Here is a 60,948-nt window from a genome sequence, read left to right on the forward strand (position 1 = left end):
GAAGTTCAATCATGATCACAGATCTTGGACAAGCAGTGGAGGAACCCCATGTGTGCAGTTTGTTGGCTCCCTTTTTCCTGTAAATCTCATGGACTCAAGTCTCTTCAAATAGATATGCTTGCTTACTCTGCACATACCTCTGGAATTCTTCCGAGGCAACTTCCAATCATTATATTAGAGAGGGAGACAGGTCCCTGGAGAGAGGAATAGCCACAGGAGACATGTGCTTCCTGTTGCTGCTAGAAGACAATCAATTGCAAACACTGCTTCTAAACACTCATGTGCAAAATTGTCAGTGTTATTTAGATATTATCTTAAAAGATTTATATTTGAAATTAGTTTATTAAAATTTGTATTAGTTAAACTCAGTTTTGAACATAGTATGGAGACATGCATATATCTGGAAATACATGCTTGAAGTTTACACACAATTAATGAAGATCCAAGAATAGATCTATAGACTTCTGGGTAATAGGAAATGCTGGGGAAGAAGTGGAGTCTAGCATAAAAGGGGAGAGGCTATTGCAAATTCACGAACTTTTCTATGAAGTGGCTAAAAATAAAGTTTTCATATCAGGAAAGATTCATTGTTACACATATAACATTGTTACTACTTCTTGAAGAACTGGCATTTTTTTATAGTTGCTTTTAAAACACATGATGTATATTCTTCTTTGTGTGAAATGATCCCTTGGGTGCAGTATTTTTACAATGGATATAAGTATATGTATAGAATAATACTTGCATGTATTATACATGCATAATTATAATACAATTTGATAATAAAGTTCATATGGTGAAGTTGTCTATCCAAAAATTCAACCTAGTAAATTTGAAGATCTAATTATTTTTATTGAAAGAGTCATGAGTTGGGCAGCATTCCAATACCAGCTATACAAAACAGGAGGAATTTCTAGGCAGAAGGGGAAAGAGTGGAATGTTTCAGGCTTAGGTCACCTGCATGTGAGGGATGGTCTGGGTCTACGTGTCAGATTACCTCACTGGTGCTGACTAGAAAATTGCAGCCTGATTAAGACTACATTCCTCGGAGAGGTTGTATTTAAATTAGGGAGTTGGTCTTGTTTTGCTGCAGTGGTCTGAGAACAGCTGCCTCTATTTGGGGTCTTTTGTTTCTTTTTTGACACCGAGTAAGAGTCTCAGTTCAGTTCAGTCGCTCAGTCGTGTCCGACTCTGTGACCCCATGAACCGCAGCATACCAGGCCTCCCTGTCCCATCTCCAGTTCCCGGAGTCCACCCAAACTCAAGTCCATTGAGTCGGTAATGCCATCCAACCATCTCATCCTCTGTCGTCCCCTTCTCCTCCAGCCTTCAATCTTTCCCAACATCAGGGTCTTCTCAAGTAAGTCAGCTCTTTGCATTAAGTGGCAAAAATATTGGGGTTTCAGCTTCAACATCAGTCCTTCTAATGAACGCCCAGGACTGATTTCCTTTAGGATGGACTGGTTCATAGCACCAAATATGATTCTCCATATTCTTACTCTTATCTTTCACAATATTCATCTTATGTTCAATCAGTACGTACCCAGCTGTTTCCAAATATTTTTTCCTTTCATTAAATTCATGGAAATTACATTGCATCTACTTTTCAAAGTCCAACTTAAATCTCATCTTTCACAAATGTGTCTTTCATGTGTTAATTAATAAAAATATGAGAAAAGGGGATCTTTTAGGAAATTCAGGTACTCTATTATAAGGGAGTATGTTAGGAAATGACAAGAAATACACTTGGAAGATTTAAAAAAGGACCATATCACAAAGGGACTGATGTATATTATGCTAAGGAGGTGGGGCTTCCTACGATCCCAAGGAGAGTATTTCATATTCGATAAGGTCATGGGACTCCAGATTCTGACTAACTTAAGTTCTAATTCCCAGGGCAAGCTATTGAACTTCTAGCAGGTAAAGATTTCTAAACTATAGTGAGTGAAAGAACAGTTTCAAGTTCCTAGGGTGGAAGGCGATAAGCGAGGTACCACACGTGACGTACTTGAGTACCTGGCACCTAGCAAAACTCAGTGCATGTTTACCCACTGATATATTAATGGTGAGGTTACTCATGGGATGTGGTTAAAACACAACAGTATTTTTATTCCTTTATTCATCTTGCTTGTACCATGTGGCATTCTTTCCTTGGTCCTGGTTTATAGCTTCAGAGTGTGCTATAATTTTTTTGGTCATTTACAAATGGTAAAAGTGTCCACTTATAGTAATAAAGTATTTTCACATTAGTAATTAAAATGTCCGCTGTCAAGTGACAGTTAATCTACACATAAAGATTCTGTGTTTCCTGAGCTTCAGCCTGCTCCCGTCTGAGACCTTGCAGTGGGGTACGGGTGAGCTGAGTTCCTGCCTTCCATCTTGTGCATCTTCCCCTGTGCCTCTAGCTTGATAAGCGCAATTTCAGAACTTGCCAGGACAAACCTGTGCAGAGGGAAAAGGGGAGGTTAGGCAGGACAGTTTAGTTGACTAAATAGATGAAACAAAATTGGCATGATATTGATAATTTTAAAGTGCTTGTTAACATACATGGGTTTATTTTAAATTATTCTATACCATTTTCCATTATTTGAAAGTTTTACAAATTAAGAGCACTAATACTTTGTTCACCGTGTTTCTGATTTCTGGCCTCATTTTATTTTTTTTTTAGCCAAAATGCTCTTATGCTTTTAAACTTCTGAAATGTATTCATTTATAATTCAATATATGGTCAATGTTTTATAAATGTCCTGTGTGTGCCTGAAAATTTTTTGTATGTCTTTACACCTTCAGTGGTTTCACTATATTTATTTTGTAATTTTTGCTGTGCTGTTTAAATTTTCTATATCCTTATTCATTTATGTTTGTATATCTTCTACCAATTTTCCATCTAATTCTGGCTATGAATTTGCCAATTTCCTTTCTTACTTGTTAGGTTTTGCTTCATATTTTGAAGTTATTTGATAGAAAGCATATTAATTTAAGATTATTATAGTTTTCAAGTTAACTAAACAGTTTACATTATGCAGTGTCTCTCCTTGTTCCTAATAATAGTTCTTCCCTTAAAGGCTACCCTTTCTGATACTAGTAAGATCATGCCAGCCTTCTTTTTCAGCTAGTATTCACATGGTATATCTTTTTTGTATTCTTTACATTGCATCTTCTTATAGACTTATCTTATTTTTTAAATTACTCTACTATATACAAAAAGAATATATGGAAAGTATTAATGTTCTATCCTAATATGGACATAAGGATATCATTTTCAATAGATTTAAAAAATGTATTGTATACTTAAAATTATAAGATTTTAAATGATTTGGGTAATCTTATTGCTTAGTAAGCATTTACCTGTCCTAATCAATCAGTGAAGTAATTTGATTTGAATATAACCAGTTTTAATTATTAATGTCAATAAAATTTTATCTATGAACAGAGATATAGAAAGTTTACTTAGACACCACTTGTTAACCTTATCAATGCCTCTGACTAAATCATATACTTTCTTCTCCAATATAGTTGCTTTTCTTTACTAATTTATTCTACTTCTTAATAGCCAGAAAGAATTTATCTTTGTTAAAATGATCTAGGAATTAATCTCTATTAAAAGAATTAATTTTTTTGACAGTAGCACACAGCACCGGGGAAATTAGCTCCCCAACCAGGGATCAAACCATGCGTCCTGCTTTGGAAGCAGGCAGTCTTAACCACTGGACCACCAGGGAAGTCTCTATTTAAGAAAAAAACAGACTATAAAGCCATAGCATGTTGCAAGTGTATCTAAGCAGGTTCTAGAATTAAAGCCAATAAACTATTGATAATATTTTATAAACAAGTAACTATGTGGAAATGGGTAAAATAAGGTCAATATTTTTATACTGAACATATTACCAAAATTTTAAAGTACCTTATTGCTGCTGCTGCTGCTAAGTCGCTTTAGTCCTGTCCGACTCTGTGCGACCCCATAGACGGCAGCCCACCAGGCTCCCACGTCCCTGGGATTCTCCAGACAAGAACACTGGAGTGGGTTGCCATTTCCTTCTCCAGTGCATGAAAGTGAAAAGTGAAAGTGAAGTCGCTCAGTAGTGTCTGACTCCTAGCGACCCCATGGAATGCAGCCTACCAGGCTCCTTCATACATGGGATTTTCCAGGCAAGAGTATTGGAGAGGGGTGCCATTGCCTGTTCTGAAACTATGTTATTAGAATAGAAAAACTTTATATTCAATATGAAGAGAATTATTTTCCAAAGTTATGATATCCATAAAAGTGAATAACACATAGGAGGCCAAACATATGTCTTGGTAAAGAAATCTATATATTGCGAAAAATATACATATTTGAATTAAATGACAATACTTAAAATTCTAATGCATATTTGCTGAGATTCCAGATAGAGAATTAAAGAATTGATCAAAAGAGATTGAGAGCCATTATGTGAGGACAAGAGATATATAAATGAGAAATACTCGGTCTCATGGCTCATATCTCTTGGAAGCTTTCTCTGTGGGTGGGAGAGATCAGAAAAATCCCTGGATGTACTTAGTCCCAGATGCCTCTAGTAAATGAACAAGAATCAGTAAACCCCCAAAAGAAAAACTGTTAGGTAATTGTTGATTTTCCAGTGGACTTTTATGTTGTATGTAAACAACAGACAGAACAGTTACAGCCTGTGGAAATACTGAATGAGAGATCTGGAGAACAATAGAAAGTTCTCAAGAAAGTTCTGTTTCTAAGAGGCAGGTGATTTCTTCTGCGATGAGAAAATAGATCTGTCATGAACATATCCACCCTGCCATTAATTAATCTCTAGAGCAATAACTCCAGGATTTGGAAAATTATAATACATATACATATGCACCACTATAAATGTTTATTTATTTCTTCATAGCATATTTAGAAAACAGCCAAAAGAAAAAAGAGATATAATATTTCTGGAAAAGAATCTGAGAAGGATTTACAGTAGGCAGCTTCAGGATGAAAGAAAATTTCATACCATTTTATTCTGGAGATTTAGCTGTGATCTTTACAAACAAAAGGAAAAACCAAAATTAGATGATGCTAAAAGTCCTTAATATCTGAGGGATTGTATGAGGATATTTCACATTTCTCCCTAACTTGGGTTTCTTCCCAGCAACCTTCTTAGCGCCCACTTAGCTTCTTTGTTTCTCAAGGTGTAGATCAAAGGATTAAGTGAGGGTGTCACTAGTGTAGAAGAGGGTAAGGAATTTACTGTACTTCTGTGTGTATTTGCTCTTGGGTTGAATGTAAATGGAAGCTAGAGTCCCAAAAAACAAAACCACAACAATTAGGTGGGACCCACAAGTCCCAAATGCTTTCCTCCTGCCTTCAGTGGATTTTATCCTCAGCACACTCCGAACAATGCAGCCATAGGAGGCCAGAATAAGCCCCAGAGGTATCACCACATAGAGGACAGAAGCTATGGAGAGCTCATTTTCCAGGAAGGTTGTGTCCACACAGGCAGTCTTAATCAGGGCAGGCTCTTCACACATGAAGTCATCCACCATGTGATGGCTGCAGAGAGGCAACTGGAAAACAAGGATGGTCTGAACCATGGACCCCACAAAGCCACTGATCCAGGCCAGAGCTGCTAGTTGCTGGAGAAGCTTTGGGTACATGATCACTCCATAGTGGAGGGGTCGACAGATAGCATTGAAGCGGTCATAGGCCATAACAGTCAGCAGGACACACTCCGTGGAGCCCAGCCCCAGAGCAACATACAGCTGGATCACACAGCCAGTGTAGCTAATGGTCTTGTCAGGCCCCTTGAGATTCCAAAGCATCTGTGGGACAATACCGGTGGTGAAACAGAGGTCCAGGAAGGAGAGATTGGAGAGGAAGAAATACATGGGTGTGTGGAGTTTGGGGTTAAAGTATGAGAGCAGTATGATCGCTGTGTTCCCCATCAGTGTCAGAATGGATATGATAGAGACGACAAGAAGGAGAAGCATCTCCAGGTGGGGCTGGTCAGAAAAGCCCAGTAGGATGAAACCTGCCAGAGTGCTAGCATTTGCTCCTTTCATTGCTTAATTGTGAGTCACCGCTCTTGGTCATTCCTATTTTCTTCCAGTGGGAAAGAAAGTCAGATCATAATCATAAAAATACAACAAACTAGGTAAAATGAGCACTTTGACACTGATTTTTTTAATATAGAGAAATAGTAAAATTACACAAAATAAATTGTGTAACAAGTTTTCTTTCTGTGTAAAGAACACACAGAGTCTGAAAATACCACATTCATTGCAAGGATATATATAAACATGGAATTGAGATAGATATACAAGCTGGATTTAGAAAAGTCAGAGAAACCAGAGATCAAATTGCTAATATCTGCTGGATCACTCAAAAAGCAAGAAAACATCTACTTTTGCTTTATTGACTATGCCAAAACGTTTGGCTGTGTGGATCACTACAGTGTGGAAAATTCTTTTTTTTTTTTTTTAAGCCTTTTATTTTATTTTATTTATTTTTTTTAAATTTTTTTTATTTTTTAAATTTTAAAATCTTTAATTCTTACATGCTGTTCCCAAACATGAACCCCCCTCCCACCTCCCTCCCCACAACATCTCTCTGGGTCATCCCCATGCACCAGCCCCAAGCATGCTGCACCCTACGTCAGACATGGACTGGCGATTCAATTCTTACATGACAGTATACATGTTAGAATTCCCATTCTCCCAAATCATCCCACCCTCTCCCTCTCCCTCTGAGTCCAAAAGTCCGTTATACACATCTGTGTCTTTTTTCCTGTCTTGCATACAGGGGTCGTCATTGCCATCTTCCTAAATTCCATATATATGTGTTAGTATACTGTATTGGTGTTTTTCTTTCTGGCTTACTTCACTCTGTATAATCGGCTCCAGTTTCATCCATCTCATCAGAACTGAGTTCAAATGAATTCTTTTTAACGGCTGAGTAATACTCCATTGTGTATATGTACCACAGCTTTGCTTATCCATTCATCTGCTGATGGACATCTAGGTTGTTTCCATGTCCTGGCTACTATAAACAGTGCTGCGATGAACATTGGGGTACATGTGTCTCTTTCAATTCTGGTTTCCTCAGTGTGTATGCCCAGCAATGGGATTGCTGGGTCATAAGGTAGTTCTATTTGCAATTTTTTAAGGAATCTCCACACTGTTCTCCATAGTGGCTGTACTAGTTTGCATTCCCACCAACAGTGTAGGAGGGTTCCCTTTTCTCCACACCCTCTCCAGCATTTATTGCTTGCAGATTTTTGGATTGCAGCCATTCTGACTGGTGTGAAGTGGTACCTCATTGTGGTTTTGATTTGCATTTCTCTAATAATGAGTGATGTTGAGCATCTTTTCATGTGTTTGTTAGCCATCCGTATGTCTTCTTTGGAGAAATGTCTATTTAGTTCTTTGGCCCATTTTTTGATTGGGTCGTTTATTTTTCTGGAATTGAGCTGCATAAGTTGCTTGTATATTTTTGAGATTAGTTGTTTGTCAGTTGCTTCATTTGCTATTATTTTCTCCCATTCAGAAGGCTGTCTTTTCACCTTGCTTATATTTTCCTTTGTTGTGCAGAAGCTTTTAATTTTAATTAGATCCCATTTGTTTATTTTTGCTTTTATTTCCAGTATTCTGGGAGGTGGATCATAGAGGATCCTGCTGTGATTTATGTCTGAGAGTGTTTTGCCTATGTTCTCCTCTAGGAGTTTTATAGTTTCTGATCTTACATTTAGATCTTTAATCCATTTTGAGTTTATTTTTGTGTACGGTGTTAGAAAGTGATCTAGTTTCATTCTTTTACAAGTGGTTGACCAGTTTTCCCAGCACCACTTGTTAAAGAGATTGTTTTTACTCCATTGTATATTCTTGCCTCCTTTGTCAAAGATAAGGTGTCCATATGTGTGTGGATTTATCTCTGGGCTTTCTATTTTGTTCCATTGATCTATATGTCTGTCTTTGTGCCAGTACCATACTGTCTTGATGACTGTGGCTTTGTAGTAGAGCCTGAAGTCAGGCAAGTTGATTCCTCCAGTTCCATTCTTCTTTCTCAAGATTGCTTTGGCTATTTGAGGTGTTTTGTATTTCCATACAAATCTTGAAGTTATTTGTTCTAGTTCTGTGAAAAATGTGGCTGGTAGCTTGATAGGGATTGCATTGAATTTGTAAATTGCTTTGGGTAGTATACTCATTTTCACTATATTGATTCTTCCGATCCATGAACATGGTATATTTCTCCATCTATTAGTGTCCTCTTTGATTTCTTTCATCAGTGTTTTATAGTTTTCTATATATAGGTCTTTAGTTTCTTTAGGTAGATATATTCCTAAGTATTTTATTCTTTTCGTTGCAATGGTGAATGGAATTGGGAATACCAACACACATGACCTGCCTCTTGAGAAATCTGTATTCAGGTCAAGGAGCAAGTTAGAGGGGGACATGGAACAACAGACTGGTTCCAAATCGGGAAAGGAGTGCATCAAGGCTGTATATTGTCATCCTGCTTATTTAACTTATATGAAGAGTACATCATGTGGAATGCTGGGCTGGATGAGGCACAAGCTGGAATCAAGATTGCTGGCAGAAATATCAATAACCTCAGATATGCAGATGACACCACCCTTATGGGAGAAAGTGAAGAAGAACTAAAGAGCCCCTTGATTAAGGTGAAAGAGGAAAATGAAAAAGTTGGCTGAATTTAATATTCATAAAAATAAGACCATGGCATCTGGTCCCATCACTTCATGGCAAATAGATGTGGAAACAATGGAAATAGTGAGAGACTATTTTTCTGGGCTTCAAAATCGCTGCAGATGGTGACTGCATCCCTGAAATTAAAAGACACTTGCTCCTTGAAAGAAAAGCTATGACAAAACTAGACAGCTTACTAAAAAGCAGAGACATTACTTTATCAACAAAGGCCCGTTTAGTCAAAGCTATGGTTTTTCCAGTAGTCATGTATGGGTGTGAGAGTTGGACTATAAAGACAGCTGAGCACCAAAGAATTAATGCTTTTGAACTGTGTTGTTGGAGAAGACTTTTAGAGTTCCTTGGACTGCAAGGAGATCAAACCAGTCAATCCTAAAGGAAATCAGTCCTGAATATTCATTGGAAGGACTGATGCTGAAGCTGAAACTCCAATACTTTGGCCACTTGATCTGAAGAACTGACTCACTGGAAAAGACCCTGATGCTGGGAAAGACTGAAGGCATAAGGAAAGAGGATGACAGAGAATGAGATGGTTGGATGGCATTACTGACTTGATGGACATGAGTTTGAGCAAGCTCTGGGTGTTGGTGATGGACAGGGAAGCCTGGCGTGCTGCAGTCCATGGTGTCACAAAAAATCTGACATGACTGATTGACTGAACTGAATTGAAATGAGAATAGACATTAGAGCATAATCCAGAACAGATGTGAGAAGTATCTCAAATTCTCTGAAAACAAAATACATGGGCTGTCAACGTGCATAGTATGAAAAACCAAAGAAATGGAAGGTAAGATGATTGTTACATGTATTCGTACAGGATAGATGATAGATAAAAAAGAAAAATATTGCCAAATACACTGAGTGAGCAAGAGTCTGAGAAACAAGGCCTATAGAATTCCAAACATGGAACAAAATAGGAATTGTTAGGATTTTCAAAAATGAAGGGTTAGAGATAATTATCATTAATATTCATTGTTTTTCTGTGAAGCAAATAATTACTGATCTAAAAAGTGTGGAGGAAAACTTCAGAAATCTCCGCATTTGAATCACAGGTCTGCTATTTTATGAATATGCTCTCCAGGAAATTCTATTTACAATCCCCAAGAAGCAAGCTCTACTGTATATGACATGAATAGTTCATATGCTTTAGTGTAGTTTTATTACAAGAGTTCATGAATTCAGCCACTAATGCAATGCAGTGACCTTCCCTAAAGTAAGTTATGTTGAATTTATGAGTGTCTTTACACTATTAATTTGCAAAGATTAAGAAACACAGTTATGAGAATTTGTACCTCTAAATGGTCAGTTTTGAGGTCTTCAAAACAGGTGCAGTCACTTATCTTGGAGATTGAATCTAAACAAGTTGCTTAAAAACAAATAAATAACCAACAAAACCATCCAATGACAATACTGATCTCCCTTAAGTATCCTAGCAAGAAAATTAAACTTACTTCTAAGAATCCTTCACCTTTGTAGCATCTCTCAGGCAATTATTGCACAGTCCAGTTTAGAGAGAATAAGTGGCTTATTTTCTTTGGCATCCGTAGTAATAATCAGTTGCATTTTAAATTTTGGCCAAGACAAAACTCTCATGTGTTTTGCACAGAGAATGATAATTATTTCCAGAATTGTAGCAAAAGAAAGAAACTGATCTTGGTGGTCACACTGGTTAGCATTTTTCTATCTGTCCACGCATTTTGGTGGTAAAATTAAAACCCTGAGTGTTATGATGCACCAAAATTGATATTGACCTTACATGGCTAAATTTCTTCTATTATTCAGTAAAGTGTAAAACAACTGTGCTTTTGAAAGATCCAACATCTCCTGGGGAAAAGACAGCATGTGAGTGGCCTCACTTTGCTTGATGTAATTCTACAATGTAATAATATTTTCTTGTGTATTTATGTTACAAGAAAAACCAACTATTTCCGAGCAGATACCACACTGAAACTGGTCTCGCTCCCTTTCACATTTCTGTTCTTAATCAAGATGAGGATAAAAGGATTTATATCTGCAAAGAGACGAAGCCGGGAATTATTCCATAATTAAGAATCAATGTCAGTTTATACATGAAAAACTGCTTTTTTTTTCACTGTTTAAGGCAGGTAACTCTGGATTTCTTCAACTTTTAAAATGGATTTTCTTTTCCTTCCCCCACCTAAACAGCAAAGTACTACTTTCCAGAAAGAATGACAGTCCAGCTGTGGACATTCTTGGGGATTTTGATGAGAAGTTCAATCATGATCACAGATCCTGGACAAGCAGTGGAGGAACCCCATGTGTGCAATTTGTTGGCTCCCTTTTTCCTGTAATCTCATGGCTCAAGTCTCTTCAGATGGATGGTGGTTAGCTTGCTTACTCTGCACACACCTCTGGAGTTCTTCCCAGACAACTTCCTATCAGTATATTAGAGAGGAAGACATTCCCTGGAGAGAGAAGAGCCATGGAGACTATGCTTCTGTTGCTGTTGAAAGACAATCAATAGCACACCACCTTCTAAACACACATGTACAAAATTGTCAATGTTCTTTAGATAGTATCTTAAAAGATTTATTTTTTGAAATTAGTTCATTAAAATTTTTATTAAACTCAGTTTTGAACATAGTATGGAGACATGCGTATATCTGGAAATATGTGCTTGAAGTTTACACACAATTAACGAAGATCCAAGAATAGATCTATAGACTTCTGGGTAATAGGAAATGTTGGGGAAGAAGTAGAGTCTAGTATCTAGTATAAAAGGGGAGAGACTATTGCAAATTCATGAACTCTTCTTGCTGCTGCTGCTGCTAATTCGCTTCAGTTGTGTCTGACTCTGTGCAACCCCATAGATGGTAGCCTCCATCACTGGGATTCTCCAGGCAAGAATACTGGAGTGGGTTGCCATTTCCTTCTTAGAAGTGGCTAAAAATAAAGCTTTTATATCAGAAAAGATTTATGCTACACACATAACATTGTTATTACTTCTTGAAGAATTGATATTTTTTTATAGTTGCTTTTAAAACACATGGTGTACATCCTGGTTTGTGTGAAATGATTCACTGCATGCAGTTTATTTTTACGATGGATATTTGTGTAGAATAATACATGCATATAATTTGAAAATAAAGTTCATATACTGCAGTTGTCTATGCAAAAATTCAACCTAGTAAATTTGAAGATCGAATTGGTTTTATTGAATGAGTCATGAATTAGGCAGCATCCCATTTATCAAGTAGAGAAGAGCTGTACAAAAGAGGAGGAATTTATATGCCAAAGGGGAAAGAGTGCATTGTTTCAGGCTTAGGTCACTTGCGTGTGAGGAACAGTCTGGGTCTCTGTGTCAGGTTACCTTACTGGTGCTGACTAGAAAATTGCGGACTGATTAAGACTACATTCCTCGGAGAGGTTGTATTTAAATTAGGTACTTGGTCATGGTTTGCTGAAGTGGTCTGAGAAGAGCTGACTCCATTTGGGGCCTTTTGTTTCTTTTTTCAGTTCAGTCCAGCTCAGTTGGTTGCTCAGTTGTGTCTGACTCTTTGCAAGCCCATGGACTGTAGCACACCAGGCCTCCCTTCCACCACCAACATGTGAAGTCTGCTCAAACTCATGTCCATCGAGTTGGCTATCCAACCATCTCATCCTCTGTTGTCCCCTTCTCCTCCTGTCTTCAATCATTCCCAGCATCAGGGTCTTTTCCAAGAGTCAGTTCTTCGCATCAGGTGGCCAAAGTATTGGGAGTTTCAACTTCACCATCAGTCCTTCCAATGAACATCCAGGACTGACTTCCTTTAGTATTGACTGGTTAGATCTCCTTGCAGTCCAAGGTACTGTCAAGAGTTTTCCCAACACCACAGTTCAAAAGCATCAATTCTTCTGCACTCAGCTTTCTTTATAGTTCAACTCTCACATCCATACACATGGCTACTGGAAAAAAGAGCTTGACTAGACAGACCTTTGTCAGCAAAGTAATGTCTCCTTTTTAGCAAGTTGTCTAGGTTGGTCACAGCTTTTTTCCCAAGAAGCAAGCATCTTTTAATTTTATCATTTCAGCCACTGTCCGTAATGATTTTGGAGCCCAAGAAAATAAAGCCTGTCACTGTTTCCATTGTTTCCCCACCTATTTGCCGTGAAGTGATAGGCCGGATGCCATGATCTTAGTTTTCTGAAATTTTGAGTTTTCAGCCAACTTTTTCACTCTCCTCTTTCGCTTTCATCAAGAGGCTCTTCAGTTCTTTGCTTTCTGCCATCAGGGTCATGTCATCTGCATATATGAGGCTATTAATATTTCCTTTATATATTTTTCTTTTTTAACATCAAGTAAAAGCCTTATGGCAGGAAGTGAAGAGGAACTAAAAAAGCCTCTTGATCAAAGTGAAGTGGAGAGTGAAAAGTTGGCTTAAAGCTCAACATTCAAAAAACGAACATCATGGATGGCATCTGGTCCCATCACTTTATGGGAAAACAGTGGAAACAGTGTCAGACTTTATTTTTTGCAGCTCCAAAATCACTGCAGATGGTGATTGCAGCCATGAAATTAAAAGACACTTACTCCTTGGAAGAAAAGTTATGACCAACAGCATATTGAAAAGCAGAGACATTACTTTGCCAACAAAGGTCCGTCTAGTCAAGGCTATGGTTTTTCCAGTGGTCATGTATGGATGTGAGAGTTGGACTGTGAAGAAAGCTGAGCGCCGAAGAATTGATGCTTTTGAACTGTGGTGTTGGAGAAGACTCTTGAGAGTCCCTTGGACTGCAAGGAGATCCAACCAGTCCGTTCTGAAGGAGATCAGCCCTAGGATTTCTTTGGAAGGAATGATGCTAAAGCTGAAACTGCAGTACTTTGGCCACCTCATGTGAAGAGTTGATTCATTGGAAAAGACTCTGATGCTGGGAGGGATTGAGGGCAGGAGGAGAAGGGGACGACCGAGGATGAGATGGCTGGATGACATCACGGACTCGATGGACGTGAGTCTGAGTGAACTCCGGGAGATGGTGATGGACAGGGAGGCCTGGCATGCTGCGATTCTTGGGTTGCAAAGAGTCGGACGTGACTCAGCAACTGAACTGAACTGAAAAGTCTGAATAGCAGAAAATTCGATTCTCCATATTCTAACTCCTGTCTTTCACGACATTCATCTTATGTTCAATCAGTAGACACCAGCTGTTTCTGAGTATTTTTTCCTTTCATTATATTTATGGAAATTACACTGTATACTTCTCAAGGTCAGTTCAGTTCAGCATCTGGGAAATTAGTTCCCCAACCAGGGATCAAACCATGCCTCCTGCTTTGGCAACATGCAGTCTTAACCACTGGACCACCAGGGAAATCCCTATTTAAAAAAAAGCAGACTACATTCATAAAACCATAGCATGTTGCAAGTATATCTAAGCAGGCTCTATAATTAAAGCCAATAAACTATTGATAATATTTTATAAGCAAATAACTATGTGGATATGGCAAAATAAGGTCAATATTTTTAAACTGAACATAATATGAAATTTAAAGTATGTAATTAGAATAGATAAAACTTTATATTGAATATGAAGAGAATTATTTTCTCAAGTTATGATATCCATAAAAGTGAATTACATATAGGAGGCCAAAGACATGTTTCGGTAAAGAAATCTATTTATTGTGACAAATATAGATATTTAGATTAAATGACAATACTTTAAAATGCCAATGCATATTTGCTTATATTCCAGATAAAGAGTTAAAGAACTGATCAAAAGAGATTGAGAGCCTTTATGTGAGGACAAGAGATGTATAAATGAGAAATATTCAGTCTCATGGCTCATATCTCTTGGAAGCTTTCTCTGTGGGTGGGAGAGATCAGAAAAATCCCTGGATGTACTTAGTCCCAGATGCCTCTAGTAAATGAACAAGAATCAATAATCCCTCGAAAGAAAAACTGTTAGGTAATTGTTGATTTTCCAGTGGACCTTTATGCTTGTATGTAAACAAAGACAGAACAGTTACAGCCTGTGGAAACACTGAATGAGAGATCTGGAGAACGATAGAAAGTTCTCAAGAAAGGTCTATCTCTATGAGGCAGGTGATTTCATCTGTGATGACAAAATAGATCTGTCATGAACATATCCACCCTGCCATTAGTTAATCTCTAGAGCAATAACTCCAGGATTTGGAAAATTATAATATGTATACATATACACCACTATAGATATTTATTTATTTCTTCATAGTTTCTTTAGAAAACAGCCAAAAGGAAAAAGAGACATAACATTTCTGGAAAGGAATATGAGGATTTACAGTAGGCAGCTTCAGGATGTCACTGAAAGAAAACTTCATAACATTTTATTCAGGAGATTTAGCTGTGATCCTCATAAGTGAAAGGAAAAACCAAAATTAGATGATGCTAAAAGTCCTTAATATCTGAGGGATTGTATGAGGATATTTCACATTTCTCCCTCACTTGAATCTCTTCCCAGCAATTTTCTTAGCGCCCGCTTAGCTTCTTTGTTTCTAAAGGTGTAGATCAAAGGATTAAGTGAGGGTGTCACTACAGTGTAGAAGAGGGTAAGGAATTTACTGTACTTCTGTGTGTATTTGCTCTTGGGTTGAATGTAAATGGAAGCTAGAGTCCCAAAAAACAAAACCACAACAATTAGGTGGGACCCACAAGTCCCAAATGCTTTCCTCCTGCCTCCAGTGGATTTTATCCTCAGCACATTCCAAACAATGCAGCCATAGGAGGCCAGAATAAGCCCCAGAGGTATCACCACATAGAGGACAGAAGCTATGGAGAGCTCATTTTCCAGGAAGGTTGTGTCCACACAGGCAGTCTTAATCAGGGCAGGCTCTTCACACATGAAGTCATCCACCATGTGATGGCTGCAAAGAGGCAACTGGAAAACAAGGATGGTCTGAACCGTGGACTCCACAAAGCCACTGATCCAGGCCAGAGCTGCTAGTTGCTGGAGAAGTTTGGGTGCATGATCACTCCATAGTGGAGGGGTCGACAGATAGCATTGAAGCGGTCATAGGCCATAACAGTCAGCAGGACACACTCCGTGGAGCCCAGCCCCAGAGCAACATACAGCTGGATCACACAGCCAGTGTAGCTAATGGTCTTGTCAGGCCCCTTGAGATTCCAAAGCATCTGTGGGACAATACTGGTGGTGAAACAGAGGTCCAGGAAGGAGAGATTGGAGAGGAAGAAATACATGGGTGTGTGGAGTTTGGGGTTAAAGTATGAGAGCAGTATGATCGCTGTGTTCCCCATCAGTGTCAGAATGTATATGATAGAGACGACAAGAAGGAGAAGCATCTCCAGGTGGGGCTGGTCAGAAAAGCCCAGTAGGATGAAACCTGCCGGAGTGCTAGCATTTGCTCCTCTCATTGCCTAATTGTGAGTCACCGCTCTTGGTCATTCCTATTTTCTTCCTGTGGGAAAGAAAGTCAGATATTAAAGTCAGTGGAAAAATAACTGAGTAAAGTGAGCATTTTGATAGTGATTTTTATATAGAGAAATAACAGACAAAATAAAATTGTGGAAAATAAAAAATGTAACGTGTTGACTTGTTATACAGAAAGAAATATACAACATCATGAAAACACTCAGTGCTTAAAATATATATATATAAATACAGAATAGAATTAGAACATATAGAAAAGCAAGTTTGAAACGTGTCCCAAATTCTCTGAAGATAAAATATGCAGGCCATTACTGTGCATAGTGTAAAAACCAAAGAAATTGAAAGAAAGATGATGGTTACACATATGCATACATGATAGATAATAGATATAAAAGATAAGTTGAAAAATACATTGAGAGAACAAGAGTCTAACAAGGTACACAGAACTGGAGACCTACAGACAAATTAAGAAGAGTTAGAATTTTCACATTGCAAGTGTTAGATATGGTTATCATTAATATTCATTCTTTTTCTGTGAAGCAAATAATTACTAAACTGATAATTGTATTAAAGGAAACTTCTGTGATCTCCCTAATTGAGTCACTAGTCTGACAACTTTCTAGAGAGAAATACTTTCTAGTATTTACTTTCTAGAGAGTAAATACTACTCTCTAGAAAAATCTACTTTACAGTCCCTAAAGTAGCAAACCCTTGCCCTTAGTAGCCCCTCAGGTCACATACTTTAATGTCATTTTATTACAAGAGTACACGAATTCAGCCACCTAGTACTATGTGTTGACTCTGTTAAAAGTAAATTATGTAGAACCTACCTATATCTTTTTAACTATTAACTTGCAAAGATTAAGAGATACAGTTATGAAAATTTGTGGTTCTGAATGTCAGTTCAGAGATCTCCAAAATGGTTGCAGTCATTTACTTGTGATATCAAATCTAAACAAATTCCTTAAAAACAAAGTAATAAAAATCAACAACAAACCCTCCATTGAAAATTTCTGATTTTCCCTTAAATATCTCCACTAGAAAATAAAACTTACTTCTAAGAACCCATGGCTATTACAATGACTCTTAGACAATTATTGCATAGTCCAGTTTAGACAGAATAAGTGGCTTATCCAAGGGAAAAATCAGTTAAATTTTGAATTTTTGCTAAGACAAAACTATCATGTAGTTTGAGTAGAGTATGATTGTTTTTCCAGAATTAGAGCAAAAGAAAGTAACTGACCCTGGTGATCACGTTGTTTAGCATCTGTCTATCTGCCCATGCATTTTGGTGGGAAAAAAAAAACCCTGAATTAAAATTAACACTAGATACACTAAAATTGACATTGACCTTATCTGGCTTACTTTGACTCTACTATTCAGTAAAGAATAAAATAACTATATTGTTGAAATATTCAATGACTCCAGGAAAAATGTCAGCACATGAGTGACCTCATTTTGCTTGATGTAATTCTACATTTTCACAAATTTTTCCTTGTGCATTTATGTTGCAAGAATAACCAATATTTTCCAAACAGACCACACTGAACCTGTTCTCTCTTTCTGTTGTTAATCAAGGTGACAATACAGAGATTTACATCTGCAAAGAGGAGAAGGTAGTCAATCATTCATCATTAGTCAAACTACTTCCATTCACTGCTGAAGGCAAGTAGCTCTAGATTTCTTCAACTTTTAAAATGAATTTTCCTTTTTTCCACTTTTTTGTTTTTGAGTATATGTGCTGCCAAAGTGAGCACTTTCCCTTTTTCCCAAAAACAACAGAGAGTAAGTTCTACCTTCTGGAAAGAATGGCAATCCAGGGTAGAGGTTCTTGGGGGTTTTGATGAAAAGTTCAATCATGATCACAGATCTAGGACAGGCAGTGGAGGAACCCCATGTGGGCAGTAAACTCAGTCTCTCCTGTTATCTCATACCCCTGTAATCTCAAATCCCTCTAATCAGAAGCTCTTTTCAGATGGATGGTGGTTAGCTTGTTTACTCAGCACAAATTTCTTGAGTTTTTCTTCCCAGGTAACTTCCCATCACTATATTAAAGAGAGAGAGACAGGCCCCTGGAGAGAGAAGAGCCACAGAGACTTGTGCTTCTGTTGTCAGTGGAAGATAATCAATTGCATAATGCCTTGTAAACACATGCCTGCATGTACACAGGCATTTTGCTGTAAAGGTATTCAAAAGAGATACTTTCATGTTGTCATAGTATACTGGATAACAGATAGAAAGGACCAATGAAGTTCCAGTCTGTGAGAACATCCTTTAGTTCTACACATAATAAAATTTGCAGAGCCTGTTAAGGTCTTTCACCTACTTTCTATTACATACTATTAAATAAAGCTAGATAATATTGTGTCAATATTATTTAAATAGTACCTTAAAAGATTTTTTATTGAAGTATAGTTGAGTTACAATGTGTTAATTTCAGGTGTACATCAAATTGATCCAACTTTATACATATATAGTTTATATATTCTTGTATTTTTAATATATATTTATATCTGATTTATGATGTTTAGTTGTTAACTCATGTCCAACTCTTTTGTGACCTCATGGACTGAGGTCCACCAGGCTTCTCTGTCCATGGGATTTTCCAGGCAAGAATACTGGAGTGGGTTGCCATTTCCTTCTCCAGGGGATCTTCCTGACCCAAAGATTGAATTCATGTCTCCTATATTGGTAGGCAGATTATTTACCACTGAGCCATGCTGCAAAGCCCCATATATAATATATATGTACATCTACATTCTTTTAATATTCTTTTGTATTATAGATTATCACCAGCTATTGAAGTCCATATGCTTTACAGGGACTGATATTCAATAGCTTGTTTTAATTTATTTTATAGTACTATATAGTAGTGTTTTTCTGTTAACCTAAACTTCTCATTTATTCCTCATTAAAAGTTTAATTCATTAAAGTTTTTGTTAGAGAAACTCAGTTTTGTACACACACATGCCACAGAATATTTTAAGGAATGGTTAAAAATAAAGCCTTTGTGGGGAACCTGGTCAACCACTTGTAAAAGAATGAAACAGAACACTTTCTAACACCATTCACAAAAATAAATTTAAAATGGATTAAAGATCTAAATGTAAGACCAGAAACTATAAAACTCCTAGAGAAAAATATAGGCAAAACACTCTCCAACATAAATCACAGCAGGATCCTCTATGACCCACCTCCCAGGGTAATGGAAATAAAAGCAAAAATAAACAAATGGGACCTAATTAAACTTAAAAACTTTTGCACAACGAAGGAAACTATAAGCAAGGTGAAAAGACAGCCTTCGGAATGGGAGAAAATAATAGAAAACAAAGCAATGGACAAAGAATTAATCTCAAAAATATACAAGCAACTCCTGCAGTTCAATTCCAGAAAATGAAATGACCTAATCAAAAAATGGGCCAAAGAACTAAGCAGACATTTCTCCAAAGAAGACATACAGATGGCTAACAAACACATAAAAAGATGCTCAACATCACTCATTATCAGAGAAATGCAAATCAGAACCACAATGAGGTGTCATTTCACGCCAGTCAGAATGGCTGTTATCCAAAAGTCTACAAGCAATAAATGCTGGAGAAGGTGTGGAGAAAAGGGAACCCTCTTACTCTGTTGGTGGGAATGCAAACCAGTGCAGCCACTATGGAGAACACTGTGGAGATTCCTTAAAACACTGGAAATAGAACTACCATACAACCCAGCAATCCCATTGCTGGGCATACACACTGAGGAAACCAGAAGTGAGAGAGACACATGTACCCCAGTGTTCATTGCAACACAGTTTATAATAGCCAGGACATGGAAGCAACCTAGAAGTCCATCAGCAGAGAATGGATAAGAAAGCCGTGGTACATATACACAATGGAGTATTACTCAGCCATTAAAAAGAATACATTTGAATCAGTTCTAATGAGGTGGATGAAATTGGAGCCTATTATACAGAATGAAGTAAGCCAGAAAAAAAAAAACATCAATACAGTATCAGTTCAGTTCAGTTCAGTCGCTCAGTCATGTCCGACTCTTTGTGTCCCCATGAATCGCAGCACACCAGGCCTCCCTGTCCATCACCAACTCCCAGAGTTCACTCAGATTCACGTCCATCGAATCAGTGATGCCATCCAGTCATCTCATCCTCTGTCGTCCCCTTCTCCTCCTGCCCCCAGTCCCTCCCAGCATCAGAGTCTTTTCCAATGAGTCAACTCTTTGCATGAGGTGGCCAAAGTATTGGAGTTTCAGCTTTAGCATCATTCCTTCCAAAGAAATCCCAGGGCTGATCTCCTTCAGAATGGATTGGTTGGATTTCCTTGCAGTCCAAGGGACTCTCAAGAGTCTTCTCTATACTAATGCATATATATGGAATTTAGAAAGATGGTAATGATAACCCTATATGTGAGACAGCAAAAGAGCCACAGATGTATAGAACAGTCTTTTGGACTCTGTGAGAGAGGGCAAGGGTGGGATGATTTGGGAGAATGGCATTGAAACATGTGTATTATCATATGTGAAACAGATCGTCAGTCCAGGTTCAATGCATGATATAAGGTGCTCACTGCTGGTGCATTGGGATGACCCAGAGGGATGGGATGGGGAGGGAGGTGGGAGGGGGGTTCAGGATGGGGAACACATGTACACCCGTGGCTGATTCATGTCAATGTATGGCAAAACCACTACGATATTGTAAAGTAATTAGCCTCCAATTAAAATGAATAAATTTTTTTAAACCTTTGTATCAGAAAAGAATTATGCTCTACACACAGCAGTATTATCACTTCATAAATATTGCCAGTGTTATTCTATAGTTGTCTCTTAAGTAGATGGTGTATATCAGGTTTTGTGTAAAATAACCCTTTCAGGTACAGTTTATATTTTACAAAAATTATAAATATATAGATAAAATATAAGATATAAATATATGTATTTAATTTGAAAATTACAGTGTTCATGTATTGGGATTGCCTGTAAACGTTTCTGATGCGATTGGGCTTCCCTGGTGGCTCAGGCGGTAAAGAATGCCTGCAATGCAGGAGATCCAAGTTCGGTCCCTGGGTTGGAAAGATCCCCTGGAGAAGGGAATGGCAACCCACTCCAGTATTCTTGCCGGGAGAATCTCATGGACACAGGTGCTCAGTGGGCTACAGTCCATAGGGTTTCAAAGAGTCCGATACATCTTAGTGACTAATGCTCACACAATAGTAAACATTAGAAACAACAGATATGTAGACTACGTCATAATTTTCCTTCTATAACCTTTTCTTTCAACTGTAGTGACAAAGTGTGAAAATGTAGTGCCTAAAAGGGATAAAAATATTTGCTAGGTGTGCTGGTCCTGGGTTTGTTTGCCCTCAAATTCTTTCTTTGTCCCTTTTCTTCACTGTTCTGTATTACAGGAGGACTGGGGTCTGAAGGCTGCTTCCTCCAGGCTCCCATATTGACTGGCTTTCACATGGGAGATACTGGAAGGAGAGCATAAAGAAGAGAGAAGAGAAGCCAGGGTAATTCTGCCTTCCACTGTGCTGTAGGAGGCTTTTCAAGGTGGGGTGGCCATCTCCTCTTTTCGTTCTAGTTTTGTTGGCAAGCTTCTCATTGTCCCTGCTTCCACCAGGTTATCCTGGGCCTTTGGATTCTTTTGCTTCTTCAAGTCCAGCAGTGGGAACAGCTGCCAGCTATTTCTAGTCTCAAGTTCAACTCTCATTTCACTGTTTGTTTTTCTAGCTATCCCATCACTTGTGTTACCCACTTATACATTAAAGTCTCTCTACGCCCAAGGTAAGAGAAACCCAAGTAAGATGGCAAGGGTTGCAAGAAGGCATCAGAAAGCAGACAAACTGAAACCATACTCACAGAAAACTAGTCAATCTAATCACACTAGGACCACAGCCTTGTCTAACTCAATGAAACTAAGCCATGCCCGAGGGACAACCCAAGATGGGCGGGTCACGGTGGAGAGGTCTGACAGAACGTGGTCCACTGGAGAAGGGAATGGCAAGCCACTTCAGTATTCTTGCCTTGAGAACCCCATGAACAGTATGAAAAGGCAAAATGATAGGATACTGAAAGAGGAACTCCCCAGGTCAGTATGTGCCCAATACACTACTGGAGATCAGTGGAGAAATAACTCCAGAAAGAATGAAGGGATGGAGCCAAAGCAAAAACAATACACAGTTGTGGATGTGACTGGTGATAGAAGCAAGGTCTGATGCTGTAAAGAGCAATATTGCATAGAAACCTGGAATGTCAGGTCCATGAATCAAGGCAAATTGGAAGTGGTCAAACAAGAGATGGCAAGAGTGAACGTCAACATTCTAGGAATCAGAGAACTAAAATGGACTGGAATGGGTGAATTTAATTCAGATGACCATTATATCTACTACTGTGGGCAGGAATCCCTCAGAAGAAATGGAGTAGCCATCATGGTCAACAAAAGAGTCCGAATGAAGTACTTGGATACAATCTCAAAAACGACAGAAGGATCTCTGTTTGTTTCCAAGGCAAACCATTCAATATCAGAGTAATCCAAGTCTATGCCCCAACCAGTAATGCTGAAGAAGCTGAAGGTAAATGCGTCTATGAAGACCTACAAGACCTTTTAGAACTAACACCCAAAAAAGATGTCCTTTTCATTATAAGGGACTGGAATGCAAAAGTAGGAAGTCAAGAAACACCTGGAATAACAGGCAAATTTGGCCTTGGAATGCAGAATGAAGCAGGGCAAAGACTAATAGAGTTTTGCCAAGAAAATGTACTGATCACAGCAAACATCTTCTTCCAACAACACAAGAGAACACTCTACACATGGATATCACCAGATGGTCAACACTGAAATCAGATTGATTATATTCTATGCAGCCAAAGATAGAGAAGCTCTCTACAGTCAACAAAAACAAGACCAGGAGCTGACTGTGGCTCAGATCATGAAATCCTTATTACCAAATTCAGACTCAAATTGAAGAAAGTAGGGAAAACCGCTAGACCATTCAGGTATGACCTAAATCAAATCCCTCATGATTATACAGTGGAAGTGAGAAATAGATTTAAGGGCCTAGATCTGATAGACAGAGTGCCTGATGAACTATGGAATGAGGTTCGTGACATTGTACAGGAGACAGGGATCAAGACCATCCCCATGGAAAAGAAAGGCAAAAAAAGCAAAATGGCTGTCTGGGGAGGCCTTACAAATAGCTGTGAAATGAAGAGAGGTGAAAAACAAAGGAGAAAGGGAACAATATAAGCATCTGAATGCAGAGTTCCAAAGAATAGCAAGAAGAGATAAGAAAGCCTTCTTCAGTGATCAATGCAAAGAAATAGAGGGAAACAACAGAATGGGAAAGACTAGAGATCTCTTCAAGAAAATTAGAGATACCAAGGGAACATTTCATGCAAAGATGGGCTCAATAAAGGACAGAAATGGTATGGACCTAACAGAAGCAGAAGATATCAAGAAGAGGTGGCAAGAATACACAGAAGAACTGTACAAAAAAGATCTTCACGACCTGGATAATCATGATGGTGTGATCACTCACCTAGAGCCAGACATCCTGGAATGTGAAGTCAAGTGGGCCTTAGAAAGCATCACTACGAACAAAGCTAGTGGTGGTGATGGAATTCCAGTTGAGCTATTTCAAATCTTGAAAGATGATGCTGTGAAAGTGCTGCACTCAATATGCCAGCAAATTTGGAAAACTCAGCAGTGGCCACAGGACTGGAAAAGGTCAGTTTTCATTCCAATTCCACAGAATGCTCAAACTATCGTGCAAATGCACTCATCTCACATGCTAGTAAAGTAATGCTCAAAATTCTCCAAGCCAGGCTTCAGCAATACGTGAACCGTGAACTTCCAGATGTTTAAGCTGGTTTTAAGGCAGAGGAACCAGAGATCAAATTGCCAACATCTGCTGGATCATGGAAAAAGCAAGAGAGTTCCAGAAAAACATCTATTTCTGCTTTATTGACTATGCCAAAGCTTTTGACTGTGTGGATCACAAGAAACTGTGGAAAATTCTGAGAGAGATGGGAATACTAGGCCACCTAACCTGCCTCTTGAGAAATCTGTATGCAGGCCAGGAAGCAACAGTTAGAACTGGACATTGAACAACAGACTGGCTCCAGATAGGAAAAGGAGTCCGTCAAGACTGTATATTGTCACCCTGCTTATTTAACTTATATGCAGAATATATCATGAGAAACCCTGGACTGGAAGAAACACAAGCTGGATCAAGGTTCATGGGAGAAATATCAATAACCTCATATATGCAGATGACACCACCCTTATGGCAGAAAGTGAAGAGGAGCTAAAAAGCCTCTTGATGAAAGTGAAAGTGGAGAGTGAAAAAGTTGGCTTAAAGCTCAACATTCAGAAAACGAAGATCATGGCATGCGGTCCCATCACTTCATGGGAAATAGATGGGGAAACAGTGGAAACAGTGTCAGACTTTATTTTTGGGGGCTCCAAAATCACTGCAGATGGTGATTGCAGCCATGAAATTAAAAGACACTTACTCCTTGGAAGAAAAGTTATGACCAACCTAGCTAGCATATTCAAAAGCAGAGACATTACTTTGCCGACTAAGGTCCGTCTAGTCAAGGCTATGGTTTTTCCTGTGGTCATGTATGGATGTGAGAGTTGGACTGTGAAGAAAGCTGAGCGCCGAAGAATTGATGCTTTTGAACTGTGGTGTTGGAGAAGACTCTTGAGAGTCCCTTGGACTGCAAGGACATCCAACCAGTCCATTCTAAAGGAGATCAGCCCTGGGATTTCTTTGGAAGGAATGAAGCTGAAGCTGAAACTCCAGTACTTTGGCCACCTCATGCGAAGAGTTGACTCATTGGAAAAGACTCTGATGCTGGGAGGGATTGGGAGCAGGAGGAGAAGCGGACAACAGAGGATGAGATGACTGGATGGCATCACTGACTCGATGGAGGTGAGTCTGAGTGAACTCCGGGGGTTGGTGATGGACAGGGAGGCCTGGCGTGCTGCGATTCACGGGGTCTGAAAGAGTCAGACACGACTGAGCGGCTGAACTGAACTGAACTGAACTGGGATTAGTCAATGTTTCTTTCTTCCTTGAAATGCTGCTTGAGAAAGACAGATTCTGAATATTGAAAATATTGACCCTTCTTTTGAATGAGGCTCAAGAACTCAATTACTGCTATGTATGATATTATAGATTACACTGAGACATTCATTATATAAAACCGAATCTCGCTTAAGGGGTTCCCTGACAGTTTAGTGGTAAAGAATCTGCCTGCGATGCAGGAGACCCCGGTTCCGTTCCTGGGTCAGGAAGATCTGCTGGAGAAGAGATAGGCCACCCAGTCCAGTATTCTCGGGCTTCCCTTGTAGCTCAGCTGGTAAAGAATCCACCTGCAATGTGGGAGACCCCGATTCGATCCCTGGGTTGGGGAAGATCCCCTGGAGAAGGAAAAGGCTATCCACTCCAGTATCCTGGCCAGGAGAATTCCCATAGTCCATGGGGTTGCAAAGAGTCAGACATGACTGAGCAACTTTCACTTCACTTTCACAATCTCATTTAATGCCACAAATGCCTTTTGGAAAATTATCGACTACACTTAAGATTCTTTATGTGCTGAGAATAATTTATCAATATATATTTTTTACTTTTATTTTTACTATATTTTACTTTACAATACTGTATTGGTTTTGCCATACATTGACATGAATCCGCCACGGGTGTATACGAGCTCCCAATCCTGAATCCCCCTCCCACCTCCCACCCCATATTATCTCTCTGGATCATCCCCGTGCACCAGCCCCAAGCATCCTGTATCTTGTATCGAACATAGACTGGCGCTTCGTATCTTACATGATAGTATACATGTTTCAATGAAGAAAAAGGCCAATGGCAACAAATCTACAGATGCTTTCTCTAGCACTAAACTCTGACTAGGCTTCTCTGGTGGCTCAGAGGTTAAAACATCTGCCTGCAAGGTGGGAGACCTGGGTTCAACCCCTGGATCGGGAAGATCTCTTGGAGAAGGAAATGGCAACCCACTGCAATATTCTTGCCTGGAGAATCCCATGGATGAAGGAGCCTGGTAGGTTATAGTCCATGGGGTTGCAAAGAGTCGGACACGACTGAGCGACTTCCCTTCACTTTCAGTTTCAAACTCTGACTACCCGATAAACAGCTTATTATTCTAATATATATTAAGAGTAGTTTAATTCTCAGAAAGTGTTTCTGAATAATTCACTTCAATATCGTTTTTCTTTTTTAATTGGAGGATACTTGCTTTATAATGTTGTGTTGGCTTCTGTCATACAACAATGCAAATCAGCCATTATTATACACATTTCCCCTCCTTTTTAAGCCTCCCTCCCTCCCTCCCATCCCACCCCTCTAGGTTATCACAGAGCACCAGCCGGGTGGTCTGTTTTATACAGTAGCTTTCCACTAGCTATCTATTTTATGCACGGTAGTGTATATATATCAATATTACTTTTCAGTTCATCCTACTCTCTCCTTCCCCTGCTGTGTCTACAAGTCTGTTCTCTATGCGTCATCTCCATTTCTTCCCTGTAAACAGGTTCATCATTACTATTTTTCTAGAATCCATATATATGCGTTAATATATGATATTTGTTTTTCTCTTTCTGACTTACTTCACTCTGTAAAACAGGCTCTAGATTCATCCATCTCACTACAATTGACTCAAATTTGTTCTTTTTTCTGGCTAATATTTCATTGTATGTGTGTAATTGAATATATTTCCTCTTAATCATTAATATTCAAAGATGATAACAACTACAAAATATTCAATATGTCAAATCAGTGAAGAACTAATACATTATTTAAGAGGTCAATGATGATCGAATATGAGAGCTCTGGTTAACCAACTTAGTGAAAATATACATAAAAGGATGAAATATGTAAAGATTTTACTGAAGAGTATGAATTCTACTTGGATAATGGAAAAAAAACTGTAGATGAAAACTTGCATAAACTTAGTATTTGGAAGATTTTCATAGGCAAATCAAAAACCATGGTGATGTGTGCATTTTTTGTCTGACAAATTGAAAGTGAAAGTGAAGTCACTCAGTTGTGTCCAACTCTTTGCAACCCCATGGACTGTAGCCTACCAGGCTCCTCCATCCATGGAATTCTGTGGGCAAGAATACCTGAGTGGGCTGCCATTTCAGATTACATGACAAAAATAATCACTGATTTGGAATGAGCTCTCATATTCGATCATCATTGACCTCTTAAATAATGTATTAGTTCCTCACTGATTTGACATATTGAATATTTTGTAGTTGTTATCATCTTTGAATATTAATGATTAATATTAATGAGTGGACTCTTAGGCACTGACCTTATGAGAAATATGGACTTTTTTCAACTCATTTAAATATAACAATGTTGTATCTGTAAAGTAAATATGTAATATTATGAGGACATATTATAAAGCAAATATTTTATTATAAAAAATTTCATCACAGAAATTAAGGTAAAATGGTAAACACATTTAATGACTAAAAATATGGAACTTATTCAAATAACTTGGTGCATTCTTATAACAAAGTATTACTCAGGCACTGGTGTTACAGTTAATATTTATTGATGTTGAAAAATATTTATATTTGTTAATGAAGATAATAGATTACAAATGAGAAACAAGTCTCACTTATCCAATTATGTAACTAAAGCCTAATAGAAAAGGCATTGCTTTTTTTTTCTTTTCTTCACCCACAGAAAATAATATAAGAACGTATACACTTGAGGGGCTGGGGTGAAGGTGATGGAGTTTGTCTACAATATTGCCTGGCTGGAGATAAAGCAAATATCCAGTTGAGGAATGCCTTCCTTTACACTTCTCCCTTGAGAAAGCCCTGTTCTGGACACTCTAAACTCCATGTTAATTTGAAACTTGGAGATACAGATCCCTGAGGTCTTGAACATCTATCTCCCATGTACTTCTCAGTTTTTTTTCTAATTTGATTTTCTCAAAGGACTACTGCTCAAGAACTATTTACTTCTACTGAGTTCATTGGTATTGGGCATTGATATTCACTTCAGCGAAGCAATTGTAACATGTTTAAATCATGTTGCCCATCTTCTTTTCTGCATGCTGACAAAGATATAAGGCAGAAGGAGGATGACCTAGACGACGGAAGAAACCCTTCTTAGTTTCTTTTATTACCACCTCTCTCTCCCTCTTGAGTGGCCTCTAGGTATATTAGCCAGCATTGACTGACTCAGCAACTTTAAAGACTCACTGTGTCTCTCCTCCAGATTCCCTTTCAGGAGTCCTTCCTCTACGCATCTTTGCCAAATATAATCATTTTTCATACCACAAAAATAATCAGAAAAGGACATGGCAGAAAGAAAGTTCTTGAACTTTTTGCCCAAAGGTAAAAGATGTTCCTCTAGATATTTCTTCCATTTGACAGTAGTTAAAATCTTGATATAAGCTAAATGTTCTTCAGTGGAAGAATGGATAAAGGAAAATGAGATTATCTATCTATCTGGTGCAGCCATGAGAAAGGAGATCCTACCATTTGCTACAACCTGTATGAAAATACTATATGGTATCACTTAAGTGCTGAATTAAAAAAAGACAGAGATACAGAGAATAGAGACTAGAATAATGGGTTCCAGAGACTGGTGAGGTGAGTTGAGGTGAAGTCACTCAGTCGTGTGCGACTGTTTGTGACCCCGTGGAGTGTAACCTACTAGGCTTCTCTGTCCATGGGATTCTCTAGGCAAGAACACTGGAGTGGATTGCCATTTCCTTCTTCAGGGGATCTTCCTGACCCAGGGATCGAACCCGGGTCTCCGTCATTGGAGGCAGACGCTTTAACCTCTGAGCCACCGGGGGAGCCACCAGGGAAGGCCCCCGGGGGAGGGGTAAATGGAGCTTGAGTCGTGTCCGACTCTGTGCGACCCCATAGATGGCAGCCCACCAGGCTTCCCCGTCCCTGGGATTCTCCAGGCAAGAACACTGGAGTGGGTTGCCATTTCCTTCTCCAATTCATGAAAGTGAAAAGTGAAAGGGAAGTCGCTCAGTCACGTCCGACTCCTAGCGACCCCATGGACTGCAGCCTACCAGGCTCCTCTACCCATCGGATTTTCCAGGCAAGAGTACTGAAGTGGGGTGCCATTGCCTTCTCCGAAATGGAGCAATGTATGTCAAAGGATACAAATTTTCAGTTATAAGAGTAAGTTCTGAGGAGGTAATGTGTGACATGGTGACTTTAGTTAATAACATGGTATTGTAGACTTGAAAGTTGCTGAAAGTAGATCATAAGCATTCTCACCTCACACAGAGAAAAAGAGTTAACCAATGTTATCTACATGAGGTGATGAATATGTTAATTTTCTTAATTCTTGTAATCATTTTGCAATATACATGTATAGCATGTTATCATGTTGTACACTTTGAGTACATACAATTACATTTGTTCAACTTTCTTCAATAGCATTAAAAAAACAAAAATTTGAAAGCATGTTTATTTCACTTAAGATGCCATGTTAGTTGTAAAAGTATGTACATACCTGAATAAGCTTACAAATTTAGTTTTCATTATTTCTAAATGATTCAACAAGATACTGATTTTAGAACATAAAGGGGACTTCCCAGGTGGTGCAGTGGTGAACAATCTGCCTGCCAATTCAGGAGATGTGGATTTGGTCCCTGAATTGGGAAGATGCACTGGAGAAGGAAATGGCAACCCACTGCAGTATTCTTGCCTGGAGAATCCCATGGACAGAGAAGCCTGGCGAGTTATAGTTCACAGGGTTGCAAAGAGTTGGACATAACTGAGCACACATGCTTGATGAGAGCATAAAATTTGGGGACACAAAAGATGATATTTTAGAAAAATCGTAAATGAAGAGGTATGGCAAAATATAATCTGGACTGATTCTGTTTTGCAGAATGTAAAACTGATGACAAAGACATATTTTGCTTTTTCATGACATTACCAAATGCTAATTCCTTGTCTTTAATTAGGTGTGTGTGTGTGAGTTTTTACCTTATTTTTTTTTTTAAATCTGAAGACATTTTATCAAAAACTGAACAAATTGCATACCTGAGTTTGTACATCTGTGTTATTATGTGCATGTATCACAAATATCTTTTTTTATCAACTTTGAGGCATAAAAACTTGTCATCAGTTGTTAAATAGCTTATAAAGTTATTTAGCTTTCCTCTCTGCTGAAATTCACCTGTGTCTGACCCTATACACACTCTGATCAAATATTTAGTTATAAGAAACATTTTCAGAATTTTCTTTGTCTTTGAGTAACAAAGACACAAAATATGTTCCATTTATTTTTCTGATCTACTGACTCGTTATTCATTATTTTTACATTGTAATTTCTGTGGAAGCAAACAATGATCACTCATAATTCATTTCATACTAGGCGCTTAAATTTGCTTCAGCATTCCTATCCTCTTTTCCTCCCACTTCTACTAACAGAATTATATAGCTACTCAAACTGAGAGCTTTTCTTTTCTTCTTCGAAAAATTACCTTAAATAATACTTTTCAACAAATGGGAAAATAAAATGGTCACACGCACAAAAAACAGGATGGGTCAAATATTTATTGAGTCAAGAAATGATGACACAAAACAATGCTTTCGTTTTTAAGAATGCTTTTTTAATAATTACCATTTTTCCTTCTGTGTGAAAACTGACTAGTTATGAAAATCTGAGTTTACTTCAAATTTTACAAGTAAGTAGCAATAATGTTATTTCCCTCAATTGAATTTTGTGTCCATTTTTCTCTTTTACAATAACAGACTAATGGAACAAAATAATGAAACATCTGAGGGAGATTTTATTTTGCTTGGATTCTCAGACCAGCCTCAATTGGAGGCTATCCTTTTTGTGGTCATTTTGATATCCTATCTTTTGACCATCCTGGGCAACACAGCCATTATCCTGGTCTCCTGCCTGGACTCCAAACTTCACACACCTATGTATTTCTTCCTCACAAATCTCTCCTTTCTTGACCTTTGCTTAACTACCAGCATCGTCCCACAGTTATTGTGGAACCTGAAGGGACCAGCCAAGACCATCACATCAACAGGCTGTGCCATACAACTCTATGTGTCCCTCTCACTGGGTTCCACTGAGTGTGTTCTCCTGACCATCATGGCATTTGATCGCTATGTAGCAGTCTGCAGACCTCTCAATTACACCATTGTTATGCACCCATCATTTTGTAAGTCCGTAGCAGGAATAGCCTGGCTATGTGGAATAGGAAACGCTCTTATTCAAGGAACCATCACCCTTCGCCTTCCTCGCTGTGGACATCACCGTGTGCACAACTTCTTATGTGAAGTGCCTGCCATGATCAATTTGGCCTGCTTTGACATCCATGCAAATGAAGTCCAGCTTTTTGTAGCCACATTAGTTCTCCTCCTTCTTCCTGTGGCTTTGATATTGGTCTCTTATGGATTCATCGTGAAAGCAGTAACAAAAATTAAGTCATTCCAAGCTTGGCGTAAGGCTCTAGGGACCTGTGGTTCCCATCTGCTGGTGGTGTCCCTCTTCTTTGGGACCAGCTCAGCCATATACATTCAACCAAAGAGATTCTATGGCCATAGCCAGGGGGAGTTCCTTACACTCTTCTACACTGTTGTAACTCCCACCCTGAACCCCCTCATATATACTCTGAGGAACAAGGATGTGAAAGGAGCCCTGAGAAGAATGCTGAGACTAGAACAAAATTCCTAAGGAAAAATCAAGGAAACAGTGACTTTTCATTGAGGAAAATTATTAAGGAGACCTAAGATTTAATAACTACTCCCACGTGACTGCTTACCTTTCTGTCTGTATTTACCAACAATATGGCTACTGTGGTTTAGAAAAAAGAAGCACATTTAGACTCTACTTGTGTATCTCATGGAACTTCATCTGTGTGTATGTGTGTGTTCTATAAACATATTCATACTTTCTTCTACTAAATGTCTTTAAAGGCATATCCCAGAATAGGGAGATTTAGTGATCTACCCAATATGTATGTGCTTACATATTTGATTAGGGAATTAAATAGTGTTTAATATGAAACAGAAAATGGAAACGTATGTATTAGCATGAGGAAATTACTGTTCTTTTGTAAAAGAGCCCTAATGTGACATTGTTTAAAACATTCTACCACAGTATCCCAATTCTTTCAAGGAAAAAAACAACAACAACAAAACAAAACTTGAAAATATGGGCTCTTTTTACAGTAAGGTACCAGATTTATGAATCTACTTAAAATGCTATTAAGGAAGAAAAAGGTTTGCTTTTAAATGAAAGCAATAGAAATAATTGTTAAATAAGTATAGAAGTTACTTAATAATTTAATGAAATACTAAAACTTAATGTAACTTAATGTAATCTAATTTCAAATGGACCAAGGTTCTACAGGGCAAAACCTTGTATTGAATCTTACTCGATGCTGTATTTCTTATTTCAGGGTCTCTGAAACTGTAAAATACATGGGTTCTGAAGCCAGACTTGGTTTGAAACTTTGCTCTTTCTATTTATTAGCTATGTAAAACCTTTTGTTCTTTACTTAATCTCTCTGTTTCTCAGTTTAATCACCTCACAGGTTTGCAGTGAGAATTAAATACATTAATTCATGCAATGTACTTTAAAATGACTCATGGCTCTTGTAAGTGCTGAATAAATCTTAAAGATTATTAAATACTTTCAAAAACACTATGGTGTTCTATAACCTCCAAATTCTGCAGTCTTCCTCCATCCTTCTTAACTTCTGCTTGGTTTGTTTGCAATTGTCTTGTATTCTGCATTGTCCTGTACATTGCACTTCTTTTTCATTGTGCTGAAAACGCTGAGACCAACCAAAATCTCTCTTTACTTCACTTCTCTTTAGATCAGCACCAATTTTCACTTCTTAAGAGCCAGTTTAAATTATGTAATCTGTGCTGTAGAGAATATGATTGATATTTTGGGTCAACATGCTTGAGTTCAAAACCCAATCTATCAAGCTAATCAAGTAGATCAGTACTTAATACTTGAGTGGTAATAAGAGTTCCTAATTTACATGACTGTTGTGATAAATAAATCTGAGTTTAGCCGATCATCTGTTATATATTAATAGAAATCACACAATAATTAAGGCTATTTCTACACCACTTTTGTGATTTAAAAACTCGTGTTGACTTGATAGACCTTAACCATCTGATCTCTCTGATAGAAACTTTCACCACTTTCCAAAATTATTTTAATAACATTTAAATAGACCAAAGGATCCCCATTCCTTTTCATAACTCCTCTAACTCAGCATAAAATCTAAATATGAGTTCTACTTTACAGTTAGGTCTACCTGATGCTCACATGAATATGAAAGTCTTCTTAACCTTATTCCTTATTGTTATCTTAACCCTTTTCCTCCATCTTATTCACATTCCATTGCCCTAATTCAGATTCTCTATCTTGATTTTAAATAAGTTTGCAAGCACATGACCCTGAGCTGAAAAGAGTTTATGGATATATTTGGCGTGGAGATTATAGTTATTTCGATAACTGTGAGTGCTTTCAGCTGTGTAATATGCTCTCTGCTGCACAACAGACCTTTATACCAACCCAAGCAGCTCATGTAGTTCACCTTCTAGTCTCTGAGACACTTGTTGTTATCTATGACTGAATTTCTAAAACTTCTAAACTGTTTCTTCAAACCCTTCTTTTGTCCATAATGTTTGATTATTCCATAAAATTATTTTCCATATATAATTCTATTTTTCTAATTTTGGAGAAGGAAATGGCAACCCACTCCATGACTGAATTTCTGAAACCTCCAGACTGTTTCTTCAAACCTTTCTTTTCTCCATAATAAGTTTGATTATTCCATAAAATTATTTTCCACATATAATTCTACTTTTCTAATTTAAGTGGCTTCAAAGGATTGCTGTTCTTTAGTTGCTAAGCCTTGTGCTACTCTTTTGTGACCCCATGAACTTAGCCCACCAGACTCCTCTGTCCGTGGGATTTCCCAGGCAAGAATACTAGAGTGGGTTGCCATTTCATTCTCTAGGGGATCTTCCCAGCCCAGGGATCAAACCTGCATCTCCTGCATTGGCAGGCAGATTCTTTACCACTGAGCCACTGATTACTAACGTCCAAAAACAAAAGTTCAGCCTAATAAATTTTATGATTTAATTGGTTTATTTAGCAAGTCATAAATCAAGTAGCTTCCCATCTACCAAGTAAAGAGAAGTTATACATAATAGGAGACTTTTATAGGCAGAAGGCGAAAGGACTGGATTGTTCAGATAAGCTATCTAGGGGGATGAAAAGGGACTATGTATTAGATTACCTCATTGGCGCTGTCAACAAAAATTTAATCAGCCTCAGCCTATCTAAGAAAGAATTGGAAAATTTTATTCGAACCACATTTAACAATTATAACCCAAGAAAAGCATCTCAGAAAGCTCAGAGAACTGTTCCCTCATTAGAAGTCAAAACACAGTTTATATATGTTTCTTGAGACAGAGGGCTGTACATTAAATGAGGTATTCTTGACAGTTTATATAATTAGATTTTAGCACCTTCATGGTAAGTCATATGACCCTAAACAAGATCAAGAAAAAATGTTGTCTTTTAAGGAGTTGTCTTGTGGCTGCCTTTATGGATAATCAGGTGTTCCTGCCAATGGGACAGGTTTAATCAACACATAACGTAGAGACACAATTCACTGTGTGGGGAAAGGGGAGGCTAAGGACAGAGAAGAAATTTTATTTTTAAATTTTTATAGTACTGTCAGAAAATATTAATTTTATTTCAGTGTATTGACAAGAAAATTCCAGACTGACTAGCTAAAACCACACTCCTGAAGGAGGCTGTAACTACAATTAGGTTAGGTTTTGTGTCTCGGTTTACTTTTCTGAGCTTAGCACAGTGACTCCATCTCGGGTTGGTCATTCCTTTTTTAAATAAAGTATCAGTAGCACAGAATTCCAGGTTCTCTAGCATTATGATCTAATGTATCCCTTATCTTCTACAACATGCTGTCATTTGTCTTTTGTTCTATTAGTATTTAAACACCCAGCAGTTTCTTAATATTCAGGGCAAGTTATTGAACTTGTAGGTAAAATTATTCCATTATAGTAAGTGGAACAATAATATCAAGTTCCTAGGGTGGTGAGTACCTCATGTAACATGTTTGGCAGAGTACCTGCTACCTAGCAAAACTCAGTCCATGTTTACCCATGATATACTAACAGTAAAAGTACTCATGGGTGTGATTATAGTAGAAGAACGACAATTTTATTCCTTTATCCATCCTTCCTGTACCATGTAGCAGTTCTTTCCCTGCTCCTGGATTACATCTTTAGAATGTCCCATAATCTTTCCAGCCATTTTCAAATGGTAAGTCAACTTTTAGTAATAAAGTGTTTTCACATTAGTAATTAAAATGTCCACTGTCGAGTGACACTTAATTTACATGTAAAGATTCTGTGTTTCCTGAGCTTGACCCTGTTCCGGTCTGAGAACTTGCAGTGGGGATTTGGGTGAAGTCAGTCCCTGTTTTCCATCTTGTGCATCTTCCTCTGTGCCTCTAGCTGATAAGTGTAGTTTCTGAACTTGCCAGGGTAAACCTGTGCAAAGGGAAAAGGGGAATCTAGGCTGGAATGTTTACTAGTCTCTGTAGTAAAAGACTGACTTTTCTGTTTCTCACATTTATGTTATTTTTAGTCAATTATCAGGCAATTATTAATGTGAGATCAACTAGCTAACTTCATCAGTTATCAGGGGAGTAAAAATTGAAATCATGAAATATACAACCAGATTGGCTAAAATTTAAAATACAGAAAGTATGAAGAATATTTGCATCTTCAATTCAAATACACAAGATTTCTTTTTGTATATTCTTAAATATACAAATATTCAAGGTTACAATTCAATTTGTAACCTTCAATTATAAATATAACAGAATATATTTGTAAATAGCAGGTACATATATGTATAATATAGATTATATTATTAGAAATTTAACACGAATATGGCAGAAATGAGAAAACAACTCAGCATTGGGTGGTAATGAGGGCCGACTTTAAATATCTCTGTTGGCCTAAATGGAAACAAGAAAAATCAGAGGAACAAACTCTCTCTTTCAGGATCATCTCCTGGGACAGTTCTTATGATGCTACAGGTCCTGATATTAATTGCCATGTTGGGAGAACTGTTTCCATGGAACTTTTCCATATTTGGTGATCTGTATCCTTTCCAGTCTCTCCTGACTTGCTGACCTTAAGGAAGCTCCATCTTAAATAACAGTCCCTAAAACTAGTACATGGGCCTTCAGAGCTCATTTCAAAGTAATAATAATTTGAATCCTATGACTTAAAGTTTTTTTTCACAATGAGAGTATCAGTATACAAAAAAAAAAAAGGAAATCTGGAAATGTTCCTCTTTTAACTTATTTACATCTTCTGATGCCTTGCTTTTATATCTACAACATACTTTTGACTCTTAACTTTTAATGGCAAATTGAGATTCTATTTTAAAGTGATGTTCATCCAGGTGTGAAGATCATATGGTACATGAGTGATGATAAATTTTGCATCATAGTGGAATATAATCCTTCTAGAAACCTAAAGTGAACATACTGTTATAACTCTCTGTATAAATGAGGGGCAAGTTCATGACTGTGAATTGATCTTTCATGGTATTTCTGTTGAGGTATTGCATATACGTGTGGGGGAATGTGGTAGGAGTTAAAAGACAGGAGAAATTCTCATTTGAGAGGATAAGGTAGCAACCTGCAGTCTGAATTAAAGAAAATCAAACAAGAGACCTGGGTTTGGCTTTTTGTTACTCCTTTGATAGGAAAAATGAGTACTTTTTAGGGGACTAAATAGTTGGGAATTGACCATGAATTATAGAATCGAAGGAATTATGCACATATGCATGTATTTGTATTTTTGTACATGCATATGAAGATATATAATTGTGAGAGTGTTTATAAGAAAAATATGTCTGTATGATATAAACTGGTTTGTTCCTTAGAGGTCCTTTTGTATGCTCATTTTACTGTTATTTACTTTTGCTATTTTGAGTGATCACTCAGTGACATCATGCTGCTGTTGAATGTCGAGATCTCACACTGGATGCTTCCCTTAACTTCTTTCCTTTTCACTGGGTTCTTCTAAGTATCATTTTTACGTGATAAGTGAAATCAATACATCTTATATATGAGTATATTTTACATCCATGATTAATCTTCCCAACAAGTAATAAAACAATTTTAGGATATGCAATTATTAAGGAAGAATTTTGAAATCTGAGTGATTTTCACTTATGACATGTAAAAGTACCTGTTTGTCTTAAACAGGAAATAGAGTTACGATCTTTGGGAAATAAGGTTTGTATCAGTGAATATACTTTAAACATTTGCATTTATAGCTGTTTGGACTTTTTAAAAGTCCGTTACAAATCCTGGCCTTTTAATCTTCCTGAAGATAAAAATTCAATGTGGATTTGAAGTGCACTGAAGCAGGCTTTTTCATCCCATCAAAGATGCTTCCTTTCCTGATCCTCATTCCTTTCATCAGATTCAACCACCTCTTCTTTCAACACACAAGACAGGAAAGCTGACTCCCTTCCTCAACACCACACACCAAAGAAGGCAAGGAGGTTTGCTCTGAATATGTTTATGAATTTACATCACTAATAAGTGGTAGGACAAATGAGTTGACTAATCCTTAAAGGAAATAGATTTTTGAAATCATGTGTGCATAATGATTCAATATTTAGATATAAATGTTAATATTATTCCTTTCAATAGCCAAATGTTTGCCATTTTATAGGATAAATAATCTCTATAATCTCCAGAAGTAGGCTGTTATTTATATATATGAAAATCCTGGGGAAAAATGCCCAACTCAAAATTACAGTTGAATAATTGAAATATTATTTATACATATTATGTATCAGTATTACTAAGTTTTCCCCATTTAATTTGAATGATTTTTCATAAGCTATAAATTGATCATATGCATTTTATTCTTCTGCTATTCTTTATTTTTTGTGATAAATTTTATCTCACCTTCTAATAGTTATCTCTCAAGAAAATTCTTTCTTCTAAAATTAGCCATCATGTACCTCTCTTTGTAGTCTGGGCTTTATTGTCATTTGCTGCAGCTTCTGAAGGACACTGCCAAAATTTATTCTATGGGGCACAGTAATTTCTCTCAGAGTCAGTGTTTCAAGGAGAAATTTTAAAATGTTGATCTTGGCTTCCCTGGTGGCTCCACTGGTAAAGAATCTGCCTGCAATGTAGGAGGTGCAGGTTAGATCCCTGGGTCAGGAAGGAGGAAATGGCAACCCACTCCAGTATTCTTGCCTGGAGAATCCCATGGACAGAGGAGCCTGACATGCTTACAGTCCATGCAGTTGCAAGAGGCAGACACAACTTAGCAACCAAACTACCACCACCACCACATTGTGACCAGAGGCCAATACATTATCCTTTCTCTAAATTCTTACAATGTTTTCCTCCTTTTTGTGAACAGGGTGATGGGCATGAACAGTAGCAGTGTCAAAGAAGACTTTGTCCTGGTGGGCTTCTCTGATCAGCCCAACCTAGAAAAGATACTCTTTGTGGTTGTTTTGGTATCGTATCTCCTGACTCTGGTGGGAAATACAGTCATTATTCTGATCTCCTCTACAGACTCTAAACTCAGAACACCCATGTACTTTTTCCTTACTCACCTCTCCCTAGTTGATATCTGCTTTACTACCAGTATTGTCCCCCAGCTGCTGTGGAACTTAAGAGGACCAGCCAAAACCATAACAGCCCTGGGCTGTGCTGTCCAGCTCTACGTCTCTCTGGCTCTGGGCTCCACTGAGTGCGTCCTCCTGGCTGTAATGGCTTTTGATCGCTACGCTGCAGTGTGCAAACCTCTTCACTACGCAGCTGTAATGAACCTGCGGCTGTGCCAGGCTCTGGCAGGGGTTGCGTGGCTGAGTGGAGTAGGAAACACTCTCACCCAGAGCACTGTTACCCTCTGGCTGCCTCGCTGTGGACACCGGTGGCTCCATCATTTCTTCTGTGAGGTACCCTCAATGATTAAACTTGCATGTGTGGATATCCATGCCAATGAGGTCCAGCTATTCATTGCTTCATTGGTCTTGCTCCTCTTGCCCTTAGCACTGATATTGATGTCCTATGGACATATAGTCAAGGCAATTATTAGGATCAAGACAGTCCAGGCCTGGCGCAAAGCCCTGGGGACATGTGGATCCCACTTGATGGTAGTATCCCTCTTCTATGGGACCATTACAGCTGTTTACATCAAGCCCAACAGTTCTTATGCCCATACGTATGGGAAATTCATCTCCCTCTTCTACACAGTAGTGACTCCAGCCCTCAATCCTCTCATCTACACACTGAGGAATAAAGATGTGAAAGTAGCACTGGGAAGACTTTTTCACAGAGCCAGAGACCTAGGCTCATAAAAAAAAAATGAAGCTGAGCACAAAGAGGTCAATTTTTTGATGGCAAAATGAAGCTGAAAGTCATCTTGTACATTCTTTCTCTAAAGAAACACTAACCTATAAGGAACACACACAGTCATCACAGTCTGCTATTCGGCCTCAGAATCATCTGTGCTCGCAACCTCTTTCCCAGGCTTATTTTGGACCCTTTGAAGCCGCTATCTCCCCACACCCTTTAATTGTCCATTATTCACATAATTTCTGTTTCTTGCCCTCCCTTCCTGCTTTTCTTCAACCTTCCTTTCCTTTTTCCACTGTTCATTCTATTTTTCCAATTGTTCTCTCCTGTATTACCCCTTGCCTTCCCTTCCCTCCCCTCCTTTTTGTTGCTTCCTTCCTTTCCCTCTTTTTAGTCTTTCATTTCTTTCCATTTTTATGAGGTGCTTAACAACTACTTCCCTGGCTGCTTCTACACTATATCCTTCCCAACAGTATTCTAACAATTCCTCGAAACAACTCTGTCTAAAAGTAATTTCCCATTTATCACAATAAAGAGCTTTCATTTGCTCTGTGGTGTCCAGTGAAGCGAATAGACTCTAAATGTGTGGATTTTAACTCCACAACTTCCTTTCTGAGCTTGTGCAAGTTTTATTAAAGATTTTTTGTATCATATTTACTTAGGAGTAAAAAATGAATGAAACGTCATTATTATGTTTATCAAAAGATCCAAAAGGCAACGTAGTGTAAGTTTAAGAGGCTTTTCTTTGTTCATTTTGTAATGCAAGTGCCTGACTTAAGCTATGATTATGGAGGCATCCACTTCAAATGTTCTTAAAAAGAACCATTGCTAATCACATGAACAGATAAAGAGCCAGGCTGCCCCCAATCCCATACTCTTAGACTCTTTTGTTTCAGAGATCTTGATTGATTTTGGGTAACTGACAATTTGGGCCACTTGTTTTTCACTTCCTGCTCTTTTAATTCCCTCTCTTATGTTTTCACCAATGAAGAGGGAACCGAGAAATCCAAGGCCACCACCTTCAGCCTCATTGAAAGCAAAACCCTAGACCTGCTCTCTCTCTATTCAAGACCAGACTTGCTGTGTATACTCTTGAACTTGTTAGTAATGAACCTTGTTCTTTTTTCAAGTTTCTCAGTGGTTATTGTTGAGGACATCTTGCAATCAGAATAAGAACCACAAAGGGCTAATCCAGCCACAACACTGTTTACCCGTAGGCTGAGACCAGCACAAAACAATAAGTAAAGCATATGCAAAAGGTGATCAATAAATAGCAATTACCATCTTTTCAATCTTATTTTCTGATCATAATATTCCCTCTATTTTAGTCTATATATGCTTACTGCTTACAGTTATGTTCAATTTACATAGTCAATAATTAGTTACTGTCAGGTGAGTGTATTCTCCTTGGTTTTTGTCTCATAACAACAAAGATTTGAAGTGACGGACATTAAAGCCCCCTCAGCATGTCGCAGTTCTTGGGTCTTGGACAGACCCTGTTATAGCTCTCAGGTCTCGAATAGACCGTGTTATAGCTCTTAGACAAATCAGTGTTATAGAGTGTTACAGCTCTATTTTATTTAGAAGATAGCTGGAAAATTCATCTTCGAGGTGTGAGGGCACTTCGATCCAAAGACTCAAAGAGAAGAGGGCCCCAGCACGCGGGAGAGAGAGAGAGAGCCCTTTGGCTCCTCTTTTATGTTTTTTTCTTCCCCCTGGGCCTGCACTATGCAAATTGGGCTTAGCCAGGAGTGCTGTTTTACCTGAAGTCTTCACTCTGGTCCTCGGACCTTCCTTTGACCTTCCTCTGTTCTATCTTCAAGGACTTTTCCCTTCCTTGTATTTTAGCCACCACCATTTTGGACTCCTTTTCCCTATTCCAACTTCCACTGGATCATGGAAAAAGCAAGAGAGTTCCAGAAAAACATCTATTTCTGCTTTATTGACTATGCCAAAGCCTTTGACTGTGTGGATCACAGTAAACTGTGGAAAATTCTGAAAGAGGTGGGAATACCAGACCATCTAACCTGCCTCTTGAGAGATCTGTATGCAGGTCAGGAGGTAACAGTTAGAACTGGACATGGAACAACAGACTGGTTCCAAATAGGAAAAGGTGTACGTTAAGGCTGTATATTGTCACCCTGCTTATTTAACTTCTATGCAGAGTACATCATGAGAAACGCTGGACTGGAAGAAACACAAGCTGGAATCAAGATTGCCGGGAGAAATATCAATAACCTCAGATATGCAGATGAAACCACCCATATGGCAGAAAGTGAAGAGGAACTAAAAAGCCTCTTGATGAAAGTGAAAGAGGAGAGTGAAAAAGTTGGCTTAAAGCTCAACATTCAGAAAACGAAGATCGTGGCATCCAGTCCCATCACTTCATGGGAAATAGATGGGGAAACAGTGGAAACAGTGTCAGACTTTATTTTTTTGGGCTCCAAAATCACTGCAGATGGTGACTGCAGCCATGAAATTAAAAGATGCTTACTCCTTGGAAGAAAAGTTATGACCAACCTAGATAGTATATTCAAAAGCAGAGACATTCCTTTGCCGACTAAGGTCTGTCTATTCAAGGCTATGGTTTTTCCAGTGGTCATGTGTGGATGTGAGAGTTGGACTGTGAAGAAGGCTGAGTGTGGAAGAATTGATGCTTTTGAACTGTTGTGTTGGAGAAGACTCTTGAGAGTCCCTTGGACTGCAAGGAGATCCAACCAGTCCATTCTGAAGGAGGTCAACACTGGGATTTCTTTGGAGGGAATGATGCTGAAGCTGAAACTCCAGTACTTTGGCCACGCCATGCGAAGAGTTGACTCATTGGAAAAGACTCTGATGCTGGGAGGGATTGGGGGCAGTCGGAGAAAGGGACGACTGAGGATGAGATAGCTGGATGGCATCACTGACTCAATGGACATGAGTCTGAGTGAACTCCGGGAGATGGTGATGAACAGGGAGGCATGGTGTGCTGCGATTCATGGGGTCACAAAGAGTCGGACATGACTGAGCGACTGAACTGAACTGAACTGAACAGTTGCTCATTTATATCTGGATGGAAAAATAATCACCTGAGGAGAGCTGTTCTGAGAGACTGCTTCCCAGGCCTGAAGTCCTCAGAAAGTCTGCCAAATAAATCAGAATTCTAAAGAAAGAAAGAGAGAAGGAAGGAAAGAAGATGAAAAATAGTCACCTGAAAAATGTGGCAAAAATAAGTTAGTCCATTTTTTTTTTTGTCTTCATAATATGGAAAAAACATGTTTATTTTCTCCGCTCAAAAAGTGTGACACATTTGCTTTCAATTGTGACAACAGAACCTAAGCTGTTATTTCCGAAAGGACAAGTATAGGAATGTGGTAGTAAAGAATATTTGAACTCAGAGATCAGACACTATGTCCTGTCTCCATCATTTATTTCCCAACTGCATATCTCCATGTAAATCACTAAGAATTTCTAACCCTCATTTTCTCCATTTCTAAACTGAGGACAGCCTTAGAAGGCATATAGTAAGAATTTGGTCAATGTTAGTTATCATTAATAAACTTTGTTGATCTTGGTGATAAGCATGGTGTCAGACTGAGTGACCCTGATAGTAAATATATGTTTTCCAGGCATAAATTTTGTGGGTTGTTGCAGCTCACAACTCTACTAGTTTCAGTTATGAAAATCAAATGAGTTCTGCTTTTGACATCTAATCAAATATGTTGGTAAGTTGTTTCATTCAAACATGCTTTTTTTTTTTTTTCATAGACAAGCCAATAGCAATTAGTCTCAGTTCAGTTCAGTCACTCAGTTGTGTCTGACTCTTTGCGACCCCATGAATTGCAGCATGCCAGGCCTCCCTGTCCATCACCATCTACCGGAGTTCACTCAAACTCATATCCATCGAGTCAGTGATGCCATCCAACCATCTCATCCTCTGTTGTCCCCTTCTCTTCGTGCCCCCAATCCCTCCCAGCATCAGAGTCTTTTCCAATGAGTCAACTCTTCGCATGGCGTGGCCAAAGTACTGGAGTTTCAGCTTTAGCATCATTCCTGCCAAAGTACACCCAGGGCTGATCCCCTTTAGAATGGACTGGTTGGATCTCCTTGCAGTCCAAGGGACTCTCAAGAGTCTTCTCCAACACCACAGTTCAAAAGCATCAATTCTTCAGCATTCAGCTTTCTTCACAGTCCAACTCTCACATCTATACATGACCACTGTGATCTAATAATTTTGAATCAATTATAATATCTAAGTCTTGCTTTGATTTTGGTGGTTTTCCATTGCCAGAGCTGAGGGGAAAAAGTGTTCCTCATGTAAACTCTCAACAAAGATATCTCTATTCCTAGTCCACTTCATATTTGCTTATAGTTCACCTCCCAACCTCCAGACTGAATTCATCTATTATAATAGTAACAGATGAAGTCTTTATTGGCAAGGTTCTCCTGAAAAGCTTTATCAGCAGGATCCATTAATCACCTGTATAATTATCCATATTTTTTCTCTTAGTTTTTATAACTGTAAGCTGTGTCTCCTATTATCCTCACAGTTAACCTTTTTAATTTTCAGTTACTTAATTTCTCACATTAAACCTAAATCAATAAGAAATTTATACTAAAGAAAATGAACCTGTGATCTCTACCGTTTAAGAACTCTCCTTAAGATGAAAACGTGCACTAAGAACCGACAAACCGAGTCATAAATCAACATGTAAGTTTATCCCTAATTTACTCAATCAGTAATAACTTATGCACCATTGTATGTTTATCACTGTGAAGAATTAGAATATCCTAGAATTAATGAGGAATAATATATAATGCTGCTGCTGCTGCTGCTGCTGCTGCTGCTGCTAAGTCGCATCAGTCTGTGCGACCCCAGAGATGGCAGCCCACCGGGCTCTCCCATCCCTGGGATTCTCCAGGCAAGAACACTGGAGTGGGTTGCCATTTCCTTCTCCAATGCATGAAAGTGAAAAGTGAAAGTGAAATCGCTCAGTCGTGTCCGATTCCTATAAAATATATTTCATTATTTATGAAATGATTAAAATTAATTGAAGATCATGATAGATGCAAAATAAAACAAAAGGGCAAGTATATCGAATATCTATGTGTTTAAGAAATTCATACTAAAGGATAGATCTATTGTAATTGCTTCATAAATCATGAAATTTATTTTATAGGGGATTCCTGAGGTTCCCTTATAACTCAGATGGTAAAGAATCTGTCCACAATGCAAGAGACCGGTTCAATCCCTGTGTTGGAAAGACCCCCTGGAGAAGGAAATGGCAACCCACTCCAGTATTCTGGCCTGGGAAATACCATAGATGGGGGAGCCTGATGGGCTACAGTCCATGGGGTCGCAAAGAGTCAGACATGACTGAGCAACTATCACTTTCACTGTTTATTATGTAGTACTTTGAAGAAAGAGATAAAACTGCAAATATACGTGGAATCAAGAAAGTTGCTTTCCAGGAAAGAATATTCTGAATCTGGTAAGGCTTAGAGGGCATAATCTTTGAAGGATGAAAATCACATCATTGGCTTCCAATGATGTACATCAAGAATAAAAATAATATGGCACCTTACATTTTGTAATTGTATAAATCTTTGCTGAATAAAAAGTTAAGGTGCATTTTTCCAGCTTGACATATATTTTCTATTTTATCCTCATAACCAGCTATCTAAATAGATTTTTTGAAAAATGGTTCTGATTAAACATAGCAAATTTAGCAAAAATATTTATTCCCATTCCTTTCCAAAAACCATAAAAATTGTATTAAATGAAAAATTGTATGAATCTGTAAGAACAAATCAAACTGAAGCCAAACTATGAGCAGAGAAGAGATCTATAAACATTAGGGAGGTGGAAAGTAGGTGCTTGTGTGCTCAGACACTTCAGTCATGTCCAACTCCTTGAGACACCATGGACTGTAGCCCACAAGGCTCCTCTGTCTGTGGGAATTCTCCAGATAAGAATACTGGAGTGGGATGCCTGATTCTCCTCCAGGACTCATCCTGACCCAGGGATCAAACTTGAGTCTCTTTTTTAATCTTCTGCATTGGCAGGTGGGTTCATTACCACTAGCGGTGGAAGACAGTAGGTGATTTATAGAGAAAAGTATGACATCTGACTGCTTTTAAAAGATTGGGAGGCAGAAATAAAACACAGCAGCCAACATCCAATGCCTCAGGAAATTCTATTATCTTCAATTTCAAAGATATCCAGAATTTCACCACTTCTCTTGCTAAGACCCTGCTCTGAGTCTCCATCATCTCTCAGCTAGATTGCTGTCTTAGTATCTGTTTTTGTAATCACTTCCATGTTTCCAGGGAATTCTAGACACAACAGATATTCTGAAATTCAAGGTCAATCATTCATCTTCTCATTTCTCTTTTTAAAGCCCTAAATGTCTAAACACAGGAAAAGCCCAAATTTTTACAGTGGCATCTACTGACCTCATCTCCCAACTCCCTCCTGACTCACTCAGCTCAGCCTGTTGGCCTCCATGTTGTTATTAAAATACACCAGGTAAGGCCTTTGCCATTCTCTGGCTGGGAAGCTTTATACCTGCTTGGCTCACTTCTTCCTCTCCTTCAAGTGTTTAAATCTCACCTTCTCAAGGAGAGCTCTCCTGACGGCTCCGTTTAATTCTACCATCTGTCCATCTCATCCACTGGATGCTTCTCTTCCTACTCTATGGTTTCTTTCACCCAGAGCACTTTTCCTCTTCTGAAATACTCTACAGCATAATTTATTAGGCTTATTTGTTATTATCTTCCTCCTTCCCCTTAAATTTTAACTTCAAAGAGACAACAATCTTTGTTACTGGCTGACACATTCTAAGTGCATGGAGTGGTATCTAGCACTCTTAAGCAATGAGTGACAATGTTTGAAAATGTTGAAATAATTTAGAAATATTCAAGAAACTGCCAGGTGAAAACTCTAGAAGAGCTGAATGTACTTTCTTGTCATAACAGAAAATGGAGGTTGAGAGGATATGGAATACTAGCTTCTGCTGTTTGTTTTTTTAAACTATGTAGAAATATTTGACTTCATATTATTTACATATATCTTTGAGAAATCATTGAGTAAAAAGTCAAGTCTTATGAAAAATAAAGAGATGCATATAAGGGGAATTTGGTTAAGGTAAGATGTTGGTTTATTTAATTTCAAGCTTTGAAAGTGAGTGAAAATGTTAGTCACTCAGTTGTGTCCAACTCTTTGCAACCTTATGGACTGAAGCCCACCAGGCTCCTCTGTCCATGGGATTCTCCAGGCAAGAATACTGGAGGGGATTGCCATTCCCTTCTCCAGGACATCTTCCCGATCCAGGGATCGAACCTAGGTCTCCTGCATTGCAGGCTTTAAGCACATTTTTTTCACAGCTGTCAACATATTCTCTTTATATCCCTCAGGAAACCTCCCATGAAGGACACCATAGTTGTGTAGAGTTGTTTTATCCTTATTATTGTTAAAAGTTTAAAAAATGTGAAAAACCTAGTATTTCTTGAAGACAAGAAATACACATAGTAAGACTCTTCATGGGGCAAATAAACTTCTCCTTCCCTCCTGACTCCATGATTGCACTCTGCTCTTCCTGATAGCTTCTGTATACAAACTAGCACACTTAGGGTATGTGCAAGTGTGTTTTTATACATACGTTTATTTATACATGTATGCTGATAGATAAATAAATAGCATCTTGTGTCATCAGTACCCTCCTGTAACTTTTTTTCTCAAATATATATACCTTAGAGACCATTCTAATTCTGTAGCCATAGACTTGCCTCGTTAATTTTAATAAATACATAATGTTACTTTGTAAAGACATATTTAACAACTCCAGGGCTGGTAGTCACTTATGATGTTTGTAGCCTTTTGCTAATGCAAACAGTGCTGCAGTAAAGGTCTTTGCACATCCGTCTCTGCATGCCTGTGTGAGAATGTCTGTCTGGGTGAATTCTGGAAATGGAAATGCTGTGTCAGTAGATGTACATTTTTGCACATAGTATATAGTCTTATGGGATTCCCTGGTGGCTCAGATGGTAAAGTGTCTGCCCGCAATGCTGGAGACCCGGGTTCGATCCCTGGGCCAGGAAAACCCCCTAGAGAAGGAAATGGCAACCCGCTCCAGTATTCTTGCCTGGGAAATCCCATGGACAGAGGAACCTGGTGGGCTACAGTCCATGGGGTCGCAAAGAGTTAGACATGACTGAGCAACTTCACTTTTCACATATAGTCTTAAAATACTCTAAAAAAAAAAAAAAAAGCTAAAGCAAAATGGCTTTTCAACATGACATAAAGTATTTTGCTGTTTGCAATTTGATAAGCAAAAATTATTACCCATTTAATATAATTTGCATTTTTGTATGTATAAGAATAAACCACTTTATCATATATTTGAAAGTCAACCAAAAGCCTATGTTCTGTACCTTTGCTGTTGTTTCAGTTGGATCTTTTTTTTTTTCCATACTGATTTTTTTAAAATAATTGACATGTATATGTTGAGTTTAGCCTGTTTTAGTCTTTCACATGGGACTTCCCTGGTGGCTCAGACAGTAAAGAATCTGCCTGCAGTCTGGGAGACCTGGATTCCTCCCTGGGTTGGGAAGATTCCCTGGAGAAGGCAATGGCTCTGCACTCCAGTCTTCTTGCCTGGAGAATGCTATGGACAGAGAAGATGCTTCACAAATATTTTTGGAAGTTTATCACATTTTTTGTTTCATTTTGTGTATCTTATTCATCTTTACAGAAATTTTTATGTAACGAATGCTTTAATCATTTTAAGCCCTGAGTTTTAGTGATTTTTTGAGTGATTGTAGATCTTTTGTATGCTATTATCTTGTTTCTACACTTACAGTTTTTATTGTTTTGGAGTTAATTTGAAGGTAGGAATTTATGATCTTTTTAAAAAGATTTTAATCAGTTGGCACAATCACATTCTATTAAAAAATTATCTTGATGACATGAAATTATAATAATATAAAGTTCTACCTTTATTGTAAAATAAACCTTCATGCAAATTTGGGTTTATTTCTGAAGCTTGATAGAAATTCCTCTCAAAAAATTAATTTCATATCATAATCTGAAGCCAAGTAAGTCAGGAGTTGAATAACCAGAATTTTTATGATAAAGACGTACAAAGTCTGGCTTTTGGAGTTATTTATCCAAAATTACAGATTTAATATTTATAAACAATCACAGCAGCTATATGTCCATTACTTTTCCTACTCCATATGTATTGTGAAAGGAAAAAGGAAGGCTAATACAGCAGAGACATTAGATAAAAACATGTTGAATTTTAATTTTGACATTCGAACTGGGGAGTCTGGATTAGTATTACTCAGTAACTTGGAGGAAGAAAACCTAGATCGAATTTAGAGGCACTAGTTTTATTCCTGGTTGAGTCCCTTGGACTTCAAGGAGATCAACCCAGTCAATCCTAAAGGAAATTAGTCCTGAATATTCATTGAAAGGACTAATGCTGAAGCTGAATCTCCGCTACTTTGGCCACCTGAGGCAAAGACCTGACTCATTGGAAATGATCCGGATGTTGGGAAAGATTGAAGGCAGGAGGAGACGACAGCAGATGGGATAGTTGGATGGCATTACTGGCTTGATGGACATGAGTTTGAGCAAGCTCCAGGAGTTGGTGATGGACAAGGAAGCCTGGTGTGCTGCAGCCCACGAGGTCACAAAGAGTTGGACATGAATGGGCGACTGAACAGATTCTGATTCTACTTGGCTGTATATTTTGGGCAAGTTATTTTATTTTTCTGAGTTTTAGAATTATCATTAGCTAAACCTAAATTTTGGAGAAGGAAATAGCAACCCACTCCAGTATTCTTGCCTGGGAAATCCCATGGATGCAGGAGCCTGGTCTGGTGGCCTACAGTCCACAGGGTCGCAAAGAGTTGGACACGACTGAGCAACTTCACTTGCAAACCTAAATTATCAAAATGTATACCCCTAATTTATACAGTGACTATGACTACCAAATAAATAGACATCTTATGTTGATTAAATAGCTTTTATAATAAATACAAATATAGAGTGAGAATGAGGAGCCATTATGGTGGTGAAAGATGAAAAGAATCATAATTTAGAAACGTTACTTTTGCAACTATACCTAGTTGTCCTATTTTTCTCAGAATAGTAAGCATATGTAAAGTATGGTTTTACCTATTTAATATTGCATAATATTGCTATAGTTATTAATATATTGACATACATTAATGTATTACTATAATATATAATATATAAATTAATCTATAATATATAAAATTATATATAATATCTACATACCATATACTCTATCTTAATGTAATTATCAATATGTATTAATATAATTATTAATATAAAATATCAACAACCACTAAGTCTTATCGGAATTGATTTGGTTTCCTCTTAAATGACTCCATACTGATATGCCCAATGTTTGGGTATCATTAGAAACATTTCCCTGGTTGTCTTTGCGGTTGTCTCACCTTCTAGTCCCTCTGGTTTTTTCTCCTGGACATGCTGGTGGTATAAATGCTAATTATGCTGAATCTCAGAGGTTTAAATGGAAGGATGAGCCAAGATAGGAATAGTATGACAACTCCTGGGAGAGCTTCCTGTGGATCTATGAATTCTATGGATAACCTTAAATTGGAGTTAGCTTCTTAAAGTTGACCCTCCAGTAGGTCAGAGAGAGCCTGGCTGAAACTCTGCAGAACTGAGAAGAAATGCAAACAGAAAACCAAGGTCTGGGTATTATGGTATTATGTTTCAGCCACAGGACAGTCTCCCATAACTCCCCCCACTCTGTTATGCACTGAACAACTGATGAATTACAACTCAACCTCAAGTAAGTGCAGAAGGAATTTGGGGAGGTAAGGACAGTAAAAAATGAAGTCACCTTGCTCTGTCATTGGTTGCTTTATAAGATGGAGTAAAGGGACCATTCAGCAGTAGAATGCTAAGTGATTTTCTTTTAATTTTAAAAGGTTGATTCCACAGATGCATATATTTTTGTTTGAGAGGAGAACAATGAAATTAGGAAAAGTGTACAGACCTAGGATTCAAAATCTTATTTTATTCAAATTTTTGCTTCTGAGTTTTCTAGGTTTATATACTTGGGTAAGTCCTGTAACTTCTTGCTGTTCGAGTTTCTTCTCTTCTATCATTAAAAAAAACTTTTTTACTTTAGAAGGTTATTATGATAACAAAACAAACATACATGTGAGGAAGATTGCTATATGAGTACCAAAGCAAATATATATGGGGTGTGTGTATATATATATATATATATGGTTACATATATGTTTATGGGAAATTTGATATATTCTGGTGTTTCTAAATCCTAGGTATACATTATTTTATTATGAGGAAAGCTATGGGAAAATATAAATTTACTATTAGTGTTAGGTACCTTTGGGACTTTATATTTTCATTTAAATATTTTTAGGTGTGTTTTTTCTTATCACTTCTCTAGATTAAAACTACTTTTTGTATTGCAAGTTTGTGAACAACAAGATACTGATTTTGTCTAGATAGCAATTAAGCTCTGAAGGTCCTATTATTCAAACAAATCAGACTGTTTAAATCTATGACAATTTAGAACAGAGGAGTCCAATAGGCAGAGAGCATGGCATTGAGATCACAGCAAAGATCCTCAGATAATATCTGAAATAAATTAGAGGTGAAATGAATTGTTTTTATTTTGTCATAACATATTATATTTGAATCATGCTTATGAAGTTGTTAAAGAGTATATCAGGATGCAAACATCTATAAAAATGGCCAACGTTTCCCTAAGCCATGTTTTAAGATACTTCTTTCTTGCTGCCCTTTCATTCCTTTGCAGGTCCTATTTGTGGAGAAGCACAGATTCTTCTGTCTTCCCAGCTCCATTTTCTCATCCTCTGGGGGGTTCATCAGCATTTCCTTTAACTTCCTATTTAGACAAATTAAGCTCTACTAATCCCATAGTTTTCATACACAACCAGAAAGGCAAAAACTCCCCACAGCCCTTTCCAGGCAAATTAACAACTACTGGATTTGGACTCACCCCTGTAATCTTTGCATTCTATTTTTTTCTGTTTCTCTCTCCTGTTGCATATTCAGAAGACACATTTAACTGATCATCTGCATTGTGCTGGACAAAACAGTATGCTCTTTCTGTCTATGTATATCTTTTCTCTCTCATTCCCATTTTTCTTTCTTTTTCTACATAATTCTATCGATTCTTTTTTCTTTTTTTTTTCTTTCTGTCCTTGCCACATAGCATGAGAGATCTTAGCTCCCTGACCAGGGATCCAACCCATATCCCCTGCAGTGGAAGCACAGAGTCTTAACCACTGGACCACCAGGAAATTCCCTCTTTCTCCTATTTTCTTTCTTCATTTTCCCCCCTCTTTCCTTAGCTGTTGCTATCATTTTATCATCACTTATTTTGTCACTGTGTTTCAATATGCCTTCAATGTTTAGGAATGCTGTCATGTATTCTGAAAACCAATAAAACATGCTACATATTTTCCTTTTAAAATTTTTACTCCTTCCTGGAGTAAGTATGTGATTTGATTTTATCCATAACAGTCCAAGCTTATCTCAGAAACTTAAAGGCATGCTGGATCCATTTAGAGGGATATAAGAGAAAATAATAAAGATTGGGAAAATAGCAGAGCAGTAATCTGTGAAAGGTAGGAGAAAATTTTCAGCTTTCTTTAGATTTGAAAATAGTGTCTGAGTGCAGGTAACTACAAAATGAGATCTTGAGTCTTTATTTAGCAAGAAAGCAATTCAGAGAGGGTGAATTCTATAATTGTATACTTTATGATTCTAATTGGAAATACTCATGTGCTCATCGAGGGCATCCTTCTATAAAGTAACCCTGCAACATGTGAGTGATATTTCTTTGATCAAAATGGATGAGGCAAAATTTGGTTCAGACATTATGTATAAAGATAAAAGTGCTTCTCAGTGTTGAATCAGGATCCTATGTTTTATTTCTATAATTTCTAATCAACTGGCAATGATATCTGTGCCATCTCTTTGCAAATAAAATATAATGCCAAGCATAATCATATTTCCAAGATTTTATTTCTAAAGTCCCACTATCATATGATAAGAAATGGGAGAAGAAAAGACAGTGGATAAGACCAGTTTTAAATGAAGAGTGTTATTCTATATATAAGGATAGGATTTATAAGGGGGAGTCTCAGAAGATAATCAACTTGACTTTCCACAGAAGTTCACAGGTACTTGAAAATTTCCAGAAACATTTTTATATAATTTTACCATGTAAGTAGTCCTACTAATATTTCACCTACTGCTTTAATTTCCCTTAACATTATAGTTTTTTTCTTGATCCAATTATCATGCGAGCAGTATGGAATTTGAAGTGGCAATCAAAATCCATTGATTTTGATAAGTAAAATAAATGTATTTATTGATTGATTAGTTGCATTATTTTGGGAATGAGCAAAAGCCTTAAAATATTTGCTCTAAGGGTAAAACAGGGTATATTTAAACTCTGCTTTAGTTTTGGGGTATGAAATGAAAAAGTAAAGCTGTATCTTGGTTCTGTTGTGACAAAATAGCAATGAAATGGATTGAGGTCATAAATTCAAGGGTGTTAACATAATTTAACATATAGGAAATCCAAAGGGAAGAGGTTCACAGTTGTTGGTTTCAATTGAATTAAAGTTAATTCAGTTCAGTTCAGTTCAGTTGCTCAGTCGTGTCCAACTCTTTGCGACACCATAAATTGCAGCACATGAGGCCTCCCTGTCTATCACCAACTCCCGGAATCTACCGAAACCCATGTCCATCGAGTCATTGATGCCATCCAACCATCTCATCCTCTGCCATCCCCTTCTCCTCCTGCCTTCAATCTTTCCCAGCATCAGGGTCTTTTCAAATGAGTCAGCTCTTCACATGAGGTGGCTAAAGTATTGGAGTTTCAGCTTCAACATCAGTCTTTCCAATGAACAACCAGGATCGATCTTTTAGGATGGACTAGTTGGATCTCCTTGCAGTCCAAGGGACTCTCAAGAGTTTTCTCCAACACCACAGTTCATAAGCATCAATTCTTCGGCACTCAGCTTTCTTTATAGTCCAACTCTCACATCCATACATGACCACTGGAAAAACAATAGCCTTGACTAGACGGACCTTTGTTGGCAAAGTAATGTCTCTGCTTTTGAATATGGTGTCTAGGTTGGTCATAACTTTCCTTCCAAGGAGTAAGTGTCTTAATTTCATGGCTGCAATCACCATCTGCAGTGATTTTGGAGCCCCCCAAAATAAAGTCTGACACTGTTGCCACTGTTTCCCCATCTATTTCCCATGAAGTGATGGGTCCAGATGCCATGATCTTCATTTTGTGAATGCTGAGTTTTAAGCCAATTTTTTCACTCTCCTCTTTCACTTTCATCAAGAGGAAATTAAAATGTAGTAAACGCTTGTTATGTTTAACATACACTCTTACCTCTATCACATGCTTACTCTTCAAGAGTATACAATCCATCTGGTCAGGAAAATAGGACAGGTACAGAAACAAAAGCAAATTGCATATATATATATATAATTTTTATAAAATATGGAGTGTACCAAAAGAGAATTACAAGTAAAGTGCTCTAGAGAATTAGAAAAGGAGTGCATAGTCATCCAGTTGTGTGCAACTCTTTGTGATCCCATGGACTATAGCCCACCAGGCTCCTCTGTCCAAGGGATTTTTCAGGCAAGAAATACTGTAGTGGATTGCCATTTCCTTCTCCAGGAGATCTTCCCAAGTCAGGGACAGAAAAAAAGGAGAGTGGGGAATAATTTGGAACACTTTAGTACTTGAAATGGCCCTTACAGGATGGAAAGCAACAACGGTGTCTCATATCAGCATAAATGCCAGTGAGAGAATGAAAAGTTTGGATAAAATGGAATGATTTGAACCATGATTATAGGAGACATTGACTGTAAGTCTGCATTTTAATAAAAGGTGTTACAATGTGGAGATTCAGTGCTGAATTTTGAGCTGAGATGTGTGTGCCTGATCAGATTTGAACTAAGGAAAGACTGTTCTACAAACATGTTAAGATGCTTGGAAGATGAGAGAGCCATAAGTAAGGAGACCACTTTGAAAACTAGAAGCCATGGAACACTGAATTATTTTCACTGTGTCTGTTTTAACTTTTCTGCGTAGATATAAATTTAATGGATAGATGCAAGAGACAAGTGTTAAAGAATAGTTGGTCCAGTCTGACAACTTGGATGACACATCGGCAATTGTAATTCAACGATGACAATTAGGATCCCCCCAAAATTGTGATTTTATAACCAAAGCAAAGAAATCAGAAGTGTGAGACAGATGGGTAAGAAGCTCTGTTTTAGAGTTAACAATTCTGAGCTTTGGGCTATGAAGCAGGCACTTCTCCCTATGATTTCTCACTGTCACTCACCCCCCACACACACACAGTCTAATTTCACAGCTCATTGACACCAATGTGAAAAAAAAAACCTGACCTGACCAACTAAATCCAATAATTCTACCATGTTAAGGACACAAGAAGATTATAATGTAAGGCCAATTAAAAGAATCAGAAAAATAAGTAATCAGAGGTTCCAGGGCTATTTTCCTAGTAGTCATATCATATTTATTATCTGTCGGTATTTATTATCTGTTACAAATACCATTCTACACTGTTTATAGCTGCACAAAAATTAGGAAAGTCCAATAGTTTAGGGAATTCATAATTTTGGAAATAAATCATAGTTATAGTATTATTAGCATATGAAAATGACTGAGTTTACATTAAATCACTTAGTCCTATGAGATGCATATAATTATGCTCATTTTAGAGAAAAGAAGATTGAAGTACAAAAAGATTAAATGACATTTCTAAAATCACTCATCTGGTAAAAGGAATCACTGGGATCTGAAGAAAGAAGGAAAATGTCTTTTATAAAGTAACTTAAAATGCAAAATTTGCCAAAACCAGTGAATCAAACCTAAAGAGATTTTAGAGAATAAAAAATTAATCACTAGAGTTTCCTTCAGGAATTTGTAATAAAGGAATCGTGTGGTTTCGATGGGGGAAGAGTGAGATAGAGGCACCTCAAATGGTAGAAATATTATAATTAGTAAGTAAGAAAACAAAATAAAGAAGGAAGGGAAAGGGGGAAATGTTTAATGTGCTCATAATTATCTTGAGGAGTTAGAAATTTGCATATAAAAATAAGAGAAATTTACTTAAAGGAGCCAAGTATTTGAAACTGTTTTTGGTGTTTTCACTCAGGTTAGAAATTGATCAAATTTATTTAGGTATCTGTTGAGGAGCATTTCAGAGCAAGCAAGTTTCCAATGCTTGATTGTTTTGTGTGTATGTTATTTGGTTGAATTTTTTGTTTCTTCCTCCTACTTTCAAATTTTCTTAATAGGATCAGCACTAATGCTTGGAAGAGGTAAAAGGAGTCCTGATACTCCATATTTTCACTGTGCAAAATCTATGACGTGCTCCAGTTCCTGTGATGTTTCTGACTAGGATCAGTTTGAGGAAGATGAAGATACCAAAATGCCTTGGCTCCCCCTGAACTGCTGATCCACCTGCCTTCATGCTGTCCTTTGCTCAACCTATATTTGGGAAACTCTGCCTTCTTGCAATCTGTTTTCATCTATACTCTGTTGTTTCTGTTAAATATTCATGACAAGTAGGGCTGAAGGTAGTTCTATTGAAACTTTTTAGAAGAGAAGACAAGAAACTCCAAAGGAATGATAACTAACCAGAAGACTTCCCATAAGGAAAATTTTTCCACTTATTTTGCTGGTTCTTCCTATTCTTTTCTTAATACTCTTTCAACATTATACTGATAATGTTGGCTTGATATTTCATCATAATTGGAACATAGATGCAGATTAAAGCAGAAATGAGAGTTTCATCTTAGCATCTCTGGTTTTTAGTTTCCAGTGGCTTCCTTTTATCATTGATATCCATCCTTAGAAGTGAGTGTTTAAAAGTCTCAGCTGGAATTTCTCCCATCAGTGCCAATATGTGGGTCAGTAATCAGAGCTCACTAGATGATTTTATCTTATTGGGATTTTCTGATCGATCCTGGCTGGAAACACCACTCTTTGTAATCTTTCTGGTGGCTTACATCTTTGCCCTGTTTGGAAATATCTCTATTATCCTAGTTTCTCGCCTGGATCCCCAGCTGGACAGTCCCATGTACTTCTTTGTCTCTAATCTATCCCTTCTAGATCTCTGCTATACTACCAGTACTGTCCCACAGATGCTAGTCAATCTTCGGGGACCAGAAAAGACCATTAGCTATGGTGGTTGTGTTGCCCAGCTCTATATTTTCTTGGCCTTGGGTTCTACGGAATGCATACTTCTAGCCATCATGGCCTTTGACCGTTATGCTGCTATTTGCAAGCCCCTTCACTACCCAATCATCATGAACCAGAGACGCTGTATCCACATGGCCACTGGGACCTGGATTAGTGGCTTTGCTAACTCCCTTGTTCAGTCCACTCTCACCGTGTTGACCCCAAGATGTGGACAGAGGGTGATGGACCATTTCTTCTGTGAAGTTCCTGCTCTTCTGAAACTAGCTTGTACAGATACCCATGTGAATGAGGCTGAGCTCAATGTGCTAGGGGCTTTGCTACTTCTGGTGCCCCTCTCCCTCATCCTGGGCATTTATGTGTTCATTGCCCGGGCAGTAATGAAAATCCGCTCTGCTGAAAGTCGCTGGAAGGCCTTTAATACCTGTGCTTCACATTTGCTGGTGGTCTCTCTCTTCTACTTTACAGCCATCACTATGTATGTCCAGCCTCCCTCTAGCTATTCACGGGACAGAGGGAAGATCATGGCTCTCTTCTATGGAATCGTCACACCCACACTCAATCCATTTATCTATACACTGAGGAACAAGGATGTCAAAGCTGCCCTTAGAAGGGCACTAACTAAGGAATTTTGGGTCAGGACAAGATAATCTTTGAAGAGAAAACCTGAGAAGTAAGGATGACTGCTTCTGCCTTTCAAAGATTTCAGAGATGGAAGTGACGAGAGGACAGTGTCATAAAGTTCACAGGTGAAACAGGACAAAGAAAGAAACCATCAACTCTTAATGATCTCCCCACAGCCTTTATCTACTTTTGAGACTGTTTTTGCAATATTGGATCTTACCAAGTCATATCAATTTTTTCCCTAACCCTTATGACTAGTTAACTTAGATTCAGTGGAAAAACCTGGTGTAATAGCTAGAGAAAAGATATTTAGAAAGCTTTAAAAGGTATGTTTTGCATATACTGTTTCTAAGTGAATCCCAAGTAAACTGGAAATGATCCCATGTTTTTAAAAAGGCCACTACTATCCTGAGTTAACTTTAACCAACATGTATTGACAGCATTTAGTCATCTTCTAACAGTCAATGTCCAATTATGTCATCCACCAAAGGCCCCAGAGGCAAGTGAAATCAAGAAACATTTAGGTCAAAACCATATAAGACAGATAGATGCAAAGGGAAATAAATAAAAATTTTAGACTCAGTGATTTTAAATGTTACTTTTGCCATAAACCTTAGCCAGTCTTACACTCGTATGATAAACAACAATGAGGTCAGGGCAAATATAAATGAAACTTACTGTGGAGGAAGAGAGAAAAAAGAAGAAAGATGCTTTGAACAGTGAACAATGATGGAAAAACCTAAGGCTGAAAATACTCTAACTCAAGAAAACTTACTAGTAATTTATGAGTTTAAAGAGACAACTTCCTTTACCACTTGACTGGGTAAGTTGGGCCTAATTCAATGTAGGAGCTATGAGAAAATCATATTGTGTGTAAAGCCTTGGTTGACTTCTTAGCTTTACTTGAAATAAAGGTCTTATAGCCAACTGCCTTGCAAATGCATATTAGTTAAACATGCCTAAAGAAGAGTGAGTTCAGTAAAAACTCAACATCATTGCCTGGAGTGCAAATCAAATCTTTTTCTTTTTCTTCATTAATGAGTATATTTAGCCCCATAGATAAAGTGATAAACATTTGTGTGCCTTTCGGGGAAAACCATTCATTATCTTTGACTATAGTTTTTTGCCACCAAATAGGGACATTAACACTTGCCTTAATTCAAAGGTGCTTGAAATTGCCTTTCTTAGCAAACTTTAAATTTAATATGTAATACTATAGTTCTGTGGCCTATAAAACAAATTTAATTCTAAATTTTAATTCTAAATTCATAGAACTGTACATAATTCTTTTCCCATATGAGTCATTACAGAGTATTATTCTGAGGATCAGTAGAATTTCTGCCAATCTCTCTTTTCTAGCACACATACCCAAACTTTCTTTATAAACTCATCCTTTCCAAAATCATTTAACCATTTTTACTTATTTTAGTCCTCTAGTTATTTCAAAGTAATGAATCACAGTCCCTTTATAAGGTAATCTCTAAGGTCTTAATAAACATGAATTTCTCAAAATCCATCAGTGTTTCATCAGATTCCTTAATTTTGGAGAATAAATACACTGGATGGTATGAATTCTGGAATCTGAATTAAATTGGTATATGACTAAGAACAATAACAATCTATGTGCATTCGACACTGCCAAAAATCATGTAAAATTTTGAATTCAAATACTGAAGATAGGATGTAATTAAAATATGCAAAAATTCTCCCTCCCAAAGATAAAATATTCCAGTAAATCGAGATCACCTCATATAATGGAATATTTCCTATGAATTTCTCTTTTCTCCCCACATAGCAGTAAGAATCTTGGCGTTTTCCTACTCAGTATATTTGACTGCATTTAGAATTTGTTTTTCTGAAATTACTGGTTAACGCCAATCACATGAGGTGTCCTTCTCTCAGGTGGGTTCTATTTGAACACTTTGTCAACTCATTGCCTTTCAATATAAATCCTTCCCAAGCCCGTATAACATTCATATTTGTAATCTCTCAGATTTCTGCAGATTTCTCTTTCGTGCTTTGGACAGGATAAATGTTTAGTAAATGCACCCAACATGATTGAATCTAGACCTGTTCCTTTTTCTCTTTTTTTCCACTGCAACCCTCCATTCTCCTCCTAAAAAGAACAGTGCAAAGATCTACTTTGTGTCAGTTAAGTTCAGTGAACACTTCCGCTTTCTGTGGTCCAACTGGGAGACAGATGAAGCCAAAATAGAAGGAAATGGATTTTAAAGAAATGAAGGTTCCTAGCTCTATTAGCGGAAAAGGCAATGGCAACCCACTCCAGTACTCTTGCCTGGAAAATCCCATGGACGGAGGAGCCTGTAGGCTGCAGTCCATGGGGTCGCTAAGAGTCGGACATGACTGTGAGACTTCACTTTCACTTTTCACTTTGATGCATTGGAGAGGGAAACGGCAACCCACTCCAGTGTTCTTGCCTTGAGAATCCCAAGGAAGAGGGAGCCTGGTGGGCTGCGGTCTGTGGGGTCGCAGAGAGTCAGACATGACTGAAGCGACTTAGCAGCAGCAGCAGCAGCTATATTAGAGAAAGAAAATCTGTTTCCTCAATTCTAACATAATGTGGAAAAGCATACTAAACTTTAAAAAAATTTGATAACAGTGTTTGTCACAATTCATGATCAATTTTTACACAGGACTTCATATCACTATATTAATAATATAATATCTATGCTAATATTTATATTTAAAATGTTTATAATATTAATTTATTCATTCTTGATAAAGCAGAGTATTTATCAGAGCTTGTATGTTGTACTTCTCAGAAGGTATTTGAGCTTATTAAATAAAAATGCTACATCTTCTTGAGTTTATTAGTTTTGCTTGACAGTCTAGATAAAATTTAAATAAATGAACATTGGAACTACTATTTTGTATTGGAACAAACATGGATCTATTATGCTGTGGAAGTTGCATACGTTTTTAAGCAAAAACATGGGACCACAAAAAAAGTTAGTGCTGCTGTCGGAGGTTGCTTCCGATATGCCCTCCCAAATCCTAACGGTATGTTTCGATTTACCTTCAGTATTACCGACATACCAGAGTAAAACCTTGAGACTTAAAAAATTCTGAATTTTTGATATTTTTACATAAATGATATCTGATATTTTAGAATTTTATATATTAAAATACAGTTAAATGAATTACAGTACAGGTACTGTCAAGCAGGTAAATAAATATGGTGCAATGTTGAAAACACAATTAATGAAAAAATTTAAATATATTTACAAGTATTACTAAAACATCAGTAAATTTATTAAATTTTATATTAGTAAATTTTATAAATATCAGTAAGTCATTAAACTGAAAAATATTTTGTGATATAGAAAGAGCAGTAGTGAAGCATAGTCAACAAGGTAAAATTATCTACTTCAAAACAAAGTCTAGTGTCTATTTATTAGAGGAGCACTAGAAAATTCCCAACGATGTTAAAAACAAATCAAGTGTTGGATAATGCGGCACCACAGATTCCTCTTTCCTACCATGTGTGATATATCCC

General features: G+C 37.7%; 5 protein-coding genes across 5 annotated transcripts; 3 read left to right on the forward strand and 2 right to left on the reverse strand.

Annotated features, from left to right (window-relative positions):
* LOC108633445 (putative olfactory receptor 2B8) lies at window positions 5,185–5,975 on the reverse strand. Its single transcript, XM_018038694.1, has one exon. The coding sequence runs from the start codon at window positions 5,965–5,967 to the stop codon at window positions 5,185–5,187; it is 783 nt and encodes a 260-aa protein (XP_017894183.1). The 5' UTR covers window positions 5,968–5,975.
* On the reverse strand, window positions 15,097–16,046 carry LOC108633162 (olfactory receptor 2H2-like). The gene is given in 2 exon segments (XM_005701554.3): window positions 15,097–15,626; window positions 15,629–16,046. Coding segments are annotated over 2 exon segments (942 nt in total). The 5' UTR covers window positions 16,041–16,046.
* LOC102185080 (olfactory receptor 2G3-like) lies at window positions 30,840–31,775 on the forward strand. Its single transcript, XM_005701545.2, has one exon. It carries the CDS (start codon window positions 30,840–30,842, stop codon window positions 31,773–31,775), a length of 936 nt encoding a protein of 311 aa, XP_005701602.2.
* Window positions 38,568–39,509, forward strand: LOC102172147 (olfactory receptor 2G3-like). Its single transcript, XM_005702168.2, has one exon. The coding sequence runs from the start codon at window positions 38,568–38,570 to the stop codon at window positions 39,507–39,509; it is 942 nt and encodes a 313-aa protein (XP_005702225.2).
* On the forward strand, window positions 56,513–57,457 carry LOC108633428 (olfactory receptor 2B6-like). Its single transcript, XM_018038648.1, has one exon. The coding sequence runs from the start codon at window positions 56,513–56,515 to the stop codon at window positions 57,455–57,457; it is 945 nt and encodes a 314-aa protein (XP_017894137.1).

This window comes from Capra hircus, chromosome 23, assembly GCF_001704415.2.
Source record: "Capra hircus breed San Clemente chromosome 23, ASM170441v1, whole genome shotgun sequence".
Lineage (NCBI taxonomy): Eukaryota > Metazoa > Chordata > Mammalia > Artiodactyla > Bovidae > Capra > Capra hircus.

Excerpts from the sequence above, each read along its gene's own strand:
- LOC108633445 (XM_018038694.1), bottom strand. The coding sequence starts at position 5,967 with ATGCTTCTCCTTCTTGTCGTCTCTATCATATCCATTCTGACACTGATG.
- LOC102185080 (XM_005701545.2), top strand. The coding sequence starts at position 30,840 with ATGGAACAAAATAATGAAACATCTGAGGGAGATTTTATTTTGCTTGGA.
- LOC102172147 (XM_005702168.2), top strand. The coding sequence starts at position 38,568 with ATGGGCATGAACAGTAGCAGTGTCAAAGAAGACTTTGTCCTGGTGGGC.
- LOC108633428 (XM_018038648.1), top strand. The coding sequence starts at position 56,513 with ATGTGGGTCAGTAATCAGAGCTCACTAGATGATTTTATCTTATTGGGA.